The sequence below is a fragment of the Arachis ipaensis genome, chromosome B2 (assembly GCF_059453495.1).
Source record: "Arachis ipaensis isolate K30076 ecotype BB chromosome B2, ASM5945349v1, whole genome shotgun sequence".
In the NCBI taxonomy this organism is placed as follows: Eukaryota; Viridiplantae; Streptophyta; class Magnoliopsida; order Fabales; family Fabaceae; genus Arachis; species Arachis ipaensis.
The window spans coordinates 124428778-124500695 of record NC_142437.1 but is presented as its reverse complement, the minus strand read 5'-3'; the positions used below and the strand labels follow the sequence as shown (position 1 = coordinate 124500695).

The 71918-nt window shown below is 27.8% G+C and overlaps 4 protein-coding genes and 1 non-coding gene across 7 annotated transcripts; 4 read left to right on the top strand and 1 right to left on the bottom strand.

The window, feature by feature from the left end:
• Positions 1–12935: 12935 nt before the first annotated feature.
• Positions 12936–26065, top strand: LOC107626418 (AT-hook motif nuclear-localized protein 10-like). The gene is made up of 6 exons (XM_016329298.3): positions 12936–13387; positions 13972–14036; positions 14141–14272; positions 24705–24866; positions 25284–25447; positions 25809–26065. Exons 1-5 carry the CDS (start codon positions 13069–13071, stop codon positions 25443–25445), a joined length of 840 nt encoding a protein of 279 aa, XP_016184784.1. The 5' UTR covers positions 12936–13068; the 3' UTR covers positions 25446–25447; positions 25809–26065.
• Positions 26066–31781: 5716 nt separating this feature from the next.
• LOC107628059 (glucomannan 4-beta-mannosyltransferase 9) lies at positions 31782–38718 on the top strand. Its single transcript, XM_088504339.1, has 10 exons — positions 31782–31843; positions 32274–32532; positions 33092–33190; positions 33576–33828; positions 34632–34742; positions 35869–36005; positions 36596–36709; positions 37045–37244; positions 37981–38181; positions 38501–38718. The coding sequence occupies exons 2-10, from the start codon at positions 32278–32280 to the stop codon at positions 38664–38666; spliced, it is 1536 nt and encodes a 511-aa protein (XP_088360465.1). The 5' UTR covers positions 31782–31843; positions 32274–32277; the 3' UTR covers positions 38667–38718.
• A 228-nt stretch (positions 38719–38946) lies between these two features.
• On the bottom strand, positions 38947–39029 carry TRNAL-UAA (transfer RNA leucine (anticodon UAA)). The gene has a single exon. It is a non-coding gene; the product is annotated as a tRNA-Leu (tRNA).
• An 866-nt stretch (positions 39030–39895) lies between these two features.
• Positions 39896–44017, top strand: LOC107626417 (delta(14)-sterol reductase). 2 transcript variants are annotated; one of them, XM_016329296.3, is made up of 13 exons: positions 39896–40085; positions 40196–40313; positions 40875–40945; positions 41042–41108; positions 41544–41635; positions 41804–41851; positions 42051–42171; positions 42282–42328; positions 42484–42565; positions 42673–42749; positions 42851–42970; positions 43575–43649; positions 43742–44017. In XM_016329296.3, exons 2-13 carry the CDS (start codon positions 40284–40286, stop codon positions 43893–43895), a joined length of 984 nt encoding a protein of 327 aa, XP_016184782.1. In that variant the 5' UTR covers positions 39896–40085; positions 40196–40283; the 3' UTR covers positions 43896–44017. The 2 variants fall into 2 exon arrangements, with proteins under 2 accessions (XP_016184782.1, XP_016184781.1); XM_016329295.3 differs by having other exon boundaries at positions 39901–40085; positions 41042–41098.
• Positions 44018–59195: 15178 nt separating this feature from the next.
• Positions 59196–67549, top strand: LOC107626416 (DNA glycosylase/AP lyase ROS1). Of its 2 annotated transcripts, XM_088504338.1 has the most exons (21): positions 59196–59737; positions 59952–60435; positions 60721–61670; positions 61751–62171; positions 62254–62604; positions 62880–62970; positions 63051–63882; positions 63964–64043; positions 64227–64311; positions 64497–64588; positions 64668–64736; positions 64828–64864; positions 64993–65075; positions 65394–65894; positions 66034–66070; positions 66158–66215; positions 66374–66513; positions 66635–66700; positions 66777–66891; positions 66982–67020; positions 67214–67549. In XM_088504338.1, exons 2-21 carry the CDS (start codon positions 59967–59969, stop codon positions 67450–67452), a joined length of 4755 nt encoding a protein of 1584 aa, XP_088360464.1. In that variant the 5' UTR covers positions 59196–59737; positions 59952–59966; the 3' UTR covers positions 67453–67549. The 2 variants fall into 2 exon arrangements, with proteins under 2 accessions (XP_088360464.1, XP_088360463.1); XM_088504337.1 differs by having other exon boundaries at positions 63051–64043.
• The last annotated feature ends 4369 nt before the right edge of the window (positions 67550–71918 follow it).

Sequence of the window (71918 nt, the reverse complement as noted above, 5' to 3'; positions counted from 1 at the left end):
AACCTCTTTTTAATTTATATTCATTACCTTTAATAGCAAATTATTTTCTAAAAAGCACTAAATTTTATTTTTTGAAACACATTAGCATTTGCCTATCTTCACAAAGGGAAAAAAAAATTGTTTTTAAAATTATTTCAATATCTTCTTCTTTAGTTTAAAAATATCAAACCTAGATATTAGATTACTCAAAAAAGGTTTTTTTTTTTTTTTTTTAAAAAGCTAGAATTGTTTTCATCAAAACATAATGATGTACGGTTTTTTTTAATGTGTGGTGTTTTAACATTGTAATATAGGTATCTAAGTAGGTCACCATCCAAGTAAAGTAATAGTAATTAGTTATTTACATGCATTGTGCATTCCGCACAGAACGGTGCAAGTTTTGTACTTTTATTGTATTATTATCGTTTCGCCGCAACTCTGTCAAGAAAATTATATAACTTAGTTCTACGACTTTGTGGAAAAAATATATATATAAGTAATATTAATTAAACTCATTTTAAACAAAACTTTCTAAAATTATTTAATCCAAACACAATCTAAAGGTCCGAATCATTCATCAATTATTACGTTGGATTTTGACAATAAACCATAGGAACCAACTTTTAATAATTAGCTAATTTTAAGAATTAAGTTTATTTATATTTTAGAATTTAAGATTAATATTTTAATTGATGATTTAATGTGTAAATTTAAAATAAATAAAAAAATTAACTGATGTTAATTAAAAAAAAGTTAGATTACTTAACTTTAACTCGTATTATATTATTAGTGTTATTTGTACAACAAATAAACCATCAATAATGCACAATACTACACCACATCGGCACTTAGCAGCGGTTATGTATAGGATTAGCAACGGTTTTTAATCGCTGCCAAACGGATAGCAGCGGTTGATATATTCGCTGAAAGATAGCGTGCGGCTAAACCGTTAGCGGCGGTTAATAGTAACCGCTGGTATAACCCCTGCTAAATGGTATTTTGCAGTGGTATAATTTTGTAGCAGTTCTATCCGCTACGAAATCGAAAGAATGGGAATGCTTGGAGATGGCTGCAAAATGCCATTCGTTGACAAATTCTGTTAAGATATAGCGACAGATTTAAAACCGCTGCCAAATGTATAGTTACACTTAAAAAAAACTGAATTTATAATAAAATATGCCAATTCTTTTATTCTTTATACGTTCTTCCACTCAATTGCTGTAATTTATTAAAATAACCAACAGCTAATCAAACTAAAACACACAAAACAGAACAATAATATATATGCTAAAATGAATCATTATAATAGTAATTTGAATTCAGTGCTGTAAACTACAAATAAAGTCACCAAAATGAAAAACTACAAATAAATATCTCAAAAGTCATTAGGACAGTGAACAATTAAACAGTATTCAGATTCCAACATTGATAATTCAGATCATTAGTGCCCGCACATCATCTTGCATGGGATGAGGTTGGTGCACTTCTCAAAGAATCCAAATCTGCAGCTATTTCAGGTGGCAAATTACCTCCTTGTTGCTGGATTATGTATCTTAACAAATTTCTTATTGTCTGCATTTTTGCCTTCTCTTCTGCTGCCTTTGCCTCCATTCTCTGTCTCTTTGCCTTTTCCTCTGCTACTGCTACCTCCGCCTTAAGTTTTACAATCTCCATCTGATACTCCTCAATCTGTACACAGTAGTCAGACTGCTGTGGAATGTTACGAAAACACTGACTAGGACATGGACCAAAACCGAGTCCACGAACTCTTCCTGGATGCTCCTTTTCAAGCACTTGTGCAAGGGAATCATTCTGTGAAAATTCCTTGCTGGAGGGGTCTTGGCTCTCAATATGTTCAATTGCTTCCTGCAAACATGTGAGATCCGGATTTACACTAATTTAAATTCAATGGTATTAATTGCAAAAAGAAATTTGAAAAAGTAAAGAACATGATTTACCCCAACAACACGCGCATCTTCATTCATATACGAACCATTCTTCTTTTTTTTTACTCATGGTCCATACCTCTCCTCTACTAATAGGCCTTCCCTGTCATTGCTCCTATAACAATCATCAAGACACAATCATATAACAGAAAACACTATATTACCAAAAACACGTCAACATCCTGGAACTGAATTTAAATTAATTACTTCTTCGTGTCTCTTTCTTGCCATTGTTTTAGAACCTCTGGTATGTGTGTACAGTTGCTTTGAACGATTAATAGCATTTTTTCTACACTTCTCCTACAAACAAAACGACAAACATAAATGTTATCGGGATAAATTACTACAATGTTAATGGTTTTATAAGTCAGCCATGTACAACTTCAAGAAACACAAAAAAGGATAAGGTGAAGAACTTTTTCCAGTGATTTGCCTCTATTCCTGCTAACTTACACTTGAGGTTTTCCTCAAAAGTCAGTTCTTTGTCATAAACCTTATGGAACAAATGATTTCTTGCGTTCCTCCAGGATCTTCCTATTCTTTGTATAATTTCCCGCTTTATTCTCCCTCTTCCATCGTCCTCATAGTGAAAGACTCGCTACAAGTAGTTCAGATCATAAGATAACACAATAAAGATGATAAAGATCTTGACATCAGTGCTTTCACACCATCATTGTAACCGTTAACTTTAACTCCAAATCCATTCTACATCACAGAACTTTATACACGAGTCATCAAATCAACACACAAACAAATATGATTGAGAACTTTCCACCATAAAAACTTTATCCTAAAGGCTGAGTTCAAAATGCAAGTTTCACAACCAATATAACCATATAAAGAGCAAGAATCACATCCAATATAAGCATGCCTAATCACCTTCAAGATATGAACTGAATCCCCCTTGCTAGACCAGCTTAGTAGTGATCAAGTATATATCACTTCATTAAATAATGATTTTAGTTACTAATACAATCTGTTAAAACTTTTTGGCAAAGGAACCCATCAAATCCTATTAAAGGAATCAGACTGAATCTCTTCTACAATAGCTTTCTACAGGCGGGGACAACAATAACAAAGTTGAAAGGTGAAGGAGTTTTTGGTCGGGAGGGTTGAGGAAGAGGAGACCAATATAGTAACATAAAGAAAATATATAATAATTAACCACCTGAAACAGACATACCTATTATCAAAAGACACATCATTAGATATGAACAATTCTTGGCATAAATATTTAAAGATTTCGTAAAAATTGTCCAACAAAATGTTGAATTGTAGTGTTTAACTTTTTTTTTTCTATGGTAACTCTTAATCTGACAATATGAACAAAGCAATCCACGATCAGTAATGCACATTTATTATTCAAGGTTCTAAATTTCTTATTTTATTCATTTAACATTGTAAGAGTCAACAAACTCTCAATTTTTTTCGCCAATAAACGTGATTATAATTAAATTTTAAAATAAATACTTAAAGACTTCATAAAAACTATCTCTTAATTTATTCATTTAACATCTTAAAATAAAGTAAACAAATACTCATTATTAAGGTGCTTATAAATTGAATTTTGAAATAAATACTTTAAAACTTCGAAAAACATTCAATAAAAACGTTGAATTGTAGTGTTTAATTTTTTTTTTTTTATTGTCCAAAGTATCTCTTAACCCGACAATATGAACAAAGTAATCATTCACAACCAACAATGCACATTTATTATTCAAGGTTCTAAATCTCTTATTTTATTCATTTAACATTTTAAGAGTTAACAAACTCTCATTCTCTCGCCAAAAAACATGGTTATAAATTGAATCATGAAATAAATACTTAAAGTCTTCATAAAAACTATATCTTATTTTATTCATTTAATATTTTAAGATTTAAAAAACTCTCATTTTTTTCTTGCTGATAAACATACTTATAAAATGTATTTTGAAATAAATACTTAAAGACTTCATAAAAACTATCAATCAAAACGTTGAATTGTAGTGTTTAATTTTTTTTTTCTTCACGATATCTTTTAACCCGACAATACGAACAAAGCAATCCTTCGCAACCAACGTTACATATTTATTATTAAAGGTTCTAAATCTCTTATTTTATTCATTTAACATTTTAAGAGTCAATAAACTCTCATTTTTTTTCCTCCAAAAAATATGATTATAAATTGAATTTTGAAATAAATACTTAAAGACTTTTATAAAAACTCTCTTATTTTATTTATTTAACCTTTTAAGAGTCAACAAATTCTCATTTTTTCACGCTAATAAACGCGCTTATAAATTGAATTTTTAAATAAATACTTAAAGGCTTCATAAAATTATCAATCAAAACGTTGAATTGTAGTTTTTAACTTTTTTTTTTTTATTTTAGTTGTCTACGATATCTCTTAGTCCAGTATGAACAAAGCAATCCTTAGCAACCAACAAGGCACATTTATTATTCAATGTTCTAAATCTTTTATTTTATTCATTTAACATTTTAAGAGTTAACAAACTCTCATTTTTTTCAGCTAATAAACATGCTTATAAATTAAGAGTCAACAAACTCTCATTCTTTTTCGCTGATAAATATGTTTATAAATTGTATTTTAAAATAAATACTTAAAGATTTCATCAACATACATTATCAATTAAAACGTTGAATTATACTAGTTAACTTTTTTTGCTTGACCATGATATCTCTTAACTTGAGAGTATGAACAAAGCAATCCTTCATAACTAAGAATGCATATTTATTATTCAAGGTTCTAAATCTCTTATTTTATTCATTTAATATTTTAAGAGTCAACAAACTCTCATTTTTTTTCGCCGAAAAACATGGTTTTAGAATGAATCTTAAAATTAATACTTAAAGACTTCATAAAAACTATCAATCAAAATGTTGAATTATAGCGTTTAACTTTTTTTAGTTGTCCACGATATTTCTTAGAGTGCATTTGGGGAGTAGCAGATTTTTTTTTTTTACTTTTCAATTATGAAAAGTCACAATACGCGTATTTGGCACCATTCTAAAGAAAAGCTTTTAGCTTCTCGAAGAGTTAATTCACAGCTTTTTGAAGAAGTAGAAATATATGACTTCTCCTTCTCGATAAGTCATTATATCACTTCCGTAAAATTTTTTTTTGTTTCTGCTGGAAATACTAGCCTTCTACCACCATTTTTACGCAAGGTTGCATCTGCTAGAAGCACCGCCCTTCTACCACCATTTTCACGTAATGATTCATCTACTGGAAGTATTAATCTTCCACCACCATTCTCAGACAATGTTCCATCCGAATCACCTATTGCATATATTCCTTTCAGGTATTTTTTAATCATTTTAACACTCTATTTTTATTATTAAATTTGTATTTAACATTGTGTTTGGTATGAAATCTCAGTTTTAATTTTATTTTTTCACATGTGATTTTATTTTTATATAGCTTACTATTATTTTTATAGTTGGTTATAGCAAGTTCTTAATCCCAATAAAGGAGGAGGGAGTTCTAATAGGAGTAAAAAAAGCAGCAACAAAATATACATTGACATACATTTCATATTTGTTTTTTATTTTCACCTACCATATTATCATACACACAATAAATGTAACACCCTACCACACTGACCTTTACGCTTAAGCCGTAAAACAAAGGTAGTGTGGTATTACGTCCTCTACTATATAATGTATACAGATAATAGCAGAAAGATTATAATATACAAGGAGCCTTGAAGAATGGATGAAATAAAAGTCGCAAAATAAAAGCACAACGCTCAAGAAACGAGTTAACTTGCATGCTAAGAAAACTATAACTATCAAACATAAGATAATAAGAGTAGGAATAGAGTGCCAAAGATACAAAATAACAAGCTCCTCTTGACCTGCATCTGAAAAATAACAACATAGTATGGGGTGAGAACCAGAGGTTCTCAGGATGGTAAAGGTACCACACACATAATATATAAGGTCATGGGAATGCTGTAACATCCTAATATTTAAATCCTTATGCTCGAGTCATAAGTCAATGATAATAAAGTGGTACGAATCTCAAGGGGGATTTTTGATACGTAATTATAAGTATAATTGAAAGAAGTATTAAACGAGAAGTCTGAAAAGAGTGAAAATAAAATCGCGAAGTCGTATCACTCACGCATCGACAACAAAAAGATAAAACGTGAAGTCGAAAACGATATACAGATAAAGGTATGAAGGAGGGTAAGAGAAGGACAGTATAAAGATATATAACATAAGTAAATAGCCACTAGTGTAACAGTCCAGACCACCTGCTAGCATGATATTGTCCGCTTTGGCATACAAAGCCTCACGGTTTTGCCTTTGATGATAGCCGAAGCCCCCCACATACACTCGTCAAAACACGTCATGCTAGAGAGATGTATCCACACCCTTATAAGGCATGCTTCATTCCCCTCCCCAACTGATGTGGGACCTTACAATCCACCCCCTAAGGGAGCCCAGCACCCTCGCTGGAACATCGATCCGGACTCCAACTCTGATAGCATCTGTAACACCCTAATATTCAAATCCTTATGTTCGAGTCATAAGTCAATGATAATAAGGTAGTACGACTCTCAAGGGGAATTTTTGATACGTAATTATAAGTATAATTGAAAGGAGTATTAAACGAGAAGCCTGAAAAGAGTAAAAATAAAATCACGAAGTCATACCACTCATGCATCGACAACAAAAAGATAAAATGTGAAGTCGAAAATGATATACAGATAAAGGTATGAAGGAGAGTAAGAGAAGGACAGTATATAGATATATAACATAAGTAAATAGCCACTAGTGTAACAGCCCAGACCACCCGCTAGCACGATATTGTCCGTTTTGGCACACAGAGCCTCACGGTTTTGCCTTTGATGATAGGGATGATAGCCGAAGCCCTCCACACTCAATCATCAAAACGCATCATGCTAGGGAGAGGTATCCACACCCTTATAAGGCATGCTTCATTCCCCTCCCCAACCGATGTGGGACCTTACAATGCCAGAGGCAATTCTAAAACGCCGACACTCAGATTATAGAGCTTAAAGTATTAAACAGAAACCATAAAAGGTGATTTTCTAAGAGTATCTAAGCCTAACTTAACTTAATCTTAAGTATAAGTTCCATACTGCCATTCCTCCATACCCCCATCTCCGTCAACATTTCATAAACAAACAAACATATAAAGGCAAGCACAAGAAGGTTACAAATACTGCAGGTAACAACTATACATTTAACATGACAAGTACACTTAGGCGCACCTAGTTAATGCACAAACAAGTAATTCAAGTAGTATGCATATAATGCATGCCTGTCCTATGGCTGATGAGGCTCATCTGTCGGTTATCCAGCCAACCCGACAAGTTCGAAAACCTTAGACTGTCCCTCGACGTGCATCCCCAAAAGTCTATGCATAGCTTTTTCTCAAATAATCAATATTGCTCAATGGGGGTTCACATTCTCGGGAATTTATAAGTGCCCGGTCACCCTTACGTCGTAGGGTCAACAGAGTATCGAGTTTTCAACCTGGTACACGTGGTGGCAAGCCAAGTATCATACATGATAATCCGTAACATTTCATAATCAACTCATCACTTTTCAGCTTTACTTCACCTCCAGGTTATTTCTATTTCCTAGCTTCATCCGATTATCAGGTTTAACACTACTATTTATGAATAAGGGAATGAAAATGGAGGTTTAGAAGTTTGAAATACAGTTTAAAATTCTGAAAACCATGTTTGCTGAAATAGGGGCCACGCGTACGCGTGACTCAAGCGTATGCGTGGGAATGTAAAAATGTAGCTCGCGCGCGCGTACGCATAGTACCAGTCATGTACGCATCACTAAAATCCATGCCACACATACGCGTGGGCGTGCGTTCTTAAAAAAAAAGCAGATGCAGTAGCAAAGTTGCAGTAGCAGAGTTGCAAAATTGTTACAAAAAAAACAGTTTATAGGTTTAATCTTCCAACCCCCATAACTTCTTCGATTTACAATATTTTTCATCCGTTCTTTGAGTGGCATAAACATCACGAACCCAATTTTCATTTTAAAATAAATTGGAAACAAATTGAGGGTCCGGAAGCTAAGTTATAGCCCGCCAAAGTTCGGCCCAAAAACCAACTTTTGCAAACTTTTAAACCTCATTTCCAATCAAACAAATCTTATGCCTTTAATCATTCAACTTACACTTTCCAACACAACATGCCCTCTTTCATTAACACATCAACCACCATAATAATTGTCTCATACCAACAATAATTACACAAACACTTCTCAAATTCAACAACCAATACCCTAGTTTACCAATCCTAAACTTCTATGTTTATGGCCTCAAATGACAATTCAATAATTCACTAATCCATCAAAAAACCAGCAACACCAATCAACATATTTATTAGCTAGATACTAAACAGTATACATGCACATACATTCCAACCTATCCTATGGTCATCTAGCCTAAGTTTTCACAGAACATTATATATTAAATGCAAGAAACCTAAACCATACCTTGGCCAATTTTCCTCGTAATGATCAAGGCAATTTAATTAAAACCAACACAGCCCTAAAACCTCAACAAAACAGCTTCCTCCAAGTTCCGATAATCACAATTTTAAGCTCCAATTAGTTATTCATGACATAATACACATTCATAACACATATATACCCAATTTAATATTCAAAGCTCAAATTCAGCAAAATTAAAATAAAATTATGGTTTCTTCACCTTACCCAAGCTTTACATAAGCAAGAGTGAACATTTTTCTCAAGCTAATTGGATCCTAAAACATCAAAAAGCAAAGAAATTCAATACCCCTACAACATTTTCGAAAATTAGGGGAAAGGAGTGGCTGAGAATGATTAACAGCTTACTTATGAAATTATTCTGGTAAAAACGTAGAGCTCAACACGGTGGACACGTGGCCGCAAACGGTGCGGCAATCGGAGCTCGGACGGAGAAGATACGTGGGTTGGAAGGTAACATAAGGTTAGGGAAGGTTTTTCTCTTCTCTCCCCTGCTATGACTTCAGCGTATTATTGCTGAAATGGGGAGGAAGAAACCGCAATTCACTTAAACGTGCTGGGCCGGTTTGAGCCCACTGGCCTGGTTCAATTGGTTCGGTCCGTTCGGTCCGTTCGATCTATTCTTGGACTGATTTTTTTCGAAATTAGTGTCAAAATTCTCGTTTCGATGAGCTCTATCCTAATTTGATATAATATTCGCATTTTTTATTTTCTTTATTAAAAACTAATTTATTGATTAATTATTTACTAATTTAACGAGGTTTACAATAAAAGAGCAAATACTAACTACACAATAATTTATTTGGCATTACCATTAAAATGATTGTGAATTAGAATTTTGTTACTATTCACCACATACAAGAACACCGTTAGAGGTACTGTAGAAGAACCAGTTTCTAATGATATTACGTGGGAAGAACCGAATCGCTATAAAAATGAAACTAATAAGAGAACAAATAATGAATCAATTGCCTCATCGATTGTAATCTTAGTGATTAAGTTATGTAAAATCAACCTTCAATATTGAAAAGTATTTGTTATCATCATCGTTATTTTAATATCTATTTTTTTGTATAAAAAAATTGTATTCTTTGAGTTATTTATCCAAACACTACAACTTTATATAAGTACTTCTATAACTAAAAATTCAAACACAAAATAACATATTTATAAGATGCTATTAATAAAAGTTCTTATGTTTTAAACTCTTCTTCCAAAAGAACTTATTTAAGTTATTTATTCAAACTGTATGAACAAAGCAATCATTCACAACCAACAACGCGCATTTATTATTCAAGGTTCTAAATCTCTTATTTTATTCATTTAATATTTTAAGAGTCAACAAACTCTCGTTTTTTCTCGCAAAAAAACATGGTAATAAATTGAATTTTGAAATAAATACTTAAGACTTCATAAAAACTATCTCCTATTTTATTCATTTAACATTTTAAGAGTTAACAAACTCTCATTTTTTTCTGCTGATAAACATGCTTATAAATTATATTTTGAAATAAATACTTAAAGAATTCATAAACATTATCAATTAAAATGTTGAATTATACTATTTAACTTTTTTTTTTGTTGTCCACGATATCTCTTAATCCAACAGTATGAACTAAGCAATCCTTTACTACCAAGAATGCACATTTATTATTCAAGATTCTAAATCTCTTATTTTATTTATTTAATATTTTAAGATTCAACAAACTCTCATCTTTTTTTGGCCGAAAAACATGGTTTTAAATTGAATTTTGAAATAAATACGTAAAGACTTCATAAAATCTATCTCATATTTTATTCATTTAACATTTTAAGAGTCAATAAATTCTCATTTTTTAGGAAAAAGATCTTCTAAAGTGATAATGTTAATAAAGTGATAAAGTGATGCTTTAATCACCTTTGAATTTATAACATTTATTATTTGTGAGTCCCACTATATGATAATAATATAATATAACTTTAGAAGAGTCGGATTCTTGTCATAGCAGATAAACGTGCTTATAAATTGAATCTTTAAATTAATACTTAAAGACTTCATAAAAACTATCAATCAAAATATTGAATTGTAGTGTTTAACTTTTTTTTTTAGTTGTCCATGATATCTCTTAGTCTGAAAAATATGGTTATTATTCAATATTCTAAATCTCTTATTTTATTCATTTAACATTTTAAGAGTCAACAAACTCTCATTTTTTCTCGCCAAAAAATATGGTTATAAATTGAATTTTGAAATAAATATTTAAAGACTTCATAGAAGCTATCTCTTATTTTATTCATTTAACATTTTAAGAGTGGGTTAATAATCAAATTAGTCTCTGAAAGATAAGATATTCTTTAAATTCATCACTGAAAGATTTTTTCAATCAAATTGGTCATTCAAATATTGCAAAATAATCATATTTGTCCTCGAGTCACTCCATCAATAATTTTTTTCAAAGATTGATATTGTAAAACGTTAATTGATAACATATATAATACCTGATATGTCTAATTGGATATTGACCAAATATGTTTATGAAAATTTATTAATTTAATCATTTTCTTCAATTACAAAAATCCTATTTCTAATATGACCTAGTGACTAAATTAATAGATTTTCGTAAACATATTTAGTTAACGTCTAATGAAACATGTTATGTGTCATATATACTATCAGTTAATATTTCACATCATCAATCGTTGACGAAAATTGTGAGTGGAGTAACTGAATGACATATATGATTAATTCGTAATCTTTGAAAGACTACTTTGATTGAAAAAATCTTTCAAAACGAATTTGAAGAATGCCTTATTTTTTCGGGACTAATTTGACTATAAACCCGTTTTAAAGTCAACAAACTCTCATTTTTTTCCGCTGATAAACATGCTTATAAATTGTATTTTGAAATAAATGCTTAAAGATTTGATAAATATTATTAATGAAAACGTTGAATTATACTATTTTTTTTTTTGTCCATGATATCTCTTAACCCGATAATATGAACAAAGCAATCCTTTACAACCAAGAATGCACATTTATTATTCAAGGTTCTAAATCTCTTATTTTATTCATTTAATATTTTAAGAGTCAACAAACTCTAATTCTTTTTTCCGAAAAACATGGTTTTAAATTAAATTTTGAAATAAATACTTAAAGATTTCATAAAAATTATCTCTTATTTTATTCGTTTAACATTTTAAGAGTCAATAAACTCTCATTTTTTCACTGATAAACGCGCTTATAAATTGAATTTTTAAATTAATACTTAAAGACGTCATAAAAACTATCAATCAAAACATTGAATTGTAGTGTTTAATTTTTTTTAGTTGTCCACAATATTTCTTAGTCCGACAGGATGAACAAAGCAATCCTTCACCACCAACAAAGCACATTTATTATTCAAGGTTCTAAATCTTTTATTTTATACATTTAATATTTTAAGAGTAAACAAACTCTCATTTTTTTTGTCGAAAAACACGGTTATAAATTGAATTTTGAAATAAATACTTAAAGACTTCATAAAAACTATCTCTTATTTTATTCATTTAATATTTTAAAAGTCAACCAACTCTCATTTTTTCCGCTAATAAATATGCTTATAAATTGTATTTTAAAATAAATACTTCAAGATTTCATAAACATTATCAATTAAAACGTTGAATTATACTAGTTAACTTTTTAAAAAGACTTCATAAAAATTATCTCTTATCTTATTCATTTAATATTTTAAGAGTCAATAAACTCTCATTAACTAATGTCATGGATCTAAGCTTTATTTAAGGATTTGTCGTTGGTCAATAAGTTGCAGCATGCACGAGTCAGGATTTAAACCCCCTAACACTTATGTAAGATAAGTGAATGAGTAAGTTAACCACTCGATCAATATAAATTGATTAATTATAGTATTTAACTAATATACTCAACCAAAGAAAAAAACATTACTACTTTAAAAAGGAAAACAGGCATTAAATTCTAAAAATTAAAGTAAATAAAATATAACACTATTTTAAAAAGAAAAACAAGCATTAAATTCCAAAAATTAATGTAAATAAAATGAGTTATACTAAGTGTATACTAAAATCAGCTACTAAAGTCAGCTACCAGTATAAAATACATGCTGAAATACAAATACACATTGAAAATAAATTAAACCACACATATATTTATACACAAATACATTGATGATTGATTTTAGTGTACAAATAGCATTTTTGAAATAAAATATAACACTATTTTAAAAAGAAAAACAGACATTAAATTCCAAAAATTAAAGTAAATAAAATGAGTTATGCTAAGTGTACACTAAAATCAGCTACTAAAGTCAGCCACCAGTATAAAATACATGCTGAAATACAAATACACTTTAAAAATAAATTAAACCATACATATATTTATACACAAATACATTGATGGCTGATTTTAGTGGCTGATTTTGGTGCACAAATAGCATTTTTGAAATAAAATTTAACACTATAAAAAGGATGATAGAAAATTGCTACAACACCATCCCATTTTCTATTCCTTTCTTCCTTCTTCTTTCTGGTTTCATTGCTATTGAATACTCACTCTCCATACCATTCTTCAAACTTCATTCACATTTTCTCTCTTCTCTTCTCTTTTTGTGTTTCATTATCTTTCCAAAAAACCAAAATTTCCATGGCAGAAACTCTAAGCACCTCAATTTCTGCATCAATGGCATCCCTTTCATCACCAAAACAAGCTCAAGAACCTGCTATGATGAACATGAAAGTGGAAACCAACGCTGGAGCTACACCACCACTCCCACCACCACCACCACAACCAATAGCAGTAGCAACAATGGCTACAACAAGTGGGAGCTTAGAGAATAAGAAGCTGAAGAAGAAGAGAGGAAGGCCAAGGAAGTATGACTTAAATGGGATCATGGGGTTGACATGTCCTCCAAATGCAGAATCAATGACTATGACATTTGCATCAGCACCACAGTCTCATTTTGGTGAGTGTTTTGGTTGCTATTTGATAATGACATGTTTGGTTGCTGAGAAAATGCATGATCTTTTTCTATTATAACAAAACACCCACAAAATTATGTTCCTTTTTTGAAACAATTTTGTTGAGAGAAATAATGTGATAGTGATTGAGACTTCCCTCTTTGAACTAATAATGAGTGGTTTTTGAAATCCTTTTTTGAAGCTTGCAAAATTGGTTCTTTTTGTTTGCTGAAGGGAAAAAATGCAGGAGTATCTGTTGTTACTGCATGGATGCTAAATTATTTCTGTTATTATTTCTTGAATCATTTGTTTTGTTGGATAAAGAAAAATTGTGCATTTCTTAAGTTGGTGCTCATGATTGATGAAAAAGACATGAACTTTACTCTTTTTGGAAAATAATCTAAAGTTGGCAGTTTGTATATACATTTTCTTGAATTTCATTGTTAGAAATGTGTATATGTGTGTGTGTGTTACTCTGTTTCAAATTTTGGTTGTGAAATTTTTAGTTGAATTGATATATGGTACTTTCTTGTATATAGCACATACATATGTATTGATCATTTTTTTTCTCTCTCTGTAATCTGTGAAGGTGAGGTTGCAAATTTGGATGGTGCATGCTTTACACCACATGTGGTGAATCTTCATGCTGGAGAGGTAATGTATAAAATCTCAGTACTATTATGCTACATTTCTTGAACAAATTTAAAGTATCTGTCATTTTGTAATCTAGATAGAGATCATACTTTGATGCTTTGCAGGATGTTGCTGAAAAGATCATGTTATTCGTCGAAAAGTATCCAGGAGGAATTTGTGTTCTTTCTGCCACTGGAGCAATCTCTAGTGTTACCTTAGACCGTTTTGGTTCTTCTGGTGGTTTGTGGACTTATGAGGTATGAATGATCTGTTTGATAAAAGCTCTTTTAATGCAATTTAACTTTCGTCAGTATTTCATATTTTATTCATTTAATATTTTAAAAGTTAACAAATTTATTTTTTCTGTTGATAAATGCGCCTAACGATTGTAGACTTGTTTTCTGCTGTTGTAAACTTTTTTCTATGTTACATAAGTGTTTAGTACAAATGCAATTGTTATGGTAATTAATCTTCCAGATTTTTCAATAATTTTAGACTATTTTTTTAACATTCATCAATATCTCTTATCTTATTCATTTAATATTTTAAAAGTCAAACAAATTTAATCTTTTTTTCTGCCAATAAACGCGCCTTAAGATTGTAGACTTGTTTTCTCCTGTTGTGAAACTTTTTCCTATGTGACATAAGTGTTTGGTACAAATGCAATTACTATGGTAATTAATCTTCTAGATTCTTCAATAATTTTTTACCCTTTTTTAAACTTTCTTCAGTATCTCTTATCTTATTCATTTAACATTTTAAAAGTCAACAAATTCAATCATTTTTTCCACCGATAAACGCGCCTAAAAATTTTAGACTTTTTCTGCTATTGGGAATTTTTTTGTGTGACGTAAGTGTTGGTACAAATGCAATTACTATAGTAATTGATCTTCTAGATTCTTCAATAATTTTAGGCTTTTTTTTAAACTTTCATCGGTATCTCTTATCTTATTCATTTAACATTTTAAAAGTCAAGAAATTCAATTTTTCTCCGCCGATAAGCGCGCCTAAAGATTGTAGACTTGTTTTCTACTGTTGAGAACTTTTTCCTGTGTGACATAAGTGTTTGGTATAATTGCAATTGCGATGGTAATTGATCTTTTAAATTCTTCAATAATTTTAGGCCAATTTTTTTTTTAAACTTTTATTGGTATCTCTTGTCTTATTCACTTAACATTTTAAAAGTCAATAAATCCAATCTTTTTTTTTCGCCTATAAACGCACCTAAAAATTGCACCGTCAAATAAATACTTAAAGACAACATAAAAAAAGGCAAATTAAAATGTTGTACGGTAGTGTTTAACTAATACACTCAAACACAGAAAAAAAATACTACTACTTTGGTCACCATCTTTTAGAATAGTTGTAAATAAACTCAACCACTATCGTAATTCAGTCATAATTATGACTAAATGATGGGATCCAAATAAAAAATTATATTATTACTAGTGCCACAAATATAATTCTCTAAGACTACATTTGGTTGATGTATGGATTGAGACAGAGACATAAAAACATAGACACTGAAGACATAAACATAATGAGACACAATTTTTTCAATTTGTATGGTAACTACATACACAAACAGAATAATAAAATGTAAATGTCAATATTGTCCTCACTATTATGACAACTTCTTCTCTACCACTACCAGTACCACTTTTCTACCACCATTTATAACTCTTAAACTAATAAACAAATTCAATTAGACAAAATATCATCATCAGATCTAACAAATATTAATTAAAATTTAAATAAATAAAAATAAATAAACAATTAAAAAACCAAAGAACCCAAATGCAATAAACATAGTGGAAATAGATCTGGAGATAGAAAAAGGTGATTGCATGGAAGAGAGGCAGATTCAGAGAAAGAGAGGGAGAAAAATAGATCTAAAAGCTAGCAACGCCAAAAATGATGATAATCACGACTTGAAGCAGAGACAATGGTGGATTTGGAAACAAGGGCAGACGCAATGGTGAATAGCAATGACGATGACAATGGCTGCGACAGAGAATCTTAATTTGGAAGAAGGAGAGATGGAGAAGATGAGGCTCTGAAAATGAGGAACTGGAGGGAATGAAATAGGAGGAAAGACAGGGGAGAAGGGGAGGAAAGAAGAGTAGGAGAAGAGGAAGAAGAAGAGAGGAGGGTGGCATCGTAATGTGTGACGGAGGGCAACAGTGGGTAAGGCAGATGAGGGAAGGAAGATGGAGGAGAAAGGAGGAAGAAGGAAGGTGACGGTGGAATAGATCAGAAAAAGGGAAAGGTGAGAAGGAATAAGAAGATTAGGGTTAAGGTTACCACAACGATAAAATTAGAATTTAATAAAAAATAAAGGGACAAAAGTAAAAAATTTTGTGTCTTAAGAGTTATGTCTCAGTGTCTCAGAATAAAGGAGAAACACTAAAGACATGTATTTTGTGTGCACTTGGGCTGTGTTTGGTTCATATCTTAAAATTATGAAGACATAGACATAAATACACAAGAGTACATAGATACAAAAAGACATTAGTTTTGCATTCTATTTGATAATTAAGATATGGACAGAACACACAATTCACAATTCTACTAAAAGGTTAATTCATTCCTGTATCACCACCATCACCACTTATGCCTTTTCACTCTCCTTCAAAATCATCACAATTTACCATGGCATCACCATCTTCAAAACCAACACAGATTTTTTTTTTTTTGGTAATTTTTTATCCAAAACAAAATCAACCCCATAAGCATCAAAACTAACCCAAAATTGCTAAAAATCAGCATAATACACAAATCTCCATAAATCCAAACAAAGAATGAGCTATCACCCCATCCACGACAAGGAACACCACAAATAAAATTCAATTCAAAATTTGATATTTAGAAAATAAACAAAAGTCCTTTAATATCATCCTAATTGAATAATACAAATAGATTCAAAATTTTTATTTAAAAAAATTGAAATAAATACAAATTGAATCTGAGGTAGAACAAGCAACAAAGTAGATGAAACAAAAGAAAGAGATAAAGAAAAATGAAAAGAAGATGAAAATGAGGAAAGGTGGAAGGAGGATGGGGCCAGCGAAAAAATATCATATCTATAATGAGATCTGTGATTGCTTCCGCTGTAGATCTGTAGCCCGCTGCCAAAGAGAGGAAGAACAAGCTGCGAACGGCGGAGAGAGCGTCTTCATCGTTACGGCAGTCGCTGTTGATGCTTATCGAAGGGTGAGGCAAAGAGACCTTCTTCTTTGCTGTGACACCGCCTGCAAGGAGAAGACAGAAGATGAACAGCCCCGTCAGAGAGAGGATGGAAGCGACGCCGTCGAAGCCCAAATCGGGCAACAGCAATGGGCAGAGAGTATGGAGGCTACAGAGAGAGGAAATGAAGAATGGTTGAAGAAAAAAAATTAGGTTGAAGAGATAAAATGGTAAAAATTTCAGTGTCTCAAACTAAAAATTAGTGTCTCAACTAATTGAAAGGACACAAAATACATATTTTTTTTGTGAGTATCTCTGTGTTACTGTGTCTCTCTTAGTTTTGTGTTTCACGTACCAAACAAAGAACACGTCCTACTGTGTTTCTGTCTTTGACATACACAGACATCAACCAAACGGTGCCTTGTGTACCACCGTGTCCATCGAAAATTTGTGTCTTCTGAACTAAATGACAGATATATACCACCGTGTCTGTGTTTTGATAGACATGTATCACAAAATAAACGCTGCATAAAGGTATTGTAGAAAGATAGACACAGAGAGAGATAAGAACAATTTCTTATTTTAATTTGGGAGCATTTTTCATATAAATTATTACTCACTCTTCTATGAATTTGCTATGAATGAAGAATAAAAGAATGAGAAAGAGTCAAATAATTTTTACTAGTTTTCAAAAGTTAACTTCAAATAAATACTTAAAGACTTCACAAAATCAGCCAATTAAAACATTGTATTATAATGTTTCACTAATACACTAAAACATAGAAAAAACACTACTACTATAGTTAACATCTTTTAGAATACTTGTAAATAAGCTGGTTGTTATTCAATTTCTATCATAATTTTCAGTCATAATTATGATTAAATGATGGGTTTCAAATCAAATATGACATTATTACTAGTGCCACAAATATAATGCCACTAAATATCTTATAGAAAGAAAGACAAAGAGAGAGATTAGAACAATTTTTTATTTTGATTTCGGAGCATTTTTAATTCGAATTATTTGTCACACTTCTATGAATTTTCTACGAATGAAGAATAAAAGATTGAGAAGGAATCAAATAATTTTTACTAATTTTCAAATGTTAAATTCGCCTAAAAATGTATATTGTGATACTATTTGTATTAGGAATAAATGGTCCATGTATGTTCATTAGTTAGAATTCAAAAATTTTTGGTCTTATCTTATTCATTTCACATTTTAAAAGTCAATAAATTCAATTTTTTTCGCTGATAAATGCGCCAAAAAAATTAAACCTTTAAGTAAATACTTAAAGACTTCATAAAAACTACCAATTAAAACGTCGTATTGTAGTATTTCACTGATACACTCAAACACAAAAAAATACAACTACTTTAGTTAACATCTTTCAGAATAATTGTAAATAAGCTCCTTATTATTCAATCTCTATAATAATTTTCTGTCATAATTATGGTTAAATGATGGATTCCAAATCAAATATCACATTATTACTACTACCACAAAAATAATGTCACTAAATATCTTACAGAAAGAGAGACATAGAAAGATTAGATCAATTTCTTATTTTTGATTTTGGAGCACTTTTTATTTGAATTATTACTCAGTCTTTTATGAATTAGCTATGAAAGGAAGAATAAAAGATTGAGAACGAATAAAATAGTTTTTACTAGTTTTCCAAAGTTAAATTCGCTTAAAAAAATTATATTGTAGTGCTATCTTGTATCAGGAACAAATGGTCAATGTATGTTCATTATTTAGAATTCAAAATTTCTGGTCCTATCTTATTCATTTAACATTTTAAAAGTTAACGAATTCAATCTTTTGTTTTCTACCGATAAACGTACCTAAAGATTGTAGACTTATTTTTTGCTGTTGTGAACTTTTTCCTTTGTGACATAAGTAATTGGTACAAATGCAATTACTATGGTAATTAATCTTCTAGATTCTTCAATAATTTTAGACATTTTTTTTAACTTTCATCAGTATCTCATCTTATTCATTTAACATTTTAAAATTTCACAAATTTATTCTTTTTTCTGTCAATAAATGTGTCTAAAGATTGTAGACTTGTTTTCTACTTTTGTGAAGTTTTTCCTGTGTAACATAAGTGTTTGGTACAAATACAATTGCTATGGTAATTAATCTTCTAGATTCTTCAATAATTTTAGACCTTTTTTTTTTAACTTTCATCAGTATTTCTTATCTTATTCATTTACCATTTTAAAAGTTAACAAATTCAATCTTTTTTTTTCCACTGATAAACGCGCCTAAAGATTGTAGACTTGTTTTCTGCTGTTGTGAACTTTTCGTGTGTGACATAAGTGTCTGGTACAAATGTAATTTCTACGGTAATTGATCTTCTAGATTCTTCAATAATTTTAGGCCAATTTTTTTTTTTTTTTACTTTCATCGGTATCACATGTCATATTCATTTAAAATTTTACAAGTCAACAAATCCATTTTTTTTCCGCCTATAAACGCACCTAAAAATTGCACCATCAAATAAATACTTAAAAACATCACAGAAATAGCCCATTAAAATGTTGTATTGTACTGTTTAACTAATACACTTAAACACAAAAAAAACACTACTACTTTGGTCAACATCTTTTACAATAGTTGTAAATTAATTCAACTGCTATCATAATTTTTAGTAATAATTATGATTAAATGATGAGTTCCAAATCAAACATGACATTGTTACTATTGCCACAAATATAATTCTCTAAAGGTCTTATAAAAAGATAGACATAAAGAGAGACAAGAAGAATTTCTTATTTTAATTTTGGAACCCTTTTCATCTGAATTATTACTCACTCTTCTAAAAATATGCTATGAATGAAGAATAAGAGAATGAGAAAGAGTCAAATGATTTTTACTAGTTTTCCAAAGTTAAATTCGCCTAAAAAAATTATATTGTAGTACTATTTGTATCAGGAACAAATGCTCAATGTATGTTCATTATTTAGAATTCAAAATTTCTGGTCCTATCTTATTCATTTAATATTATAAAAGTCAACGAATTCAATCTTTTGTTTTCTGCCGATAAACGCGCCTAAAGATTGTAGAGTTGTTTTCTGCTGTTGTGAACTTTTTCCTGTGTGACATAAGTATGTGGTACAAATGCAATTACTATTGTAATTAATCTTCTAGATTCTTCAATAATTTTAGACATTTTCTTTAACTTTCATCAGTATCTCATATCTTATTCATTTAACATTTTAAAATTTCACAAATTTATTCTTTTTTCTATCAATAAATGTGTCTAAAGATTGTAGAATTGTTTTCTGCTTTTGTGAACTTTTTTCCTGTGTAACATAAGTGTTTGGTGCAAATACAATGGCTATGGTAATTAATCTTCTAAATTCTTCAATAATTTTAGACCTTTTTTAACTTTCATCTGTATCTCTTATCTTATTCATTTACCATTTTAAAAGTCAACAAATTCAACCTTTTTTCCGCTTATAAACGCGCCTAAAGATTGTAGGTTTATTTTCTACTGTTGTGAACTTTTCGTGTGTGACATAAGTGTTTGGTACAAATACAATTGCTATGGTAGTTGATCTTCTAGATTCTTCAATAATTTTACAAACAGCCAATAATTCTTAAAGACATCATAGAAACAGCCAATTAAAATATTGTACTGTACTGTTTAACTAATACACTCAAACACAGAAAAAAAATACTACTACTTTGGTCAACATCTTTTAGAATAGTTGTAAATTAACTCAACCGCTATCATAATTTTCAGTAATAATTATGATTAAATGATGAGTTCCAAATCAAATATGACATTGTTACTACTGCCACAAATATAATTCTCTAAAGGTCTTATAGAAAGATAGACATAAAGAGAGATAAGAAGAATTTATTATTTTAATTTTTGAACCCTTTTCATCTGAATTATTACTCACTCTTCTAAAAATCTGCTAAGAATGAAGAATAAGAGAATGAGAAAGAGTCAAATGATTTTTACTAGTTTTCCAAAGTTAAATTCGCCCAAAAAAATTATATTGTGGTGCTATTTATATCAGGAACAAATGGTCAATATATGTTCATTATTTAGAATTTAAAATTTTTGGTCCTATCTTATTCATTTAACATTTTAAAAGTCAACGAATTCAATCTTTTATTTTTTGCCGATAAACGTGCCTAAAGATTGTAGACTTGTTTCCTGCTGTTGTGAACTTTTTCCTATGTGACATAAGTGTTTGGTACAAATGCAATTGTTATGGTAATTAATCTTCTAGATTCTTTAATAATTTTAGACATTTTTTAACTTTTATCAATATCTCATATCTTATTCATTTTATATTTTAAAATTCCACAAATTTATTCTTTTTTTTGTCAATAAATGTGTCTAAAGATTGTAGACTTGTTTTATGCTTTTGTGAACTTTTTCCTGTGTAACATAAGTGTTTGGTACAAATACAATGGCTATGGTAATTAATCTTCTAGATTCTTCAATAATTTTATACCTTTTTTTTTTAACTTTCATCAGTATCTCTTATCTTATTCATTTACCATTTTAAATGTCAACAAATTCAATCTTTTTTTCCCGCTAATAAATGCACCTAATGTGAACTTTTCGTGTGTGACATAAGTGTTTGGTATAAATGCAATTGCTACGGTAATTGATCTTTTAGATTCTTCAATAATTTTAGGCCAATTTTTTTTTTTTTTTACTTTCATCGATATCTCTTGTCTTATTCATTTAAAATTTTACAAGTCAATAAATCCAAATTTTCCCCTATAAATATGCCTAAAAATTGCACCATCAAATAAATATTTAAAGACATCACAGAAACAGCCAATTAAAATGTTGTACTGCTTAACTAATACACTCAAACACAGAAAAAAATACTACTACTTTGGTCAACATCTTTTAGAGTAGTTGTAAATTAACTCAACCGCTATCATAATTTTCAATAATAATTATGATTAAATGATGAGTTTCATATCAAATATGACATTGTTACTACTGTCATAAATATAATTCTCTAAAGGTCTTATAGAAAGATAGACATAAAGAGAGACATCAGAAGAATTTCTTATTTTAATTTTAGAGCACTTTTTATCTGAATTATTACTCACTCTTCTAAAAATCTGCTATGAATGAAGAATAAGAGAATGAGAAAAAGTCATAATTTTTACTAGTTTTCAAAAGATAACTTTGCCTAAAAAAAATTATATTGTAGTGCTTTTTGTATCAGAAATAAATGGTCAACATATGTTCATTATTTAGAGATCAGTACTTAGAATTCAGGATTCCTAGTAATATCTTATTCATTTAACATTTAAAAGTCAACAAATTTTATATTTTTTCCACCAATAAATACGTCTGAAAATTGAACCTTTAAATAAATACTTAAAGAGTTCACAGAAACTGCCAATTAAAACATTGTATTGTAGTGTTTAACTAATACACTCAAACACAGAAAAAACACTACTACTATAATTAACATCTTTTAGAATACTTGTAAATAAGTTCCTTGCTATTCAATCTCTATCATAACTTTTAGTCATAATTATGGTTAAATGATGGGTTCCAAATCAAATATGACATTTTTACTAGTGCCACAAATATAATGCCACTAAATATCTTATAGAAAGAGAGACATAGACATAGAGTAGAACAATTTCTTATTTTGATTTTGGAGCACTTTTCATCCAAATTATTACTTTCTCTTCTATGTATTTACTATGAATGAAGAATAAAAGATTGAGAAGGAATCAAATAATTTTTATTAGTTTTCAAAAGCTAAATTCACCTAAAAAAAATTATATTGTACTGCTATTTATATCAGGAACAAATGGTCAATGTATGTTTATTATTTAGAATTCAAAATTTTTGGTCCTATCTTATTCATTTAACATTTTAAAAGTTAAAAAATTCAATCTTTTGTTTTCTACTGATAAACACGTTTAAAGATTGTAGACTTATTTTCTATTATTGTGAACTTTTTTCCCGTGTGACATAAATGTTTGGTATAAATGTAATAGCTATGGTAATTAATCTTCTAGATTCTTCAATAATTTTATACGCTTTTTTTAACTTTCATCGATATCTCATATCTTATTCATTTAACATTTTAAAATTCCACAAATTCATTCTTTTTTCTGTCGATAAACGCGCCTAAAGATCGTAAACATATTTTCTACTTTTGTAAACTTTTTCCTATGTGACATAAGTGGTACAAATGCATTGTAATGGTAATTAATCTGCTATATTCTTCAATAATTTTATACCTTTTTTAAGTTTCATCAGTATCTCTTATATTTTATTCAAAATTTCTGCTTATATTTTATTCATTTAACATTTTAAAAGTCAACAAATTCAATCTTTTGTTTTCTGCCGATAAATGCTCCTAAAGATGGTAGACTTGTTTTCTGGTATTGTGAACTTTTTCCTGTGTGACATAAGTTTTTGGTACAAATGCAATTGCTATGGTAATTAATCTTCTAGATTCTTCAATAATTTTATATATTTTTCTAACTTTCATCAGTATCTCATATATTATTCATTTAACATTTTAAAATTTCACAAATTCATTCTTTTTCTATCGATAAACCACGCCTAAAGATTGTAGACTTGTTTTCTGCTTTTGTGAACTTTTTCTTGTACGTGTGACATATATAAGTGGTTGGTACAAATGCAATGACTTTGGTAATTAATCTTCTAAATTCTTCAATAATTTTGGACTTTTTTTTAACTTTTATCGATATCTCTTATCTTATTCATTTACCATTTTAAAAGTCAACAAATTTAAGCGTTTTTTTTTTCTGATAAACACGCTTAAAGATTGTAGACTTGTTTTCTGCTGTTGTGAATTTTCTTGTATGACATAAGTATTTTGTACAAATACAATTGCTATGGTAATTGATCTTCTAGATTCTTCAATAATTTAGGTCAATTTTTTTTTACTTTCATTGATATCTGTGATCTTATTCATTTAACATTTTAAAAGTCAATAAATCCAATCTTTTTTTTGCCTATAAACGCGCCTAAAAATTGCACCGTCAAATAAATACTTAAAGACATCATAAAAACGGCCAATTAAAATATTGTACTGTAGTGTTTAACTAATACACTCAAACACAGAAAAAACATTACTACTTTAGTCAACATCTTTTAGAATAGTTATAAATAAATTCAACCGCTCTCATAATTTTCAGTCATAATTATGATTAAATGATGGGTTCCAAATCAAATATCACATTATTACTAGTGCCACAAATATAATGCCACTAAACGTATTACAGATAGAGAGCCATAGAGAGAGATTAGAACAATTTTTTATTTTGATTTTGGAGCATTTCTCATCCAAATTATTACTCACTTCTCTATGAATCTGCTATGAATGAAGAATAAAAGATTGAGAATGTCAAATGATTTTTACTAGTTCTAAAAAATCAAATGGTTAATGTAAGTTTATTATTTAAAATTCAGGATTTCTTATCTTATCTTATTCATTTATATCTTCATTTAACTTTATCAGGGTCGATATGAGATTTTACGTTTATCTGGATCATACACAATCGTAGAGAATTGTGGCATGAGAAGTAGGACTGGTGGACTGAGTATCATGCTAGTCAATCCTAACGGCCATGTTTTTGGCGGCGGCATTGCTGGTGTGTTAACTGCTGCTAGCCCCGTTCAAGTATGATACTTTCTTTAATGTGTTATTTATCTTCTAAGCTGTAAAACCAAGCTCTTTGAATCTCTTTAGTAGTTCAAATAAAAAAAAATTAAAATACTATTTGTATATTAAAATCAGTTACTAATACATGTGTAGTTTAATTTATTTTCAATATGTATTTATATTCCAACATGTATTTCATACTAGTGGCTGAATTTGATGACTGATTTTGGTATACACGTAGCATAGTCGAAAAAAAATTAACTCTTAATAACTTGATTCTAGGCATAGTTTTATGGTAGAACGGTGTCTGATCTCTGTAGCCGACCCTATTTTTCATAAGACTATTAATGTCCTATATCTTTTTTCGCCACTATAAAGAGTTATTTTTTGTTCATTTAACTTGTATTTGAAATTAACTTTAGCAATGGTTTTTAGCTTGTACTAGGGAGCTTCAGGACACATGTTAGCAAAACCCCTAGAAGGAAGCGCGGCGGCCATGAACACACTACGAGTCAGCTTGTAGTGGCTGCGCCGATTGCAGGCGATCTAGAGACACCGATAGAGGCAAGGCCTATCTCACAAGCAAATCCTAATTAATGGTGAGAATTTTCTGATACTTAATTCATCTCAAGAGTTTGCTACTACTACACTTAGAATGGTTCTTTAAGAGTTTTTAGCTCAGAAAATATCTCCAAATATCAACATAACAATGTTTGATGAATAGAAAAAAAAAGTTAATTGCTTATTTTTTGGTCTAATAATAATATTTTATTTTCGGGCTAATCGATAAATTCTTCGAACAAGACTAGTGCATGGATTTCGATCCTCTCATGGTTTATTTTAAATATGAGAGGATCGTTATCCGTAAAAACATTTAGTATTAAATGATTTAAAGTAAAGTTTGGTCATTAATCTTTTCAATATTTGATCAGATTTTTTCTTTCTTTCTTGTGTTTGTAGGTGATTATTGAGGCCTCTACTTATGATTTTATAGTATTTGTTGGAAACTTCAAAGGTTTTCTTGAGTTGGAAGTTAGGGTGATGATAATGAAATATTGTAAGCTATTTTGGGATTGTTTCAGTTTATGGGTGATAACAAAAAATTAGAAACTAAATTTGTTATATTTTTATATTTGCATGTGTTATTTTATATTTTTTAATGTGTATTTTGTATTTTAACTAATTATGGATTAAATTGTTAGTATTGTTTTTTTTTTCTCTTCAAATATAATATTTTGCGTTTTGGGTCGTTTTTTTTTATTTGGGTCAAAAAATATATTTGTTTCAATATTGATATTTTTTTTTTAATGAAAGATGTTTTCTTTGGGTCTTTAAATGAAAGCTCTTGAATAATTCTTAAATATCACAATAAGAATGATTGAAGTGCTTAGCCCATTGGACCTCTTTAACACATGAAAAATATAATTTTACTATCTATCATTTTCAGGCCTAGACAAAATTCTTAAGACTGATAAGTGATAGCTACAAACAAAAAAATAAAATAATTAAAAAAAAAGAGCAATAGCTATATAATTATTATGTATTTTTTTATTAGCTTAAATTTTTTAGTCAAATAATTTTATAATATGAAAAAAAAAATCTGTAACACAAGGAGAGTTAAAAAACCTATAAAATTTACGTAAATCTAAATAAAAGGCTCTTGTGTAAAAAAATTTAAGATAAAGTGTGCTTTATTATTTCTATTCAACTTTATTCTTAATTTTAAAATAAATTTTAATTTTATCCATATTATTATCTTTTTAACAATTAGTGAACAAATTATTTTCTAATTTTACTCCAAAATAATCATCGCTATCATCTGTCCAGTCTCCAAAATAACCCTTTTATTATTAGCCATATTTTTGGATCAATATAATAAATAGTTGAAGAAAAAAAAGAAAGAAATGAAGTATTATTATGAAATTTTAAAAATATTAGTATTTAGTATTTACTATGTATACTTGTATAGTGGGTGCATTCCCACTAGGCAACTTTAACTACAAAGTTCAAATAATTGAACATTACATCATACATTATATCATAGGAAAATTTTTAAATATATTTAAAATATCAATTAATATATATTTATAATCGTTAATTTCAATTAATATATATTATATATATTTTTTATAATTAAAATTAATGACTGAAACTACTAAAATATTGATGTTTCAGATTAGCTTAAAATTCTTCCTATATCATAACTATACACAGAGGATCATGCAGTTTTCTTTCTTTCATCAAAACTCAAGATTAAAAAAATATATTGAAACATAAATAATGAATATATACATACATACAGTTATATATTGTGCCATTGATTATTATTATATTAAGATGAATGATTCCACTTAAAAGAAATAATAGTCTATAGAGTAAAGAAATGGGAATCTCCTATGAATCTCTGCACTTTTGAAAAAAAAAAAAAGTTAAAATATTGAACTTCATCCAAACAGCAGTAATTATGTAGTGACAGTTGTTTGGCTTTTTTTTTTATTATTTAAAAAGTTTAAACTTTTAATTAGATAATTGAACCGAAATAATAAGCATGCACGTGTTTTAATTTGTACTTTTGTCTTTTCTTTTTCTTTTTTTTTCTGAGAAAAAACAAATGCCAACTATTTGATTAGCTGTTAATACACAAGAGAAGAAAAAAAATAATAACTAAAATGGTAATAATAATGTTTAGGGTGATTTCAAGGAACGATTGTTGGTGGTACTCAAACCAAACTTGTGCGTTTGTCATGATAATTATTTGTATTAATACCCGTTATTATTGTGGAATTCTTTTATTAATACATAATGAACAGATTCATCATAGATTTGAGAAGTGAATGAATAATAATATTATTTTTTATATAATAATGTTGGCTAGTAAAAAAATTAATGAACCAAATCTTAAACCAATATAAATTAATATTTTTTATAAAAAATAACTAATATATATATATATATATATATATATATATATATATATATATATATATATATATTGAAAATCCTAAATTCTAATCTTTCTCTTCTTTCTGTGTCGTCATAGAGTTAAAATTTAGGATTTTCAAAATTTATATATATATATATATATATAGGTGAATTCTACCTAACCCCCCTCTAAAATAACATGTAAGTTACCCTTCATGATGTATCACACTTTAATTGGTTATTATCTTAACTATAGTTGGGTTATTTTGTAATTTATTATTTGAGATGGGTAATTGTATAATTTCTTACAATATTAAAATTCTACACGCCTCTCACGCAATCTCTTTCTACAGTGCATCATTCCTTAACGAGTCGTTGAATTTCCATGGCTTGTAACTTCTTCGTTCTTCCCAGTATAGTCAGCACCGACTTCATTGCTATCTCATGTCCTCTCGCTCAATCTCTTTTTTTTTTTTTTTTTACCATGGATCATTCCTTACCAATATAATTAATGGTTAGTTTGGTTATTAAATTTTTTTCATTAAAAATAATATATGGAATATATATTCATATGTAAAATATAATATAATATAATAAAATAAATCTATTAAGAGTACTTAAAAGTATAATTAAAATCAGGAATATACAAATATAATAATAAAATTTGTACTATAAACAAGTAAACATATCTTTTATCATACATAAATTATTTAAAAAAAATATAAATTGTTAAAATTAATAACACAAATTTAAAATGATAAAATTCAACTTTCTTACAAGTAATTTTTATAGTATTTTTATTCTTTTAATTTTTAATTTATTAATATTTTATTATTTAATTAATGATTAAACAAATTATTTTCATGAGAAATATTTTTTGTATAATCTTAAAGAAGAGACCAATATACCAATTTAAAAATTAATGTAAAAATGATATTTTAAATAAAAAATAGTTAATATTAAAATTTTTAAATACAAAAGCAAATTATATAGATATTCAGGATATAAATATAAAATACATGTTTAAAATAAATAAAGGAGACAAAAATAATTATTTATTTTTCATGAGTACTTCCATTTTATCTGATTTATTTATTTTATGCATATATTTTATATTTATTTTTTAAATATTTATACAAATTATTTTTGTATTTAAAAATTTTAATATTAAATATTTTTTATTTAAAATTTCATTTTTACTTTATTTTTTAAACTACTATGTTGGTCTCTTCTATAAGATAATACAAAACATAATTTTTTATAAAAATAATTTGTTTAATCATTAATTAAATAATAAAGTACTAATAAATTGTAAATTAAAAGAATAAAAATATTATAACAAATACAGTAAAAAATTGGATTTTATTATTTTAAATTTGTATTATTAATTTTAATAATATATTTATTTTTTAAATAATTTATGTATGATAAAAAATATGTTTACTTGTTTAGAGTATAAATTTTATTATTATATTTATATATTCATGATTTTAATTATACTTTTAAGTATTTTAAATAGATTTATTTTATTATATTATATTTTAAATATGAATATATATTCCATCTTGTAATTAAATAAATATATATTTTTTTAATGAAAAAATTTAATAACCGAACTAACCATTAATGATGTTGATGTTGGTAAAGAGTGATTCATGGCAAAAAAAAAAAAAAAAAAAAGGGAATTGAGTGAGAGGACAAGAGATAGCAATGAAGTCGGCGTTGGCTATACTGGGAATACGAGCCATGGGAATTTAACGACCCGTTAAGAAATGATGCATTGTAGAAAGAGATTGCGTGAGAACGTACTTCAATTAATGGGGTAGAATTTTAATATTTTAAGAAATTATACAATTACCCATCTCAAATAATAAATTACAAAATAACCCAACTATAGTTAAGTAATGACCAATTAAAATGTGACACATCATGAAGGGTAACTTACATGTTATTTTAGAGGGGGTTGGGTAGAATTCACCATATATATATATATATATATATATATATATATATATATATATATATATATATATATATATTGTAATTATTTTTTATAAAAAATATTAATTTAAATCGGTTTAGGATTTGGTTTATTAATTTTTCGACTAAATCAGTTTGTCTGATATAATTATAACAGAAATAACATAATTTAATTGATTACATATGTTAAATTTTAATTGTTAAAAAATATCTTTTAAAAAAAACGATTTAAGTACCTTTATTTAAATGACTCTCATATATTTGGCTAAATAATTTCAATTTACTTGGTAGTAAACTGGAGGCTAATTAATTTAATCAATGATATCTTACCATGTGAAAACTAATAATTGAATAAAAATGCTAATAATAAATAATAATGATGTGTAAGTGAAGTTTATATATTCACTATTTGAAAAAGCAGTGTTATAATTAATAATTAGGATTAACATGCCTACACTAGGATTCCTTTTATGTATTATTACACTATTACTTTGAGTAGGGTAAAATTATTAGGTGAAGATTTAGAAAGATTTGTGTTGTGACTATTGATAAGATTGTTCCTCGGATCTCCATCCTTTGATTAATTATAGTTTATTCATCATTACATAATGTACCAATTACATATTCATATTTATTATTTCCCAATTTTTTTCCATATACTTTTTATTTCACAATAATAAATCATGTTGTTAAATAGTTTTTCAATTATTACACGAAAGGCATATTTTTTATATGATAAAAATATAATTAAACACATGCATTTTTATTATATTTTAATCTTAAAATAAGTACAATATAATTAAACATAAAAAAATATTAAAGAATTAATTTTTTTATTAATATTAACCAATATTTTATTAATACCTTATTTTTATACTATTAAAATTTAAATTTTAAAATTTAGAATATTAACCAAATATTAATTAAAAATAATTAATTTTATTAGTCATTTAGCATTCAGTGTTTTCATTAATAGAGAAAAGAATAATATATACCATATATGCATATCATTTTCATTCTCCACCATTCCATTTTGATGCTGATATATTAACAACAATCGCACTTCGAATTTCATTTCTACCCCCCAAAAATTAAAGGAGATATTCAATAAGTTCAAGATAAAAACAGTGGACATTTAATTAAAATAGTCTAGTAAATATTTGTACTCTTAGAATACATAGAAAATATTTTTTTTTAAATATTATTGAGGAAACGATAAAATTATTTTACTTTGCTTTTAAAATAAAATTCTCCTTTTGTTTTTATATTATTGAACACTCATCTCTATTCCACATAACATACTTCTTTATGTGATTAGAATTTAATATATGTACGGGCCGTATAAATTAAATAACTTTGCATAAACATTAAACTATATATCCTTTCATATTAATTAATAAAATTAATAAAAATATTTAAGTTAATCGCCAATTATTATATTTCTCTTTTCTTTTTTTTTTTTAAGTATATACAACTCTTTTATATATATATATATATCAATCAACTCATAATTAATTAAATATTATTTATCTTTTTCTATCTTTATAAAACTACTCATTTAAAAAATTTAAATTGATAGAAGAAGATAACATTAATAGTTATATTTTTAACATTCTCTTCAAATAAGTATATCTTTTAAATTTATTTGATTTTTTTTTTGCATAAGTATTTTTTTCTTTTTATTTATTTTATGTTATTTTTTCACTTTTGTAATTCACTAAAGTTCGATTTTTATTACTCTAAATCTTTTGAATATAAAACTTTGATACTCATATTATATCATGAAATTATTAATTTTAAAATTTTAAGTTGATACTTGATAGTAAAAGACAACTTTACGATTATATCTCTAATACCTATATTAAAAAAAAAATTGAGACTGACACATACATTATATTAATGGATGCAACTAGAAGCATGGGTTTAATTTCTAGGTATATATATATATATATATATATATATATATATGGTGAGGACAAAACACACACTATATAAACGCCAACACCAATAGAAGGATCATAGCACCAATCACATAAATCAGATGAAGAACACTCTCTAGCTATATATAAACGCTTTTAATTTTTTTCAACAAGGTTCACATTTCTCATCTCTGATCTACTCATTTTAATTAATTATTTATTTACTTACTTCAATTTTGTGTGTGTGTGTGCAAAACTCTATATTTTAATTTGAGTTTGTTCTTGAGTTACCCTTAGCTTGAAGCAAAAAAGATGTATGTAAATTTCATTTTATAAATCCATCTTCACTTTACATATGTTTGATAAAATCACATTATTTGACTTACATTTTCAAACAATTTTTTTAGTCTCTCAAGTTATGCTTCAAACTTTCCTTTTAATTAGTTCATTTGAACTAATAACTAAGCTATGACTTGCAAATTATAGATTTGCATTAAGTATGAATGTACTAAAATTTTAAAGTAACATATAATATTATGTAAATTGAACACTAATAAATATATTATTTCGCCCTAAAGTTATTTCTTAATCAATAATTTTATAGTAAAATGAAAGGGCCGGTGACGGCGGCGGCGACAATGGTGGTGGCATTGCTGAATTTGATAGTGTTGGTGTGTTTGGGCATGTCACTTATGATGTTTGTTGAGAGAATGTATTTAGGAGTTGCCATTTGCTTTGTGAAGCTCTTTGGTAGAAAACCAGAGAAGCGTTACAAATGGGAGCCTATTAAAGATGACATTGAATTTGGAAACTCCACTTACCCTATGATTCTTGTTCAAATACCAATGTATAATGAAAGGGAGGTTAGTTCTATCTTCATTAATATTTTATTAATTTTTTTTTATTATTTGTTGGTTGTCCACGGTACCTTCTAGTTTAATAGGATAAAAATTAATTTATCATGAGTCTGAATTTCATTTAAAAGTCTGTTACCAATCAATAGATTGCTCCATGCACAACTAAGCGATCACTCGACTAATCTAAATTGATTAAACAAAAAAAATACATTTTATTATTATTATTTGTTCTTATCACTTAATTTATACATTTTTTTCAATAAATCTAGTGTACCATCTATCAGTTAATTGGTAATTCTTTTTTATTTGTAAATCAATATATAATTAAATGAAAGTAACAAATAAAAGAGTAGAATAAAATATTATTAAGAAAATTAATATCTTATTTTTCTTCAACCATTATTAAGGAACACTACTTTTGAATGTCTCTCTTCAAAACAAAATGCTTAATTACACATTCCTAAAACATATATTACTATTATAAACCTAATTATTAAAGATATGCTAAATAGTGGTATTTATATATTTATTGAAGCTAAGATTGAGATTTGCTTCCAAAATGCAGGTTTATCAATTATCAATTGGTTCAGCTTGTGGACTTTCTTGGCCTTCAGATAGGATCATCATACAAGTTCTTGATGATTCAACTGACCCAACAATCAAAGTAAGTGATGCATATATATATACACACATATTTGTATCTTATATTTTTTAATTAATATATAGTTAGTTTTGTAATATTATTTAACATTGTGCATATTATCCTTAGCTTTAATAATAGTGTACCCAAAATAAAATTAAACTATATCATCATATGCTTCTTCTTTGCCTAGCTATATAGGTTTAAACACATTAATGGAGGTGACATATACATGACACTATGCACCCATTATTATTTATGTTATTATTACATACATTTCTTTTTGCAGCAGTTTCAGTAAACTGTTGCAAAATTTTCGTCCGAATTTATTGTAATGTTTAATTTGTTTTTTCTTCTTATTTTCATGAAAATATGGTTAATGATTATTTGATCAATGAATTAATTGCAGGAGTTGGTAGAAGTTGAATGTGCAAAATGGGAAAAGAAAGGAATTAACATAAAGTATGAATATAGAGGCAATAGAAATGGATACAAAGCTGGGGCCTTAAGAGATGGAATGAAACTAAGTTATGCAAAACAATGTGATTATGTTGCTATCTTTGATGCTGATTTTCAACCTCAACCTGATTTTCTTTGGCGCACTATTCCATTCCTAGTTAACAATTCTCAATTGGCCTTAGTACAAGCAAGGTGGAAGTTTGGTAAACCCTAATTCTTAATCTCATTCTTCTTTTTTTTTTTAGTAGATTTTTAAATTTCTTTGTATTTATTATTATTTAACCTTGATATACCTAGCTTTTTTGTAAAAAGTTGTTGGTTATTTTATGTTTTGGATTTTTTTCTAGAGTTTATACTTTTATATATGAAAATAAACAATTAATGTTTTAATTTTATACTAATATATTATCTCAAAATTAAAGGAAAATATCTATGTGAGTAATTAATTAGGTCTTGGAATTGTATTTTTTTTTATAGTAACGGTATCTATAATTATTTTTTTATTCAAATATACTACTTTATATTTAAGCATATATCTCTAAACAAGAGTTGATGACAATATATAATGGATTGCATCTTTTAATAAAGTTATAGTAATCTTAATTTTTCATCATGAATTAAATCTGAATTGTCTTATTCTAGTCTAGCCACGTATAAAGATGAGTGTTCAATGGCAACACAGCAAATAATTAATAATTATTATTTGTACAATTTTTACATTATATATTCTGTCATTACAAGTCATCATCATCAATTGATTGAAAATAAATTAAAGGTAATCAAAACGTGATGTGAAAATAAATTAATAATAATATATCATATATATTAGTATTCAATGAGTGTAACTGAGTGAAGCAATCTCTTCTGCAAAATCATTCATAAATCATGATAAGTTATAATTATATGATGGCACGTAATAATACTTTTTTTTTTTTTCATTGCATATTTGCATCAAGTTTGTTGATTTAATAATTAACATGCTTACTTTTTTTTTTTTTTTACCCAGTGAATGCCGATGAATGTTTGATGACTAGGATGCAAGAGATATCACTGGATTACCACTTCATTGTGGAACAAGAAGTAGGGTCTTCCATGTATTCCTTTTTTGGCTTCAATGGTAATGTGATGCCAAATGTTAAGTGCAATATAATTATGGAAGCAATTCCAGTTATTCATCATGATTCGTATTTACTTTTACAATTTTTTATTAAGAAGAAGGAAATTAAAATTTGGACTTATTAAAAAACAAAATCAATTATCTGATTTGCGATAGTTATACCAACAGTTATTAAAAATCGTCATAAACACTAATTTCTGCTACTTAAAGGAGTACGGTTTTTAAACCGCTAGTATTATATTTTGCAGCAGTTTTAAACTGTTATAAAACACTTAAAAAATTACCACTATTTTTTGTCTCTTTTGTGTTAATATGCTTGCCTACATATGTGATATGGGCAAGGTTATTATTTCTTAAATTCTTTTAAATGATATTATTCTAAAATATTGAAATTCGAAAGAATATAATGATTTATTTGTTATATATTTATTTAAAATTGACTATCTTATTACTATTTTTAAGAATTATTAAATTATTAATTTTAAAATTTTAGAAACGAAATGAAATTTTGGGCTGGGTAAACTACCGAAAATTTACCTGAATAATTTTGTTATTGATAAAAATGTATCCAAATTTTATTATCAACAAAAATATTCTAAAATAATTTTAAAATGTGACACAAATATTTGTAAGTAACAAATAATTTTTGTATTTGACAAACTACTATTTATGCATTTAATCTAAAATTTTATATAAATGTTTAGATAACTATTTAAAAAATACACACAATAAATAGGAGAAAAATTTGATATCTATATTTTATTTTATTTTTTAAAAATATTATTGGTTGTTGACAAAAAATTCAAAAAAATTATATACTTAGTGAAAAATTACTAAATTTTAAGTATAAAAATATGTCTTTTTTTAATTATGCTTGCAAAAAAATCGAATAAAAATTCAATCTCTAAAGTATTTTTCGAGAACACATATTTAATGTTGTATATTTTTCCAAATTTTTAAATTATTTAAAAGTATTTTTGTCAATAACAAAATTCAAATACATTTTTATCAATAACAAAATTATTGGAATGCATGTTTGGTGGTTTATCCTTCAATTTTTACCTTTTCATGATCATATCGACATGAATGGTTGTTACTTAGCTTGAGAAATTCACATTTAATTTAGGGACTGCTGGTGTATGGAGAATTTCAGCCATCAATGAGGCTGGTGGATGGAAGGATAGGACCACGGTGGAAGATATGGACCTTGCTATTCGAGCCACTCTCCAAGGATGGAAATTTTTATACCTACATAATTTACAGGTTCCTAAAACTTTTATATATTATCAATGCTACAAGAAATTATCACAATAACCAATTTTATTAATTGATTGCTAAAATTTTGATCATTAAATTATAATTAATAATTAATTTTTAAATAAGAGATACCAATCGAATTAATTATGTTTTGATAAAAAATTCGAAGATTTTTTTTAATAATATAATTATAAATGCATTTAAATAAAATCACATGTCAGGTTTAATTTTCTACCTTAATTAGATTGTTAGCATGAGCCACTTATAAATAGTGTGTATTATTATTAATTTTGAATATAATCGTTAGAGATATATAATTGTTTAGATGTCTTTTTCTATCAGTTTAATTTTATAAGATAAGTGTTTTTGTAATATCAGAATTTTTATGACTAAAAAATTTAAAATTCATTCATGTTACTTCTTAAAAAAAAATACAAGACAAGCCAAAAAAGACCTATATGCATCATCATAATTCAAATTCAAAAGAAACCCTAATTTTTTAACTGACCTAACACTTTAAATTTATAGAATAAATAATTTTGTGATAATAGTATGAATTTGTTTTTTATATGAACTCATAATTTATTTGATTATAGGTTAAAAATGAATTGCCAAGCACTTTAAAGGCTTACCGCTACCAACAACACCGATGGTGTTGTGGACCAGCCAATCTTTTCAGGAAAATGTTCATAGAGATTATTACAAACAAGGTAAGAGATTAATAGATTATATATATTTTCACACCTAATAATTAATTAAAGCAAGCAATATCAAACAAACTAAAACATATACTATATGTAAGTTGAAATTTAATTTTGATGCATTCTGAGTGTAAAGTAGTTTTTTACGCATCGAATTATATAACGTCAGATTAGTAAAAATAATTACCTTTTACATTTATCGCGTGAATGATCATCCAAAAAACGGATGTGATTGTACGATTGTGTAAAATATTTTATACTATCAGTACATCAAAATTAAACTTATATTAGTGGTTATTAATTGTTATTGATATCTAAATTATATATTTATTAATTGATTGCAGAAAGTGTGTTTATGGAAGAAGATACATGTGATTTATAGCTTCTTCTTTGTTCGGAAGGTTGTGGCTCACTTCAACACATTTGTGTTTTATTGCATTGTGTTGCCATCAACAGTTTTGGTTCCTCAGATTGTTGTGCCAAAATGGGGTTCTCTATATCTTCCTTTCATCATCACAATTCTAAATGTACTTGCAAGTCCAAGGTAATATAATATACGGTGAATACTTAGGTGCAGATAATTTCATGTGAAGTTGATAGTTGAGAGTTATTAGATGATAATTTAGTTAAATTTGTCAAATTATTTAACAACTTTCAACTATCAACTTCACATGAAGTTAACTGCACATGAGTTTTCACTATAATATACAAGAATAAGTACAGGACAAAATTAGTTTTCAATAAATTAATATTAGTTAATTTTTTATTTATTATAAAATCATACTTTTAAATTCTCAATTTTGGAGAGTTTAAAGTTTAGGGTTAGAATTTAGAATTTAAGATTTATAATTTATAATTTAAGATAAAAAATATCATTTTTAAAAAATTAATTAACCATTTAGTTTAAGTCAATATATAATTTCATTTTCTCTATTGTTTCTTAATAAGTTGTCTTTTACTTCTTCCTTTTTTTGAACTTTAAATGATTATATTTGCATTTCATGATTAATGGTTCGTTATATACTATCAATAGAATTGTTAAAGATATAATCATTTATGTTGTATTTTTCAGTTAGTTTAAGGCTTTAAACTCTTAGAATGAGTGATTTTATAACATGATTTCATAACTCTATGTTTGAAAAGTCTAAAATTCGATTCTTGATGAACTCAAAAAATAAAAAAAATAATATAAGACAAATAAAATTATATAAATATCTAATTATATATTATTTAAAAAATATTACAAAAATAAAGTATATGAGTGTATGCTTATTTTTCAGGTCACTCCACTTACTAGTTTTCTGGATAGTGTTTGAGAATACAATGTCTCTTCATAGAACAAAGGCAACAATAATTGGCTTAATAGAGGGTAGTCGAGTCAATGAATGGATTGTCACTCAAAAACTTGGAGATCCACTCAAAGGTAAAATTGACAATAATAAACCACACAACAAGCCTGGATTCATCAGAATAAGAAACAGGTATAATATAAATATATATACTATAAATAAAATAATTTTACACGTACATTTAATTACGTTACGTCATATTAGTAAAAATAACTATTTTTTGCATTGACTGTGTGAATGGTTATCCAAAAGAACGGATTGGATATGATTATTCGACCGTGTAAAACGCTTTACAAAATTAAAATCTAATATTTTTTGTAAAAAAGAATTTATCAAAATTGTATTCTATTTTTACTCCACCGAAAATATTTTGTTCTATATATTTACATTTAAATTTCTAATCTATATTTGTGCAATAAACCAATTAAACTACTTTCCAATGATATCATAGGATCCACATGTTGGAACTTGTTGTTGGATTATACTTATTCTTCTGTGGCTGCTTTGATCTCTTGCTTGGGACAAAACGCTTCTTCATATTCCTTCACATTCAAGCATTTGCTTTTTTCATTATGGCATTTGGATATGTTGGCACTTTCATACCCACCTCTTATTAAAAGGACTATGTACTTGGCAGTTCCTTCATTAAGCAATTATGGTTTCTATGATTTCAATATATATTTATATTGTAATGTAACTTTTTTATAGCATAGTTACTAGAACTATTTAGTATTATAAAATAAAGGATGGTAATTTTTCTCAATTATTATTCAGTGACTCATGGTTTTCAGTGCATATCAAAGAAAGAAAAAAAAAAAAAGATATAACTTGCAAAATTTGACTGAATTGAGTGATTAAATTATGCATAATGCATTCATAGAGAAAGTAAATAAAATTTGCAAGCTGTGGGGTTCGAACCCACGCGCACTTATGTGCAGAAGATCTTAAGTCTTCCCCCTTAACCACTCGGGCAAACTTGCTTCACATGTTAATGTTTTGATTCTAATTAAAACTAATCATATAAGAAATAAAGTAATGAACCATCGGTTGAATTTCAAGAATTAGCTTTATGTATTTAAAATTTTAATTATTATGAAAAGAAAATTTTTCATGATTAAGCGAGTGAAATAGTAGATACTTAATATTAAGGATTTAGCAAACAAGTTAACATTAGTAGAAAATTTGTTATTGGTAATCTTAATATGTTCTAAATTTTAGTTATGTAAGATAATAATAAGTAATTAATTTATGATAAAACGAAAGACCATATAGTCTATATCATTAATATAGAATAAGTAAATTTTAATTTTTGAGAATAATAAATATGTATGATCTTAACTTATACATGAATTCTATATTTTCTTTTGATAAAATAAAATAAAGAAAGACAGAAAGAAAGAGAACTTAAGCTATAGCAATTCCATATTTAAAACTAAGTATATTACACCACATAATTGAAAAGAGTTTAGAATTAATTGACCACTAATTTTAGGAAAAAATGGTACCGCTTATAATTTTAGAAAATTTTTTGGTGAAGAGTAAAATTAGGTGAAAAATCAAAATTTTCATTAAAAAGTAAATCAAAATTTCACTTTTCACTATATCATTACCCATAATTTTATTATATATTCAGCTGTTTTTTTTTTTTTTTCTTTTTTTGGACATGGTGATACCTCCTCTAATTGTTGAATCATTTATTTTAATGGGCCTATAAATGGCCCATTCATGATGGCCCAAATTCTATAAAAGAATGTGAATAAGAGATCTTATGAACAATGACCAAAAACAACACAAAAATATAATATCCAAAATGATGATAAAAACACAAAAAAAAAAAAAAACAAGTAACAACACAGTACAGCACAATAGCTGCATCAGCATTCAGCACTCATCAGCAATAATCGAAGATTTGAAGTCACAATCTTCCTGACACCAAAGTCACAATCTTTTCTACTCACTCCATTCAGATACAAGGCTCACACGTGTTCATGGATCTGGGTTTTCTTCTTCAAGCTCTCATTCCATCATGGAACTCAGTTAGTAACTCTATTCATTCATTCACTATACCCCTTTTCATGAATTAGTTGATTCTTCAAATGTAATATGTAAAGTTTTAATCTTTTCACTATTTTGGAATGTGGGTCAGGCTTATTTGCTTCTGGGTTTCTTTGCTTACTTGGCCATTGCTGGATCCATTGTGCCGGGAAAAATTGTTCCTGGGGTTGTTCTTGCTGATGGAACTCGCCTTCATTATCGTTGCAATGGTTTGTTTCTAACATTCTAGTGCACTGTGCTTACAAAAATGTGGTTCATTTTAGAGTGATTTTAATGTGATATAGTTTCTCTAGTTTATGATAATCCTCAAATCATTGCTATAATGGCAACATATTTTTCCAAAGGATAGAGCTAGGAGAAGTGGAATTCTTAGAAAGAAATGAAAATGTATATGCTGTGTCTACGTAATTTGTTTCATTTTAGAGTGGCATAAGTTTAGTTTTTCACTTCATGGTCAGTCCTCAATGCTGTACCTGACAACATGTTTGTTCAATGGCCTGCCTATTAATAGAGGGAATCTTAGGAAAAGAAAAATCATATGTGATTTGTGAAAATTGCTTCAATGATTAGATTTTAATGATTTGAATGTATACATGATTTATAACAAAGATTATGATGATTTCTTATTTATGCTACTTATCATACCTAATGAGATAAGGCTTAGTCGTTGTTGCGGTATATTTATAATTTTAAGGATATTTGGCAAGTTGGTTCATATAAGATTCACAAGAATTCGAGTCTAGATTAACTTCATGTTCACATTTTCTCAGGTCTGGTCTCGCTTCTTCTGTTGGTTGCACTTCTTGGGATTAGTGCCAAGATGGGTTTTGTATCTCCTACTGTATGTGTTAATACGGATATTTTGCATTTTGCATCACGTTATGAATCATATGCTAGAATTAGAGTGGCACAGAATGACTTGTGGCAACTTTTGCAGGCTATATCTGAGAGAGGACTTGAGCTGCTGTCCACAACATTTGTCTTCAGTTTTCTTGTATGTACTTGTAAGGGTAGAATCTTATTTAGAACTTCAAAGTAATGGCATTCAGTAGTTCTTTTCATAGTCATGTCTGTTTGACCGTCTTTGATTCTGGTGTTGTAATCAAAGTTCTTCATTAGTTTACATTCTCCAATGTTGTTGCCTAGCTCATTTAGTCAACATTGAAGAATTTAGATACTAACACTTGTGTTAATGGAGTAGTGTTCAATTCAACATATGAATATGCTAGAATTGAAATATGAACAAATAACACATTCTTGAACTTAATAACAACGATGGAAGTCAAATCTTATCGGTATAAGGCTGGCTATGCATACCAATACACATTTGTTGAGATATTTCAAAAGCCAAATTTGGTACCTTGTTTGTTTTTATTGTTACTCTGCACTGCTTGATAATACCCTTTTTTGTTGTAATATTTTTTATAATCTCATATCAGGTGACTCTGGCACTTTATTTCGTGGGTTACAAGTCACGAAGTAAAGGTTCATCACTAAAGCCTCATATCACTGGAAACCTGATACATGATTGGTATGTCCTAAATATTAAAATTACTTTAATCGTTATGGCTTCTGTTTAAAGTTTGTGCTTTCTAATTAGTATGAAGTGTGAACATGGTTGATTTTACTTCCTTGATCATTGGAGAAATTGGATTTCCATGGTTAATCTTGTTTTGTGTTTTCTGTTTTACTTTAATAGGTGGTTTGGAATTCAACTGAATCCTCAGTTTATGGATATCGACCTCAAGTATGTTATCCACCCGATGTCATTCCTTGCTTGTTCTCATTTAATATGATTGCATAGGTGTATATAATTGCGAGTTATGATGGGGCAAAAAGCTTTCCTAGCTTGCAACGCTGCCAAAATTGTCAAATTGCAGATTTTTCGTGATTATTCTGAATACTATAGATATTCCTGCATATGTAATCGAATTGTCAAATCGCAGATTTTTCTTTGTTAGAGCTGGAATGATGGGGTGGCTGCTTATCAATTTATCCGTTCTTGCAAAGAGCGTTCAAGATGGTACTTTGAGCAAGTCAATGATTCTATTCCAGCTATTCTGTGCAGTAATCTCAATCTTGCATACTCTAGTTTCTTGAATGTCTTTTTTTTTTTTTTCTTTTAATAAGCACTAGTTTGGGTGTTTAATGAGTGATTTCCTTCACACTTATTCCAGTTATACATCTTGGACTACTTTGTGCATGAAGAGTACATGACATCAACGTAAGTGCATTGCGTCTCTCTAAAAAAAAAAAGAAAACATGTTTTCCTTGCAATATTTTCACTAAGTTATGAATTCATGATTGTGATATCTATACTGTTATTCATGTTGGATATAATTGCCTTTTATGATCTTATCTTTGAATTATTGTTTTTAGCTGGGACATAATTGCAGAGAGATTGGGCTTCATGTTGGTCTTTGGAGATTTAGTGTGGATTCCTTTTACTTTTAGCATACAGGTAATTGCTATAACTTAGCTTCCAACTTGCGATTTATTTGCGCCATCATGTATAGTACTTTTCCGTTTAACGCATAACATGTATTGACATGCTACGATTGCTGTCAGGGCTGGTGGCTCTTGGCGAACGAGGTGGAATTAACAACGGTAGCCATTATAGCTAATTGCCTTGTCTTCCTGATTGGGTACGTGTCTGTAATATCCAACCGCGAGTTCTATAATGCGCCACATACACTCTTGAAGTTACATAAATTCATAACATAAAATTATTGATCAAACTTTGCAGATACATGGTATTTCGAGGAGCAAACAAACAAAAACATGTATTCAAAAAGAATCCAAAGGCTCCTATTTGGGGTAAGCCTCCAAAAGTCATTGGTGGAAAGTTACTTGCTTCTGGTTATTGGTAAGATTTCATTTGATATCTATTTTCTGTTTCTCTTTTTTCTTTCTGCCTTCTGGATTTAAGGGGTAAAAACTAAAAACAAAATGAAGATTGCTTGGAGTAGATATGCATCTGCTTTCTTTCCATCTTTAACCTTACACATAATATGTGATTATCGATTAAGCGCTATCTAGAAAAAGAAAAATGAAAATCCCCATGTATGTTTATTTAGAAAGTCAATGAATTTAGTTCATGCTTGCCTAGGCTTTATGCATTACACATTATACAATACTCTTTCGGTTTTTCTGTCCATCTTTTGGTACATCCTTTAAATCAATGTATACCGAAAAGTAACAGTGACAGATAAAAGAGAACGGAGGTAGTAACATAGATCAAGTTCCTCTAAAGCGAGAAAGTGAGAGTCACACTTAAATCAAAATAGTGGAGCTCACACGTAATAAAAGTTACAAATTAACTGTGATTGATCCTTTACCTTATCACTTTTGAATTCTTCTTTTTTTTTTAGTAGCTAGTAACATGTTAGAACAATGTATATACACTTGATTCACTTTCTCATGGAAGCTATTAACACAAATTGTCGTCGTCGTTGTTGTTGTTGTTGAAGGGGTATTGCAAGACACTGTAATTACTTAGGTGACTTGCTTCTTGCACTCTCCTTTAGCTTACCTTGTGGGATAAGGTGATCTCATTAACTCATTTTCTTTGATTATTTCATTTTTTTACAAAGAAAATATGTCAAAACTTTTTAGCATAATTTACTCATTTTTGCAGTTCACCAGTTCCATACTTCTATCCAATATATCTTCTTATTTTGTTGATATGGAGAGAGAGAAGGGATGAATCTCGTTGTGCAGAGAAGTATAAAGAGATTTGGAGTGAGTATGAAAAACTTGTTCCATGGAGAATATTGCCATATGTGTATTAGAAAGAAAAGATGAAAAAGAAGGCTTCATTGTATTGGCTTTTGTATTTTTGTAGAATAGAAACTATTGATTAAACTTTTTATGGAGGAGTTTATTAATAAAACTCTTGTTTTATTTGATGAAAGTGAGATGGATATTTTAGCAAATTGGTCTCTTTTGTTTTTTCCTTATATTATTATTATTGGTAGCGTTGTAAGTGTGCGGAATGTTGAAGTTAGTTCCACATCAAAGAAAGCAATGAGTAGTAAGGAGTTTATAAGATGAGAGATCCATTAACTTGACACCTTAAGGTTTTGAGTTGCATGTGGTGTCTTCTCATCTTATATTCGAGCTTGATTAACAGGGTTCTATGGTCGGTCCGCGACCCCTGGATGCCGAAGGCGTCCTTGGGGTGATCTCGTAGTTCCTACGGGGTGGAGACGATGGGGTCGGTCCATGGATTTTCTTTCCTTTTGCCGCATTTCGTTCAAAGGGTTGAAGGGAGATAATGCGGCCTCACAAGGAATAGCCAATTTGCTTTTATCTCATGCCTTTCTTCGTTCATGGTTCGATATTCTGGTGTCCTAGGCGTAGAGGAACCACACCAATCCATCCCGAACTTGGTGGTTAAACTCCTCTTCGAAATCTCCCCAGTGGTCGAAAACTCTCCGCGGTTGGCCCAACAATTATTTGGTATATTTTCTACATGTTTTGATTTTGAACCAACTAAAGGGTATCTTCTTATCAAGATAGCTTGAATATAATGCAACTTTGGTTCCATTTGGATTAGCCTAGAAAAATGAAAGACAAGCTTGTCTAACAAAAAAAAATTATAAATTGAGAAAAAAAAATCAATTATAAGATTTTCATAATAGTAAGATTCTTAAAAGAAATAATATTCATAGCGAGTTAGGTTTTTACTTGATCATTAAAACCAGCTGATCCATTTAGGATTTTGATAACATATATTTGCATACAACTAATTAAGTTTTTTTATATTATGTAATGCTATTTTTATATTGAAATAATTTATTTTGATTTATATATACCTACACATAAAGAGGATTTGGGTAACGCTAGTTGAATTTTAGTCTTTTGTTAAATTTTTTTACACTCTTTACGAATTCTTTAATCAGAGTTATATTTTTTTTATTTATTGTGTTATATAAAAATTGATCTAAAAAAAAAACGCTAATGTAGTATATAGTATTTATCAAATTTTGCTTTCTAACAGTTTTGATTATTTTATTATATATACATTATTCTTTTTCATGATATTATTATATTCATTTTTTTAGTAATATTAGATTGATCAAATTTGATTTAGTTTAGTTTTTTTTTTTCGTTATATACTATTCACACCCCCTTCACTCACACACACTATAGGTATGTATGGTTGAAAAAAATTATAAATAATTCTTAAAAATTTTAAGATGAGAATATTATATTCCCATATTTAGTTAAAAGTTTAAAAAGTTATTCTTAAGCAAGTTTGATTTCAGATAATCAAAATATCATCATTTTAATTTCCACATTTTTCTTGATATATTTAATTCCCATGAGAATGAAATCTGAGTAACAAAATAATACTTGAACCACGTACCCCTATGAGTTTTTAAACTACATCCAGTTTTAGCTGGGACTTAAATCCAGATGCAACTTTAAAGAGGCATACAGATATGCCATCTGGGCTTCTGCTGTGATTTAGTTGAGGCTTTTTTTTTATCTCTGCGACCCAACCTGAATTAACCCAATCAACCCCAATCCCAAAAACGAAAACTTGAGCATTAAACAATAAAGATTTAACCAAGTTTGGTTGATCTAGTAGTTAACTCACTATTCCGTTTAAATAAATATTGGGGTTTGAATCTGTCTTGTGTATGCAGCAACTCATTAGCCAATGACAAACTCTTAAATAGAGCTTAGTATTGCGGCGGATTAATTCTTGTCCTGCCAGGTTGGGAATACCATGAAAATATATATATATATATATATATATATATATATATATAAAATAAAGATTTAGTTTATGAGCATATTTTAAAAATAGAATTTAGCTAAGAAAAATAATAGAAGATCATCGTAATTTATTGCTTTTAGTCATCAATTAATTATCAATGTTTAAAATATAAGATAAAGTATGTTGTTATATAACTAGACTAAAAAAATTGAATTAATGGCTAAGTAATAGGTTAGCCAACAATAAATTCTCATAATTTCCTAGCATTTCTCTTTAGCAAATATGTATTTTAAGACACATGATAATATTACTAATAGTAGAAGGTAAATTTTTTCAATAAACACAAAACAAATTCATTGAATTTTTTTTTTTATATTTTCAATAAAAAGAACTTCAATTTGTAATCTTAATATGTGCTCTTAGAGAACAGGATAGCAAAATCCTTAAAAATATAAAAGTTTAACTAACTTGTACTCTAAAGACACATTAAGGTTATAAATAAAATTTTTTCATTTAAAAATATAAAATATTTAAGTTTTCAATGTATTTATTTGGTATTTATTATGAGAAAATATTTAAAAAGATAAAGTATATTTTTTGTCTCTAATGTTTATAATTTTTTTTAAATATCTTCAACATTTAATTGTATTTAATTTTGTTCCTAACGTTTTTAATTTGCATCAAAATTATCCATGAATGTTAACTCCATCTAAAATATTGAAAAAAAAAATGTTCGGGAATAGTTTTGAAACAAATCGAAAATATTAAGAATAAAATTGAATTACTAAAAAATATTAAGAACAAAATTGAAAGAAATTAAACCTAAGGGATATTTTTGAAAAAAGCACAAACGTTATATGAATAAAACACATACTTTATCATATTTAAATATTTCTAATAATAATAATCTTATCATGTGTTCTCAGATAATATTTATTTTTAGAGATTAAGACTGAGATATTAAAATTTTATATTGTATTTAGTGGTTAGAGACTATAACTAAAATTTCAGTTATCTTAAAAAAAAATACAAAAAACTGAAATTAAAAAAATTAAAATTTTAATAATATTTCTTCTCAAAAATTATTATTATTTAATTTTTTAAATTTTAAATCTATTTGTTAATTTTTATATTTATCTTAAATTTAAACATAATAAAAATTATTGGTGGAACTCTTTATATATGGAGGAGTTTATTAATAAAACTCTTGTTTTATTTGATTATTTAGTGAGATATATATTTTAGCAAATTGGTCTCTTTTGTTTTTTCCATATATTATTATTATTATTATTTGGTATATTCTCTACATGTTTTGATTTTGAACCAACTAAAGGGTATCTTCTTAGCAAGATAGCTTGAATATAATGCAACTTTGGTTTCATTTGGATTAGCCTAGAAAAATGAAAGACAAGCTTGTCTAACAAAACAATTATGAATTGAGAAAAAAATCAATTATAAAAATTTTATAATAGTTATTAGTAAGTTTTTTTTTTTTTAATTTGTTGATATAGTTTAATCTGGTTTATGTAATATATTTAAAAGAAATAATATTAACGTGTTGAGTTTTTGCTTGATCATCAAAACCTACTGATTCAGTTCGGATTTGATAACATATATTTGCATACAACTAATTAATTTTTTTTATATTATGTAATGCTATTTTTATATTGAATTTATTTTGATTTATATATACCTACACATAAATAGAATTTGGGTAATGCCAGTTGAATTTTAGGCTTTTAATATTTTTTTATACTCTTTACGAATTCTTTAATCAGAGTTATATTTTTTTATTTATTGTGTTATATAAAAAATAATTTTAAAAAACGCTAATGTAGTATATATATAATATTTATCAATTTTTTTTCTAACGGTTTTGATTATTTTATTATATATATAATATTCTTTTTTCATGATATTATATTCAAATTTATATATATCGCTTAATTTTTTTTTTTTTTTTTTTTGCCAGTGCTTAAATATTGGGTTGATCAAATTTGATTTGATTTTTTTTTTTCAATTATTAAGTTGAGTGTGGTTTTTTTTTTTAAAGCTCGGCGACCCAACCTGATTTAACCCAATCAACCCCCAATCCCCCAAAAAGAGAAAAACTTGGGAAATAAATAATAAATATTTTACTTACCAAAAAAAAAAAATAAATATTTTACTTCCAAAAAAATAAAAAATAAAAAATGAAAATTCAGCTAATTTATATTTTAAGAACATATTTTAAAAATAGAATTTAGTTAAAAAAAAAAATCTAAAAAGTCATCAGAATTTACACAAATATTTGATAACTAAAAAAAATTAAATAAAATAGTCATAACTTATCTTATTTAATATTTATTAATTGTTATAATAATTAATGAATATTAAATAAGACAAATTTTAATGGTTTGTTTTGTCTCCCTAACATTGTTATTACTTTTGGTAATCACTTAATTATTAATTTAATTTTTTTATTCTAGTAATTCAACAATATATTTTATCCTATACTTTTAAAAATTGATAACTAATTGATGACTAAAAATAATAAATTTTGATAATCTTCTAATATTCTTCATTAATATGTATTTTTAAGATATATAATAATATTACTAATAGTAAAAGATTTTAATTTTTTTTTATATATACAAAACAAATACATTAAAACTTTATTTTTTTATAATTTTAATACAAAAAAATTCGATTTGTAATCTTAATATTTACTATAGAGAATAAGATAGCAAAATTCTTAAAATATAAAAGATTAACTAACTTGTATTCTAAAGACAAATGTTATAAATCCAAAATTTTTTATTAAAAATATAAAAAGTTTAAATTTTTAATGCATTTATTTTATATTTATTATGAGAAAACATTTGAAAACTTTCACTACTGATAATCTTATTATGTGTCATTAGGTAACGTTTATTTGTACATAGTGAGACTGAAATTGAAGTACTGAGATTTAATATTATGTTTGTTAGTTAAAAATTAGAACTAAAATTTTAATTTTAAAACACAAAATTTTAATTTTTAGTACTTCTAAAAAGTTAAAATACAAGAGTTGAAATTTTTGAAGATAGAAACTAAAATTTTGATAATATTTGTATTGGTAGAACTTTTTATGGAGGAGTTTATTAATAAAACTCTTGTTTTATTTGATGATTTAGTGAGATGGATATTTTAGCAAATTTGTCTCTTTTGTTTTTTTCCTTATATTATTATTATTATTTGGTATATTCTCTACATGTTTTCATTTGGATTAGCCTAGAAAAATGAAAGACAAGCTTGTCTAACAAAAAAATTATAAATTGAGAAAAAAAATCAATTATAAGATTTTTATAATAGCTATCAAAATTGGACGGATAATAATAAGATTTTCATAGTAATTATTGGTAAGATGTTTCTTTTTTTTAATTTGTTGATATAATTTAATCTGGTTTATGTAATATATTTAAAAGAAATAATATTCATAACGTGTTGAGTTTTTACTTGATCATCAAAACCTACTGATTCAGTTCGGATTTGATAACATATATTTGCATACCACTAATTTTTTTTTTTTATATTATGTAATGCTATTTTTATATTGAATTTATTTTGATTTATATATACCTACCGATAAATAGAATTTGTGTAATGCCAGTTGAATTTTAGCCTTTTAATATTTTTTTTTATACTCTTTAAGAATTCTTTAATCAGAGTTATATTTTTTTATTTATTGTGTTATATAAAAAATAATCTAAAAAAAAGGCTAATGTAGTATATAATATTTATCAAATTTTTTTTCTAACAGTTTTGATTATTTATTATATGTATAATATTTTTTTTCATGATATTATATTCAAATTTATATATATCGCTTAAATATTGGGAATTTTTTTTGTCAGTGCTTAAATATTGGGTCAAATTTGAATTGATTTTTTTTCAAATTATTAAGTTGAGTGTGTTTTTTTTTAGCACAGCGACCCAACCTGATTCAATCAACCCAAATCCCAACAAAAAAACAGAAAAAATTAAAAAATAAATAACAAATATTTACTACCAAAAAAATAAAAAATAAAAATTCAGATAATTTATATTTTAAAAATAGAATTTAATAAAAAATTTCTAGAAAACTATCAGAATTTACATAAATATTTAATAATAAAAAATTAATTAAAATAGTCAGAATTTATTGTATTTAATATTTATTAATTATTGTAATTTATAATAATTAATAAATATTAAATAAGACAAGTTTTGACGATTTATTTTGTCACTTTAACATTGTTATTATTTTTTATTATCATTTAGTCATTAATTTAATTTTTTTAGTTTAATAATTTAATAATATATTTTATCTCATATTTTTAAATATTAATAACTAATTGATAATCAAAAATAATAAATTTTAATAATTTTTTAATATTTTTTATTAATATGTATTTTTAAGACATATAATATACTAATAATAAAATATTTTATTTTTTTAGTATATACAAAACAAATGCATCGAAAATTACTTTTTTATAATTTTAATAAAAAAAATCAATTTATAATCTTAATATGTATTCTAGAGAACAAGATGGCAAAATTTTTAAAATCTATCTGTTCTAAGAATATATGTTAAGGTTATAAATTCAAAAAAAATTTATTAAAAATAAAAAAATCTAAATTTTTAATGCATTTATTTTGTATTTATTATGAGAAAACATTTAAAAATTTTTATTAATAGTAATCTTATTATGTATTTTTAAATAACATTTATTTTCATATAGTGAGACTAACAGAAGTACTAAGATTTAATATTATGTTTGATAATCAGCGACTAAAACTAAAATTTTAATTTTAGGACACAAAATTTTAATTTTTTCCATAACTCTAGAAAGTGAAGATAGAAGGCCTAAAATTTTTTAGGATGAAAATAAAAATTTTAATAATATTTTTAAAAAAATATATTTTTATTTAACTTTACAAATCAAGTTTTATATTTATTTTAAACTAAAACATAATATTAAGATATCACTTAGTGAGTATATTTTATATCAAATATAATACAAAAATTTAATTTAGTCTTTATATCTTAATTTCTATTTCTCAATTTCTATCTTCTAATATCAACCTCTCTTCTAAACATAGTCTTACAAGTTACAACACATATTAGTTAAATCTAAAATATAATAATAATTTTTTTTGATATTTTTTATATATTTAATACATTAAAAATATAAAAAAATATTTATTTTTTCAATAATTTTTATAAACTTATGATATTTTTAATCTATGTTCTTGAAACACAAATTACTAAAATCTAAACAATAAGAGTATATATTTAAATAAATTTTTAAGATATTTTACGTCAAACGTTTTTATCTTTAAAAAAATTTTACTATGTTCAATTTTTTAAATTTTATATAAATAAGATATATAAATTTTTTTATATTTTTAAAATTTTATTATCAAAATAAAAATAACAAATCTAATTAAAATAAAAATTTACATGTCATATTTTTATAAAATTTTACGGTTTTAATGAGATAATTTTTTTCAGTTTATCTAACATATAAATTTATTATTAATAACAAATTTTAAATATTTTTATTTAATAAATAAAAAAATAAAGTTATCAAAAATTTAAATTTTTTATATTTTTAATAAAAATATTTTTATTTTACAATCTTAACCTATACCTTTTAACACACTTAATAGATACTTTTTCTTAAAAGACAAAAACAATGAAAGTAAAATTAAATAGGAATGAATCTATCTATTTCAGTAAATACCAAAATAATAATAATGATGTTTTCTTTGGGAGTAGCACCCTCATTTTGGTGCTAGAAATGTGTGTGGACTGTGGAGTAATGGACACTGCATATAATACAGTCAAGCGGTGCTTCAATTCCTTGATATGCGAACTCATCAATGACTTTGGGAATCTAAATCCATTTGCAAAACTGGGGTTCTCAGTCCACAGATTTAACATTTCAGACTTTTATGAAGCATTTAATTTCATATTTTCCTGCGTGAATCGTGTCCATTATTACATGTAATGTGTCAATTTATTATTAAGTGCATGCAACCTTTGTTTTTTTTTAATTAATTTCATATTTTGCTGCATGAAACGTGTCCATTATTACAAATATGTGTCAATTTATGCAACTGCATGCAACCTTTGTTTTTTTCCCCATTCGGTGGTCTATTAATAACTCAAAGCAAAAATGAAAAATTGAAAAAAATTAATGAAATTAAAGGATACACCCAAAATCCCACCGCTTCACGAATAAAAGCCACGCAAGAAGGGGAACATTGTATATTCCAATAAAAAATTAATAAACTTTTGGTTATTTAATAAACTTTATTTTTAATTTAATTTATTCCAATAATATTTACCATTTTTAAGCGGTGCCCCCATTTTTTTAAATAAATAAATAAATGGTATAGGTCGATAACTACGAGGTTGTGAAACAAAATATCGAAACATCGTGGCTGAACCAATCAATTTCGAATAAATTCACGTGGCAACATTTTGATTACAAGAGAGGACACTAAGATGAATTTTCTTTTCATTCATATCATATAGTAGTTTGATTGAATAGACAAGTAAAGGAAAAATAAGAGATAAAATTTATTTGTATTTTTAAATACTTGTTGTTTATAAAAGGACGAATCCGTAATTTGACAATCTAAGATTCGATCACAATTCTCACCCTTTGATCTTCTAGAAGTGTATGTAGGATATGAACTAAAACTATGAAAGTTAATGTTTACTCTTAAGATTATTTTAATGTTTACTCTTAAGATCAAAATGTATATAATTTAAATATAAAAATAAATTATATTTAATTATATTACATATAGAATTTAATTTTAAATAAAAATATAATTTAATTACTTTATTTGTAAGATTTAATTATAAATATAATTTAAAATAAATAATATATATTTTTATAAGAATAACTAATTTTTATAGATAATATTTTACTTTTGACAAATAAATATAAATAAGATATCAGATGGTTAGACCGTCTATTTTAATAATATTACCATATCTAATGCAATTTCTATACATACATGATTAGACATATAGTTATCAATCATTAGAGAATGATTGATTTGTTAATTTTTTTTAGTTTAATCTTAACTAGTTTGTACAACTCTTTAGACATTAATTGACTAAAAAGTTATAGACAAATATAGTTACAATATTTTAATTAACGGATAAAATATTATTTTAATTATTTGTTATTTTACGAAAGAATGATTTTTTTATGATTAAATTATAATAAATATCATATTATATTATTAGAATAAATTATTAAAAATATATTTAAAATATTTTGATATTAATAAAAATATTTTTAAGATTTATTATTGCTAAACATATTTTTAAATAATTTAAAATATATAAAAAATACATAACTGTGATTAGAGATTTATTCTATTAATAAAAAAATGCAATGTAATTCACTTATCAACATCAGATTTTATTTGTCATATAAGAAAATTTGTTTATTATGTTATTATTTTTCGTTAGAGTAAAATATTTTAGTTCACAAATGTATATTTTTATCGTATTTTAAAATAATTTAAAAATATTTTTATTGAAAATAAAATGTAGAAATATTTTTGTTAATGATAAAATAATTTAAATACATTTTTAATAATTTATCGTATTATTTATAAATGTATTCTGATACAAAATATTTTATCTATTAAAATTTTATAAATAGTAGATAAACACATTATAAAATAGTAGCTTTATTAAAAGCTAAATACGTGTCTAGCTTAGTACTTTCGTTAAGACACCTGTTATTTTCATTTTTGGTAACTTGACACTTGTATAAATACGTGTAATGAGAAACATAGCTAAAATAATTTTAAATAAATAATTTTAATCAAGCGGCAAAACTGAATAAAATATATTTAACTAAATAAATATATTGAATATCTATCTAAATGTATATGTGTCACAAAATTTTGGTGAGAATCTATTAAGCAATGCATGTTAACATACGTGGAACTCGAATCTCGAATGATGTGAAACTGATAGAGACTAGAGAGGGCTAGATTCCCTAAATTGTGGGTCCCAATGCACCGCTTCCTATACTCACTCTGAACCGCACGATTTCCCTTTCTGATCGAATCTAACGTTCACATGCAGCTTCAGTGTTTGGAGAACACGTTGACTGAAAAAGTTGACACGTTTCAACGCGTGTCAGTTGGACCCCTTTCTTCTTTTTTTTTCTCTCTTTCGGTGGTGTTTATTTTAATATTTTTGCTTATTTCCGAAAAATGTTTTGGGACTTGTTGTGAATTAAATTTTTCCATGTTTATTTTGTCAGTTAATAAAAAGAATCAGCGTAATATTCGGTCTACGAAAATAATAATAATTATAATAATAATAGCAATGTATTTTGAGTGAATAAATTATTTTCATAATTAAATTTACTTAGATTTTTTTAATGTATTTATTCTTTTTTTTTAATTAATTTTTATTAGATCAATAAATTATTGGAATTTTGTTTTTAACAGTAAAAATAAAGGAAAAGCTTACAGGTTCACAAGAAAGATCCAACATTTAAAAGAGAGTTCTGACAAAGTTGCATGCCTCCATGGCTGGCCAATGACGATGGACTGGACCATTGGATTCATCGACATGCAGATCGAACGGTTAAAAATGGGTATCGGAAAAAGCCTTTTGTTTGAGAGCTCCAAGCCCATTACACAGAGGTCATTAGGATGCGTGCCGAATTTGGCCCCAAAAACAGTAAGCAACGTGGTGAACGGTTCATTCCACGTGGCTAGAGCCTTGTACAAATGGCAGGCACGTCTTGTGCTTCTAGAAGGAGAAAGAAGAAAAACTATATTCGAGTTTGAGAGCTGTTTAGTTTAGTTTTAGATTTTTAGTTAATTAATTTGGGTTGGTTTGGTAGGATGCGGAGTTTGAATTTGTCTGTAATTTATTGATTAATAATAAATTTTTAAATAAAATTTAAATTTGTGATATATTAATTTTTAGTTTGTTAGACTAAAAAAATTATAAGAAAAATTAATTATTTTAATATTTTTTTATAATTTTATTAAATTTATAATTAATTGAAATTATATATTGTTTTAATTTTAGAATTATTTATTTTTAATGTAAAAAATATTAGAATTAATTAAATATTTTTTATAAATTAAAAGTATTTATAATTAAAAAACAGTTTAATTATTCTGTTGATTTTTATAGTTTTATAAAATTTTTAATTAAGTTTTTATATTTTTTTTAATTGGTTTTTGTACTAATTTTTTTAAAATTTAATTTCTATATTTTTTTATTTGAATCTCTGTACTAATATTTTTTTTTAGTTGGGTCTCTATTAGGGCTGGAAGTGAGCCGAGCTGAGCCGAGCTAGGCCAAGCTCAAGCTCGGCTCACGAAAATTGAGCTTGGCTTACGGCTCAGCTCATTAACAATCGAGCTTATTTCTTAAGCTCAAGCTCGGCTTACCAAAAGCTCACGAGCTGGCTCAAATAAGAGAAACATAGATACATAATCTATAATTTTATATTAATAAATTATAACTTATATATTTTTAAAAATATTTAAAAAGATCAATTTTATATATTGTTTATCTATCAATAAATTATAAATTTTTTATTTATGTCCTATATTAAAATTATATGTAAAAAATAAATATAAATATTAAATAATTAAGATTGTTATAATATATATATAATCGAGCCAGCTCACGAGCTAATGAGCTGAGCTTATCCAAGCTCAAGCTCGACTCATTTAATTTATGAGCTCAATTTCAGGCTCAAGCTTGGCTCACCAGCTCACGAACTTAGCTTATCGAGCTGTTAACGAGTCGAGTTCGAGCTGGCTCATGAGCTGACTTGACTCACTTCCAGCCCTAGTCTTTTTTTTTTTTGGTGACTCCAGCCCTAGTCTCTATACAATTAAGTCAATTACTATCAAGAGAACTTAATTAAAAAAATTGGTGGAAACCCAATTAAAAGAAAAAAAAATATAGAGATCTAATTAAAAATTTTGCAAAACTATAAAGATCAATAGAATAATTAAACTTTAAAAATCTAATTAGATCTTTGATCGTATGTATTTTAAAATAAATATTCTGTTAGTTTTAATATAATTTTGTAGATATAATTTTCATACCAAATAATAAATAATATATATGTTGTATTTATATTTTATTTTAATTAATAATTATTATTTATATATTATATTATTTTATTTTATTATTTTAAAAAATAATTTTTTCCATAGTGGTTATAAACTCTCCTCTCTCGGGAGGAGATACAGCACACCTGCACACCAGGTGTGCTTACAAGACAACATTAACAACTGACAACAAAATTAGTACAAAAATTATTAAAAATAAACACGAAAGACAACCTGAGACAAGAATAAACAACCAAATTCAAACACTAGAAAAAGGTATTTCAATACTTTTTTTTCTATAATCAAACACCGTTGACCCGAACAATTAGTCAAAAATTTAAGAAACAAGAATCAATTAAAAGGCTCCTTTTCGTTTGATTCTAAAAATAAAATAAGACAATGAGACAAAACACAAATATAAAAATTAATGTTTTATATTTTATTTAATAATAAATTAAAATAAATTTAAAAAATTAATTTTTTATTTAAAAAATATATAATTATAAAAAATTAATAAAATATATTAATTTAATATATACAAATATAATATTTTTATTTATATTTTATTTATTAAATAAAATTTTATGTCTCTGTCTCAATATTTCATATCACACACTGATAAACAAATAATACAATCAAACAGACACAAAAAATATCTAAAAGGACATACGGACACTTTGCTGAGTTGTCGTGTCCGTGTGTCGGATACATACACGACATTCACCGACACGAGTGTCTGCTATGTCCAATCGTGTCTTAATAAAAAATAAAAAATTATTCTCCATACACGCCTTGGACACACTTAAATACTATCAAGTGTCAGCGTATCCAGTATTATTCTTAACATATATTCTTAAAATAAATTTAGATATAGTATATATTATTATTTATTAAAACAAAAATATTTTAAATACTTGATATAATTAAAATGAGATATTAAAAATTTTAATTTATATTTTAATATCAATAAAATATCAAATATTATTATAATTTGTTTAAAAAATACTTAATATTTTATATGTATGAGTATTTCTATGTCTATATAAAAATTTTAAAATTCGCGTGTCGGCGTGTCCCGTATAGTGTCGTATCCAGTTTTCGTATCAATGTCCGTACATCATAGAAAAGGACAGACAACAAACCCTGTACGCCTAACATCTCCTTCACTTCTTTCCTGTTATGCGCTTTTTATGTACTATAATCTTCAAGGCCGTTCCTACCTTCCAATTAGTTTAAGAAAAGTTAGTTTAATAATATTTGATGAATACATAAATTTTAAAAAATAAATTTTTTTATTAAAATAAAAAAAATATTATTTTTATAAAAATAAATTTTTTAATAAATTTTTTATTTTGTAAATATACTCTATATCCAATTTAGTTATTAAACATTCTACCTTTTAAAGTAATTCTGTGTTTACCTAAATGATGATGTAGGATAACGGACAAACAACAAAATTATTGGCTATTGAGTCAAGTTTTGGAGTTGCACTCAATTGGTCCTTTCATTAAATTTATCAAGCTTAATGATGAAATCTAATATTAATTATAATGTAATAAAATGTGACACTAATAATAGTTTCTTTGACAGCGTGCTATTATTAGTACAAAACAATTGTATACATGTATTTAATTAAGAAAAAGTTTAACTATCAGTATTTTTATTAAAATTTGATTAGTATTTAATTGGTAAAAAAATGAGTAATTTTATATTATTAGATAAAATTTTACACCATTAAAAATATCAATAATAATTAATTAATAACTATAAATCATAAAATTTACTGACTTTTTGATCTTTCTCTTTAAAAAATTTTAATTTTAGTACAAATATTAATTATCATCAAAATCTTCTAATTAAAATATTTTTTTTATAGTAGTTACATATTCTATCATATTTTAGTTACATATTTTTTTTTATAATAGTTAAGCTTCAACTATAGATGTATAGAAATATATAAAAAATAAAAAGTTAATATAAATATATTCAAATGTGAAATAAATTAGTATATTTTAATAAAAAATTTGATTTATTATATTTGGATAAAATTATTTTGTACAATTAATTGATTATTAATATATATTATATTAATATCGATGACAATTCGAAAATTTTTAGGGTATAGGTATACGATATTTTTTTTATCATAGTTATTTTATGTAGTTTTTTAATTAGAGTTAAATAATAGAGTTTGTCTAATATTTTTAAATTAATTAAGGTAAATTTAACTTGAAAATTAGAAAAAATAAAGTATAACATATATTTTACTTTATCTAAATGTAATTAATGTAATTTTTAATATTAAACTAATATCCATATTAAGATATCATTATTAAAAACTATTTACAAATTAAATAATATTTCATTAACATGTGTTTAAGAATATTATATATAACATTTTAATAATAATATAATTTTAATGGATTAAATAGGTTAAAAATACCATTTCTTTTCTTTTATTCTCCTATCAATATTTTTCTAGTACTCTTTATTTAACTTTAATTAAAAGTACTCGTTGATTAAATTTTTTCAATCCAACCATGACTCTAAAAAGGAAGCAATAATTAGTCACTTTCGTTTAGAAGAACTACTTGCTATATTTTATTTTTTTCAGCTTGGGAGCGAATAAATCAGTAAGTTGACAATTTAAGTATTCGAATGTATTTAAACTAAAATGAATTTTTTTAAATTATAATTAAATATTAAAATATAATTTATTGTTATATACCATTTTTATTGATATCAAATTTTATTATTTTTATTTGAATTTTTAATTTAATTTGATGCATTGATAAAGTAATTGTTACTAAATAAAATTAAAATAAACTAATAATTTCAAAAAAAATAAGAGAGTTGATGGTAGAATTGAAAATAAAAAAAAATTTAATTATTCTGTTAGTCTTTATAGTTTTGCGAAATTTTCAATTAGGTCTCTATACTTATTTTATTTTAATTGGGTTTTTACACCAATTTTTTTTAATTAGGTTCCTCCTAACAGTAATTAGTTTGATTATACAGAGACCCCATTAAAAAAAAATTAGTATAGGGACTCAAATAATAAAAAAATATCGAGAGTTAATTAAAAATAAAATTTGATGTAAGGACTCACTTAAAAAAATATAAAGATCTAATTAAAAATTTTACGAAATTATAAAGACTAACAAAGTACCTAAAAAAATCATATCCTCTGTTCTATTATAATAACATCAGCATATGGTCTTGCGACAACGAATTTTAATGAATCAAAATTAAACTCTTAAAATATTTATTCATGCATGCAAGTACGTATGCACAAAATCTTAATATATTTAAATAACATTACTCATTCTTTCTTTCGTTCAAATTGAGTGAGGCAGTGATAGTCAACAAGGATTTTGTATAGAAAGAGAAAAAAAATTACATATTTAAAAATTCATTGTTCATTTTATTCAAGTAGAACATATAAATTAAAATTGACCTAGCCGAATGCATGTGAAATTCTACATGTTAATTAGTGTGATGTTGCTCCCATAAACGTGATATATTAGATTTCCAGCATTGACTCATTGTAACTACCGTGAGCACAAATCCCTCCTCCTTTTTCTGGTACTCCTTTCTTTGGTTAGCTTTTCGTTAACTGATTGGTAAAACAGAAGAAATCCAATTCAAGCAGACGAAGAAGCAGAAGTTCCAAAGGAAGCAATAATCAGTCACTTTCGTTCTCATTTTCACTAAGGAACACACTTTTCTTCCCCATTTACAAAATACCCCCAGTTGCTTGCTGAGAAAAAGGTAACTACAACTGTATATCTCTCCCAATGTTGAGTATGTTTTTCTTCGAGACATATTCTGTCATTGAATCTCATTTGTTTTAATTTGGTTTAATCTTTTTATTTTTGTTCATTGAAAAAAATGAGGTAACAGGAGAATTAAGCTTTGTTTAGGATTCTCGACAGACTCATTTGCACTTTTTTTTAAAACTTTTTTGTTTGTGATTTTCAATCAGATTGAGAAATTAAGAATGGATAACAGAGAAATGAATAATCAAAAAGAACAACAAGTTGAGACTCGTTGGGCTCCCACTACTCCCATGAAACCCACTTCTCAAAAAACAGTGCCGATCTACGCACCAGAGCAGGAAAATCACCCCCAGATACCCACTCATGGTGATGGAGCAATTGCATGTTCCAAATTCACAGCTTCTATGGAAAAAAACAAAAGGTCCTGTATTGGGTCAGTAACTGAAGGTGGAATGAAAAACACTGTTGGTGAAAATAGTGAAGCTTGTGTAAAGACAGTATCTGGTGATTTTCCTGCACTTGGTCATATGAGTTTTTCTCAACTTATGGCCACCATGCAAGAGAATGCAGCATCAGCTAATTTGAATGCAACTCAATCAGATAATGGATCGATGAATCCAGATTTTTTTTCATTGGATTCACAGATCAACTACAACAGAGCAGCAGTGAATAACACCGGAAATCTTCAGGGTAAGTCAACATATTTTATTAACAATTGGTCCTGTTAAATTCAGTAGTTGCATTGTAACACAATGTAAATTAACAATGATAATGACAACTAGATAGATTATTTAGTAGTTCATTAGTGTTTATTCTGTAGATTCTATGGTGGATACTTCTTTAGTTCTTTTTCTATTTATGTACGAAGTTAATTTTTATTTGCATGAGTACATATGCATACATATGAGTACAAATTTATTTGCATTACTAGATACCTTATACATGTTTTTTTTTTATCATCTTTTGCCATTACAGACACATCGTTGGTTGGTTGCTCACAAATTGCATCATTGTCAATGAATATGGAAAAAAATAATCCTGTGGGAGAATTTGATGTTGCTTGCACACCTATAAAGATGGATGCCATCCAGGTAGAAAGCACACCACAATCAAAACAAAAGAGAAGAAAGCACCGTCCCAAGGTCATTGTCGAAGGCACACCAAAACGAACTCGAAAGTCAGCTGAAGAAAAGAATGTTCAGCTCAAAGAAAACTCAACTGGCAAGAGGAAATATGTGAGAAGAAAAGGAATAAACAAGACCGCTACTACTCCAGCAGAAGAAACAATTAAAGACTTCACGCCAGAATCCACAAAAAAGTCTTGTAAAAGGACTTTATTTGACGGATCTGCTGGCACTGAAAATGCAACAGCAGACAAAGACAGTCAAGTTGGAGACAACATAAATGTAAGTCTTCTGAAAGAGGCATCAAAGTCATCCAGGGGAAAATCAGAAGAGAGTCAACCTGTCAAGAGGAAGTATATAAGGAAAAAAACATTATCACACGAAGAATGTACTCCAACAGCAGAAGGGACAGCAGCAAGTTATAACAAAGAAGCACAAGATCCATCGCAAAGCAATCCTCCTGTGGCCCAACCAATGGAAAAGACGACCAAGAAGAGGGGCCGGAAGAAGAAAACGCCCAACATGTCTTATCCAACAGAGGCCACAGTAGAATTCAGTGAAGCATTAATACCTAGACCTAACACAAGATCAAGAAGTAATAAGAAATCCAAAGAAGAAAGCTCTACAAGTGGACATAATTCAAATGCATGTATCAACCAAAGAAGTGACATGATGAACGTTGTCCATAGTCATGACACTTCCACACAGCAAGATTTTTACATACTATTACCTGTCGACACACAAATTCAGAACACATCCGCTGAGAGGATGAGATATAGCAGAACAAATGCAACAAATAAGGTTAGTACTCCTACAGCACTTATAATCAAAATTCTAACATTAATGCATTGGATTATGATCAAAATTGTTTCATTAATCAGGTATCATATGATCATGAGCCCATTGTCAAAACGTCAAGTATATTTTCTCCAGAAAGCACTTCGCAGGAGATAAAGCCCATTGTCAATTACAGCTTTGAAGATAACAAAAACAAAAGAGATCAGACAACTGAGAATGAAGAGAGTCTAAATACTAGTGGCAGGAATATCATTGGGGTACATCATAATGATTTGTTTCTGTTCGGAACGAAAATTGACAGAACTAATCGAAATGAAGTAGAAATGACATTTTCTCCGCAAGATGCGCGCAGGCTTGATTACGCATCCAGTTCTGACAACTCTAAATATAATCAGACTGACAACTCTGAATATAATTCTGATTATGACAAGTTTGATAAGTTCATCTCAAGAGTGCGAAATTGGGAAGAACAAACATCAGAAGATGCAGTGGACAAATCATTAGGTATTTCAATTGAATTATTGATTTGTGTCAACATTATATACATAAAAAATATATTCTCACAAAAAAATTTTTTGCATTGCAGATAATTCTGATGTAGATGCTATAACAAAGCAATTTAAAAAATTGAAAATCAAAACACAAGAGAATGCAATAATTCGGTATAAACTGAAAAAACAAAAGCAAAAGCAAAAGCGTCTTGATGGCGCCATCATTCCGTTTGGAAGCCAGGTTGTTCCTTTCAAGAAACAATATCCACGGGCGAGAGTTAACCTTGATGAAGAAACTAATAGAGTGTGGAAGCTTTTGATGTTAGATATAAACAGCCATGGAATTGATGGAGAAGATGAAGCCACGTCCAAACGGTGGGAAGAAGAGCGAAATTTATTTCGAGGGAAGGCAGACTCGTTTATTGCAAGAATGCATCGTGTACAAGGTATCAACCTAATACTCCCGAATAATAAACACTTATTCACTTATTCATAATAATATAAAATAAAAATTAATAATAAAATCATTAATATATTATTAGAACTTAGAAGAAAATAAAACTGATTGCAAATTTACTCAGGGAAAATATTAAATTCAAACAACAATTAACATTAAAACCAAATTACATAACAAAAGACAAGAACTTAAAGTTTACAAGAGCTTAACATTAGTACACTAATTGCATTCATAACACTATTTATACGACTCATAATTAAACAGGAGACAGACGATTCTCTCGCTGGAAAGGATCAGTGGTGGATTCGGTGGTGGGGGTTTTCCTCACCCAAAATGTCTCAGACCATCTCTCAAGGTATGTATTCTGCAGTATCATTTGAAACAAAGCTTTACCAGATGCCATAGCAACCTTGTTTGTTCTTTCTCCTTTAACAGTTCTGCATTCATGGCCCTGGCGGCTCGATTCCCCAACAAATCACAAGTAAACGTTGGGGCGCCAGTAGAGATCTCAGAGGGGGATGCGCCGTTGAATCCATCCGTTCATGACGCCACTGAGCATTCTGGACACAAGATAACACACTGCAGTGTCCAAGAAATGCCTCAGAGAACGGGGTTTAATGATATGGTGGCATCCCGAAGCTCTGGGGTTTCCCAAACTGGCGAGGTCTCAAACGAGCAGAACGATGAGAAGATGGGATCCTATTCGGAGGGCCACTCAGACAATATCAACCGCCAAGCAGAAAATTCAACCAAGGTTCAGGAAGAAGCTGACACAAAAAGAAATGAAGCAACTGAGAAGCTAACATCTGGGGACCTGAAGAATGACAGCCCCAAAGAAAATAATACTCAGGTCCCCCTCAAAGCATCCATCTTCCCAACCCAGGAATCCGTCCGCAGCTCAGAAAATGAAAAGAGCATGCCTTGCTGCCCAGACAACGGTGCTGAAATGTCTCAAAGGGCTCACTCTGAAAGGATTGTGGCTCCAGCCCAGGCAGAAGCTGGTGCCCACAAAAGTGCAGCAAGAAATGAGGCCCAAGAGACAAGTTCAGCAAAAAAAGACAGCAAGGGCAAAGGAAAAGAGCATAAGGACGAATTCAACTGGGATAGCTTGCGAACAGCCGCACAAGCTATAGCAGGGAAGAGAGAGAAGACATGGAACACCATGGATTCTCTCGACTGGGATGCTGTGAGATGTGCAGATGTTAGCACAATCTCAGATGCGATCAAAGAAAGGGGCATGAACAACAGGCTCGCTGAACGCATTCAGGTACAGTTGAACTTCCACAAAATGAAATATCATTTTTTCCTTTCTGTTGAATTGCTTCTCATATTATGGTACACTGTGCAGCTCTTCCTGAATCGGCTGGTTGAAGATCACGGTGATATTGACCTTGAGTGGCTGAGAGACGTCCCTCCGGACAAAGCAAAGTAAGGCCAACAGTAAATAAACTACTCTATAAAAAGAAAATACACCTACTGAACTAAAAGAAAATTCTCCATTCAAATGGTTTTAAACATATCTCCACTTTGTGGTTTAGAAACCACAAAGTGTGAGATGAATTACATATCAGCAAACATATGTGTATGATAAATATTCATTTCTCAATACAGGGAGTTTCTGCTCAGTATAAAGGGACTGGGACTGAAAAGTGTGGAGTGTGTGAGGCTCCTAACCCTGCACCACCTTGCCTTTCCTGTAAGTTCTATATATAGTTGTAAAATAGATAAATAAATGAATAAAAAATAAATAAATGAAAAAAAAATAAATGAAAAATAAATAAATAAATAAATAAATAAATAAATAAATGAATAAATAAATAAATGAATAAATGAAAAATAAATAAATAAATCTGAATATATAATGCTATGGCTATATCACAGGTGGATACCAATGTTGGAAGAATAGCAGTAAGACTTGGATGGGTACCGCTGCAGCCACTTCCTGAGACACTACAGTTGCATCTCCTGGAACTGTAAGTACTTGCTTTGTAAATGATGTTAAGCATGATTAGCAAATTATTTAAGAAGTGCTAATGTAATTATCCTATGTAGGTACCCCATTTTGGAGACCGTACAAAAATATCTGTGGCCTCGTCTGTGCAAACTAGATCAAAAAACATTGTAAGGATTTCATTTCAATTTACTGCATCACATGAACAAAAAATGAATATGTTGACTTATTTCTTTGGCCTTCTGTTAAATTATGATGCAGATACGAGCTACATTACCAGATGATTACATTTGGAAAGGTAATTGCATCATGTTGTGCATAAAGTTGGTGATCTTTTCTTATTTTTCTTTCCTTGATACTTAAAAGTCAGTGATCCTACCTACCAAAGCTTTGATGTGATACCAAGAAACACGAAAATGAATGCAGGTCTTCTGCACAAAACACAAACCAAATTGCAATGCATGTCCGATGAAAGGAGAGTGTAGACACTTTGCTAGTGCTTTTGCAAGGTATGTTCACAATATATTAAAAATTATTTGCAGAAAAACGATTATGCAGGATCATATAAAACTTCTTTCTCATACATATGAACAATAGAAGTAGAAGTTATTTCAAGTTAAATTGTTGGCTATATAGATAACAAAATTGGGATTTCAAAGACAATATTAGGAAGTTCATATTAGCATAAATACTGTATTAAATACTGCATTATACTGGAAGCAGTATAATTGTATTCTATTTTAACAGCTGAAAATGATCTCTTACCACTCAGAATCCAAAAACATGCATTTGATAGATCAATTGCATATAATCTATTTTGTATGCAGTGCAAGACTTGCCTTACCAGGGCCAGAGCAGACAAGTATAGTCAGTACCTCCGGAAACAATCCAACGGATCAAAATCCGACGGATCAGAACCCGATGGATCAGAATCCGGCGGTAAACATCGCTCAGTTGCACTTGCCCCTTCTTGAGAATCCAAACCAAGGAGCAGAAATTCTACAAGCAGAGGTTGCCAAACAGCTAGAATCAATAGATGAAAAGAATATCTGCCATCCTATTATTGAAGAGCCAACAACCCCAGAGGCAGAATGCTCACAAGTACCAATACATGATATTGAGGATGCCTTCTGGGAGCCACGGGAAATTCCTCCCATCGACCTTGATCTAGAGGAGTTTACCCTGAATTTAAAAAATTATATGCAAGGAAATATGGAACTTCAAGAAGCGGAAATGTCAAGGGCATTGGTAGCTTTGACTCCAGAAACTGCTAACATTCCTATGCCTAGGTTAAAGTATGTGAACCGATTACGAACAGAGCATTGCGTGTAAGTAAAATAACTAACTCTTCCACTAGTTTAACTTTAAACCGATAACATCAATGAGAGAGTTGCAACACATGCCATGTCCACCCCCCATAATGAGAGAGTTATAGCATTGTAACTAATTGTGTTCACTTTCATGCAGTTATGAACTCCCAGATACACATCCTCTTCTGGAAGGGGTTAGATATTGCTGCATCTGTTCATCAAATTTATGTTTTAGTTTTTTTTCCTCTGTGCAACTTCCATTAACTGTTTTTTTGTTATAGTGGGACAAACGAGAGGCAGATGATCCAGGCAAATATCTTCTTGCTATATGGACTCCAGGTAAACAAAATAGCAACTTCAACTTCGTTTCGGATTAATTTAAATAGGCTTATACATGGCACTATGCTGCACAATAAGGCAAGAAAATTTGCAGCATGTACAGCTTTCTGCTTTTCTTTTTTTAATTCAATTTGCCAAATACATCAATGATTACATAGGGGAGACAGCAAATTCTATACAACCACCTGAAAGAAAATGCAGCTATCAAGAAAGTGGCCAACTCTGTAATGAGAAAGAATGCCTTTCCTGCAACAGTGTTCGGGAATCAGATTCGCAAACAGTTAGAGGGACAATCCTGGTATAAATGCTTGCCAGATTAATGATTTTAACATGTTTCTTAGTTACTATCTATTATATAGGAAGGAGAAATTTGCAAAATATAAAATGTACTCACTTGAATTGATGATGAATATATACAGATACCATGTCGAACAGCTATGCGAGGAAGCTTTCCGCTAAATGGCACCTATTTCCAAGTCAATGAGGTAAAATAGTGTGTAATCATATATTGCAAATATTCTTTGCAATTTCAGCATTAATAAAATGGAGTTTTTAATGCAGGTATTTGCTGACCATGAATCGAGTAAAAATCCAATCAGCGTTCCGCGAAGTTGGATCTGGAACCTGAACAGGCGAACAGTATATTTTGGAACCTCTGTGACATCAATATTTAAAGGTGGAGACATCAAATTTATATAGATAGATATATCAAGCAATAAATAAATAAATGTAAATTGAAGTTGAGTTTATGATTTTTGTTCATCAGGTTTAACAACGCCTGAAATTCAACAGTGTTTCTGGAGAGGTAAGATTCAGTTCCCAAAATGTATCCTGCTTTGCATAATTCAATAATCTCTCAGCCTGCTTTATTTATTAGTTTGAAATGAAATGATGAAGTTCTTCCCTAATAGGAATAACACAATAATTAAATAAGAAAAAAAGCATGCATCAGATATACAACCTATCCTCTCTAAACACAGTGGAAAATTGCTTTGCAGGGTATGTCTGTGTGCGGGGATTTGATAGAGCAACTCGAGCACCGCGTCCTCTAAAAGCGAGACTGCATTTCCCAGCAAGCAAGATGGCTGAGGCCACAGGGACTACAAGGAAAAAGTCAACTGCCACAAAATCAGAAGGAGCAAAAACAAACCCACAACAACCAGAAGTGGTTTCTGGGAGCCAAAATCTTCAGGAGGGGGGAAAACCCAAAGAAAATCCATCCTTGTCTATCTCATAATTATCTTGTTCTGTAAAATTTATCTTGTTCTGTAAAATATATGTACCAACAGTGACAATTTTCTTTGTTTAATATGAAGTTTAACCTGTTCCTGTCATACTCAGAGTGAGCAATTTTTTCTTTAAAAAAAACATGGAAAAAAATTAGGAACAATAATGAGTCAATGGTAGTACCTAGGCTCTATTCTTGAAGGGAGAATGTGAGCCGGGTGATGCCAAAGCAGAGAAACGGGAGCTGAGGATTCTCCTCCCAACTCCTACAAAGACAGGCTTAGAAATATTCGAATTTGAATTTTATGCTTTTCGCTTTCATTTTAGCATTCAACAACCAAATTTTCATTCCTCAGCGTTCTATTACAATCACTTCTTGAGTAAGCGAGAGATAATTACAAAACAAATATATGCATACCTGATGGACTATCTGTTAACTCCAAAGTCTAATAATTTACCAGTTCTAATGGCAACTTCTGGAATTGGACTCTATGCTTTCTTACATTAGCAGAAAAAACATGCAATTCAAATGGAAAAGAAAAGGGACTAACAAATTACAGCAAACGGGGAACGAAAACTTCAATTCAATCGATCTTAATCTCTATACTAGTTCACAATACCAAACTCTTAGTTCCAATAGGAACTAAAACATTCCCACACTAACCAAAATAATTATTTTATGTATACGTATACACACGTATCTAGACACCAAAAAAATACATATGTATATTCATGTATATGTCCCTGTGGCCAAAACTGGTCAGCTAGGGTTCCGGCCCAGGAGGGTTGGCCAGGATATATATTGACTTATGCCATTGAATAACTTCATATACAGATGAATTTCATAAATCCAACTATTGAATTTCAAACTTTCATGTATGTGTGTAATTTCTTATGAGATGAATTTCATCAATCCAACATTGAATTTGAACCTCTTGCGCTAGTATGTGTACCATCAATACTTAGCTAATTACACTAATATCAAAGAGCAGAAAATTCAATCCAAATCATTAAAAACTATAATATAAACAGTGCTATTCAAGCATCAAAAGCAAATAACAGTGGGATAGTCATCAAATGAGTTCTCAGGCCATTGAAGAAAGTAACAGTGCGATTCAAGCATTGAGCTAGAAACAGAGAGAGTACAGACTACAGTGTTAGGACTTAGGAGATAGATTTGCGGAGCTTACCTTTCAGATCTGATCTAAGCGCGCATGAACAAAGCGAATCAAAATGGAAACCCCAAAAATCTTCATCATATATCAATATCAATAGCACTATAGCAGCATGAGAGAAAAAATTTTGAGATCTAAAGAGTGAGTGATAGAGTCGCAGTGTGTGGCTTGTGTTTCGCAAATCGTACATGTTGGCGCCATACCGCCATTTTCATGTGGTTTTTTGTGTTCCCTCCAACTCTTTACGGTAAAGTATTGGGCTTTTTTTACTCTTTGGGCTTTAAAACAAAGCTCAGGCCCAAGTTTTATATCTTGAAAGAGGCCCAAATTTTCAGAATTTAGAAACACCATGACTAGCATTAGGGCCTTCAGTGTACAAAAAATAATAAGATCACCGTGACCAAATATCAAGCAACCCCATTAACAAAAAAAAGAATGGTGATGACTGATGAGATATATTTTGAATTAAATTCAATTTTTATATTTCTTGAATTATTGTACAAAAATTATTTACCTCTGTCCAAATAAAAGGGAAAAAAAACTTAAACACATCACTTTGTAAAGTTAATTCTATATTAAAGAGAAACATATTTTTTGGTGTAATCATCACCGAAGTGCACAAACATATGAATAAATATTTTAGGTTTTTATTGTAAAATATTGGCTATTTTTTTTTGGTTGCACAATTTTTTTTTTTACCAAGGCCCTTTAAATAGTACTCATAAACAATCCCAAAAAAAAAACTTGGAGTATGATCATATGTATAGCTAGTTGAGTGGAATTAATAAGGTTGAAAGAGAAACTGACTTGAGTTGATCGAGTGATTAGTTCACTCGTCCGTTCAAATAAATGTCGGGGGTTCAAATCTTGTCTTGTTTATGTAGTAATCCATTGGTCATTGGTGACAGATTCTTCAATAGAATTTAAAACCGTGACAAATTAGTTGACGTGACGGATTGAAAAATACAGTAAAAAAAAAAGTTAAAAGAGAAGATAATCTGACGTGTTTGGGTGAGGTGGTTTTCAGCTTGAAATGATGAGAGTGATACTTGCAAAGACACTCCAACGTTTAAATTTAAAAAATCAAAGAGGTACTAAGTTTAGGGTTAGAATTTCATAGTTCATACCAGGAAAAGCTACAAACTCCCCATTATGTAGCATGGGTCATGGTGAATTAGAAAATGATCTCCTCTTTGTTGGAGATCAAATCTTTTCTTTTCTGGAAGATCCTTGAGGCACTAGAGGAATTCATTTGGGCCAGACCTCGAATACCCTCAAGTTGTTGTCTATAGGCCTTATCATGGATTATTGAACCAGATCGATGCAGGGTCCAAAGGGAGTGGGCCGGCCCGCCCCGTAACATCATTATAAGTGGTTTAAGAAATAAAAATTTCAAGTCCAAAAAAAACTAGTAGTTTAGTAAATTATGATTTTTTGGTTTGCATTTTATTTTTTTATTTTGTAAAAAATAAAAACGGAAAATAAAATTTAAGTTCTTTTATAATTTTTTTATAAAATACTAGAAAAAAATGAAAAGTGAAAAAAAATGCACACACAATTTGCTACTCGGTACTTGTTTTTCGTTATGGTCCCGCACCTTAGGTCTAATCTCACTTTTCTTGTTTTATGGGTTGTATTAAATTATTATTAAAGTGTAAGTGTGTAACCCCAATTTGACTTAAAATAATCACAATAAAGACAAAGAATTAAGGGAGTAATCACTTCCACGATGGGTACAGCTTGAAGATTCATCGAACACTACCCTCTTTCTGTTCTTATAATAATCTACGAGCTTATAAAATTCATATAATATAATCCATGTTCGTGTGACTTTGGAAAGATACACCTTCGTTTTCTTAATTGGGGGAGAAATGGATTACTATAATTGATTACTATATAGCTCATAACAATAACAATACTACAATCTAAAATCAAAAGGTTGTGATGTAAGCGTCTCCCTTTCCTATTCAACCATACAATAATTCCCAACTTGTATTATATCCTCTCTTTCTTTTCTTTTCTTTTTATTTTTTTTTTTACTTTTATCTGTTACTTTAGTTTCTTATATAATAACTAAAGTTTAAAATTAAATTAATTTTAAAATAGTATTGTGAAGATGGTACTTAAGACTAGTAGAAAACTCAATTTAATTTCTATTTATGGTCTACCTGTCATAAAAAGTAACTTCACATCATTTTTTACATCATAAATAATAAATAGGAACTCAAAGCATCTCTCTCTTCTCCATTAGGAGGAACTAACTTTAGTCTATGTTGTGGTCTCACTTAATTAATTAATTAAAATACTTAAAATTAATATAATTATTTTTTTCAATAATATTATTTAAATTTATAAATTCAAAAATAATTCACTACTAAAAGATATTAATATTAAAAAAATTCATATATAACAATAATACACCATATATAATTCGAGATTACACTAATTTGTAAAATTACTTAATACAAAGAAAAATATAATTAAGCTCTATAGTTGATAAAAATAAGCAACCCAACAAAAAATTATTTTATAAGGTGTAAAAATTAAATTATTTTTTATGTAAACAAATTTAATTAATTATAATTTAATATAATAATATAAATAATATTCAATATTTATTATGATATAAATAATTAATATAAATCATTAACCAAATAAAAATAAAATTATTTAATTATATTAATTATTATAATTATTAATAAATTAATTATAATTTAATTATTATTTAAATAATTAATATAAATTATTAATTAAATAAAAATATAATTATTTAATATAATTAATTATTATAATTATTATTAAATTAATTATGATTTAATTATTTAATATTATTATTTAATTAATTAAGATTTTATATAATTATTTATTTTTATAATAACTTGCCATTTGGCAAATTATTATTGGTTATTACAAGTCTCCATTCAGAGGAACTCTCTTCTTTCAAAAACTGTGCGAAAACCCTTCTTCTCTTTCCTCTAAAGGTTGGTTTCTCTATTTGTCAGAAAAAATGTTATTGGAACTGGAGCATTGGAGTTGCTCTAAGAGGTTGAGGTTATTGGAACTGGAGCATTGGAGTTGCTCTAAGAAGTTGAGGTCGAGAAGAGTTACTGATCTAAGTGAGCAAGGTGGTCTCTAATAAAGAATGATAGGGTGTATACGCAAAAACAATTCGACGTCGAAATCAAAAGAATAAAAAAAAATACTAAATTTAGGGTTAGTGTGTCATAAACTTCCCATTAAATAGTGAGCTCTCATATGAATCAAGGAGTAATCTCGCTATATGTAATTGAATCGGATCTTT

Excerpts from the sequence above, each read along its gene's own strand:
- LOC107626417 (XM_016329295.3), top strand. The coding sequence starts at position 40,038 with ATGGATCTGGGTTTTCTTCTTCAAGCTCTCATTCCATCATGGAACTCA. Across the intron at positions 41,636-41,803 it reads GGAAACCTGATACATGATTG|GTGGTTTGGAATTCAACTGA; the intron begins GTATGTCCTAAA and ends TTACTTTAATAG. Across the intron at positions 42,172-42,281 it reads TATTCCAGCTATTCTGTGCA|TTATACATCTTGGACTACTT; the intron begins GTAATCTCAATC and ends CACTTATTCCAG.
- LOC107626416 (XM_088504337.1), top strand. The coding sequence starts at position 59,967 with ATGGATAACAGAGAAATGAATAATCAAAAAGAACAACAAGTTGAGACT. Across the intron at positions 61,671-61,750 it reads GAACAAATGCAACAAATAAG|GTATCATATGATCATGAGCC; the intron begins GTTAGTACTCCT and ends TTCATTAATCAG. Across the intron at positions 64,312-64,496 it reads TGCACCACCTTGCCTTTCCT|GTGGATACCAATGTTGGAAG; the intron begins GTAAGTTCTATA and ends GCTATATCACAG.
- LOC107626418 (XM_016329298.3), top strand. The coding sequence starts at position 13,069 with ATGGCAGAAACTCTAAGCACCTCAATTTCTGCATCAATGGCATCCCTT. Across the intron at positions 14,037-14,140 it reads TGAATCTTCATGCTGGAGAG|GATGTTGCTGAAAAGATCAT; the intron begins GTAATGTATAAA and ends GATGCTTTGCAG. Across the intron at positions 24,867-25,283 it reads CTGCTGCTAGCCCCGTTCAA|CTTGTACTAGGGAGCTTCAG; the intron begins GTATGATACTTT and ends AATGGTTTTTAG.
- LOC107628059 (XM_088504339.1), top strand. The coding sequence starts at position 32,278 with ATGAAAGGGCCGGTGACGGCGGCGGCGACAATGGTGGTGGCATTGCTG. Across the intron at positions 36,006-36,595 it reads TATACCTACATAATTTACAG|GTTAAAAATGAATTGCCAAG; the intron begins GTTCCTAAAACT and ends ATTTGATTATAG. Across the intron at positions 38,182-38,500 it reads TTCATCAGAATAAGAAACAG|GATCCACATGTTGGAACTTG; the intron begins GTATAATATAAA and ends ATGATATCATAG.